The sequence below is a fragment of the Parambassis ranga genome, chromosome 14 (assembly GCF_900634625.1).
Source record: "Parambassis ranga chromosome 14, fParRan2.1, whole genome shotgun sequence".
In the NCBI taxonomy this organism is placed as follows: Eukaryota; Metazoa; Chordata; class Actinopteri; family Ambassidae; genus Parambassis; species Parambassis ranga.
In genome coordinates, this window is record NC_041034.1 from 10,575,664 (window position 1) to 10,637,633 (window position 61,970).

Below are 61,970 nucleotides of genomic sequence, written 5' to 3' on the forward strand. Positions count from 1 at the left end.
GGATATGAATTTTCTGTTTTGCGCTTCACCACTGCCTCTTTTTGCATTTTTTATTTTTTAAAGAACATTATTTGCGGATAGAGAATGGGAAATGACTTAGTTTCACTGAGGACATCTGTCTCGTCTAAAGGTAGGACACTTTGCAATGCGTGAATGAAGTGTGTGTAAATGTAGCTGTAAACTGTGGCTTGATAAACTCGCGGATTTTTTTTTTTTTGCACAAAGGCGAGCTTCACTCGATCTGCATCAGCGGAGGTGATGTATTAGTAATAGTGATAGTAGCTACCTATAAGATCTCCCCGGGACGGTCTCTTCTCTCAGTGGGGAATGTTGATCTGACTCTGTGATTTCAGCCTCTTTTTGCTGCTGATAATCGGCACTGCTTACCTGTATTAGAGGTATCAAATGTATTATAAGAAGTTATTCTCATTTCTGTTGAAGTCAAATGTATGGCATGCATGCATTATGATAGTAGAATAATTGATATTTAATTGATTCATCCAATTTTTGTTTTCTTTTCTAGTAACCATTTTGATTAACAATTAACCATTCTGGCAATCACTATCTTTTCTGAATAATTGTAATTATTAATAATTGTTTACGCTGGAAAAAGTATAATAATCTTCCACAACTTTTATAATCTCCAGCTTAAATGTGTCATAATATTGAGGGTTGTTATGTTATCTGCTGTCTACACTGTGGCAATGATGTGTTCCCGTGGATCATTCTTTGCTTCATAGCCTTTCGGGTGCAGTATTCAGTATTTGATTGGTAAACTCTTACAGCATCACTAAATATGATATCATGTAGTGATAACCAGTACCCTTTTTGTTCTCTGTGGAATGTTTAATGCGCAGACCAACAGCCTCAACTGAATCCAGATCTGTTTTTCTTTGTCATTCTTTACAAATACAGGGTGACTGGGTGATGGAATAGTGATGAAGCCAAATCGGTGGGGAAATATGTTTCCTCTACCCAACCTTTCTCTTCTTTTCAAATTTATTTTCCTTCCCCCCTGTTTCCTATGGACCTATGCCCAGTTCCTGCCAGAACCCAGGGCAGGACAGGGCCTGCTGCTCTTCACCCAGCCTGCCTATAATGCTACTATCTACGAGAACTCTGCTGCAAGAACCTACACCAGAAGTGAAGTCAAAATGGGCATCATTCTTGCACCACCTCGATCTCTAAACATTAAATATTCTATTGAGTCTGGAGACAGTGAAGGCATCTTCCAGGCTGAGGAGTTTGTCATGGGAGATTTTTGTTTTCTGCGGATATGTACTAATGGAGGCAGTGGTGCCATATTGAATCGGGAGGTTCAAGACAATTACACTCTGACAGTTAAGGCGTCCGCTCAAGGAGGCCTTGAGGCCTTAGCCAGTGTTTATATTAAGGTCTTGGACACAAATGACCTCCGACCTCTCTTTTCCCCAACCTCCTATTCATTTGTTGTTTCTGAGAGTGCCCCTTTGGGAGCCAGCATTGGACGTGTAACAGCCACAGATGCTGATGTCGGGTCCAATGGGGAGTTCTACTATTTTTTCAAGAACAGAACAGAACTCTTTGCTGTTCATCCCACCAGCGGGGTCATCACTCTGACAGGTCGACCCAGAATGGACAAACAAGACCGGTTCGAACTGGAGGTGCAGGTGGTCGATAGAGGGATGAAGCTCTATGGGAACAATGGCGTCAGTAGCACTGCTCGGCTACTCATAATCGTGGGTCGGGTTAATGAATTTGCTCCTGTGCTCAGTGCATTTGCTGTTGTTCCATTGTGGACAGACAAGAATCCAGTCTATGTCATAGTAAATGTGGAGGACAAAGATGAGGGGGTATCTGGGGAAATAGAGTGGGTGTCCATCATTGAGGGTGATCCCTTTGAACAGTTTATGGTTGATCGATCACCTGTAGGAAACGAGTATAGGGTTAAAACTTTAGACTTGTTGGACTGGGATACATTCCCTTACGGCTGCAACCTAACCTTCCAGGCTAAAGACAGAGGTATACCGCCCAAGTTTTCTAATACCCAAGTTGTTCAGTTGTTGGTAACAAAGCCTGACCCTGTGTTGGTGAAATTCGAGAAAGATGTTTATGTAGTCGAGCTGAGTGAAATCGCTCCTCCGGGCACTATTGTAGAGGTGGCAAAAATCTCTCCAGCTCCTCTGAGTGTCAATTACAGCTTCAGCAGCCTCTCAGATCCACTGTACTTTGATATAAACCCTTTGACTGGAGTTATTATGACCACAAGGCAGCTGACAAGGATATCGCAGGATTTCATGGAAATGGAAGTTGTTGATAATATCAGTACACAGCGAGCAAGGGTCCAAATTACCATAGTGGATGCAAATGACAACTCTCCAGTGTTCAGCAAGCAATCATATGATATTGCAATCAACGAGAGCTTACCTGTAGGCAGCATCGTGCTTGTAGTGTCTGCTGTGGATGGTGATAAAGGGGAGAATGGGTATGTAACTCACACAATCAGCGGTGAGCAGTCTCTTCCATTTACCATAGATCAGGACACAGGGGAACTGAGGCTCACAGGAGATATAGACTTTGAGTCATCAGATGATATCTATGCTTTTGCAGTGCGCGCATCTGACTGGGGTTCACCATACAGAAGGGAGAGTGAGGTTAATGTCACCATACGTGTGATAAATATCAATGACAACTGGCCTCTTTTTGAGAAGGTTTCTTGCAGAGGGATGATAAGCCGTGATTTTCCTGTCAGCCAGACCATTGTCACCTTGTCAGCAGTAGACATGGATGAGCTTGGAATGGTGAAATACCAGATAATGTCTGGAAATGAGTTAGAATTTTTTAACTTAAGTTCAGACTCTGGGGCTTTGACACTGAAAAAATCATTGGCAGTGGATACTTTAAAAAGTGGAATATTCAACCTGAAAATAGTTGCAACAGATGGAGAGTTGTTCTCTGAGCCTACATTTGTTAATGTATCTGTGGTTCGGGGTAGGATGCCATCCAAGGGGTTCAACTGCAAGGAGACCAGGGTGGCTCAACTACTGGCAGAGAAAATGCTCTCAAAGGCATCAGCCATGGCTAGGCCGAGACTATATGAGATGTACACAGACCTTTACTCCACAAACAAACAAGCTCCACAGTTTGAGGCCTTGCCTACAAGCATTTTGGTAAGAGAAGACCTTGTTCCTGGTGCCAGTGTATTTCAGGTGCGAGCACGAGATGGTGACACAGGTTTCAATGGCCGTGTTCTTTTTTCCATTTCTGACGGTAACAAAGAAAACTGCTTTAATATCAACATGGAGACTGGGTTGATAACTGTGCTGCGGCCACTTGACCGAGAGCGAGTGGATCGTTACTTTCTTAATATCACCATCTATGATCAGGGCATTCCTCAAATGTCCAACTGGAGACTCCTCACTTTGATCATTGAGGATGCAAATGACAACGACCCCCAGTTTTATCAAGACAGCTTCTCTGCTCTTGTGTCAGAAAACTCAGCTATTGGTATGGAAGTAATCACCATCACTGCATTCGACAGAGATTCAGGTCAAAATGGACAGCTTTCCTATGTGATGCTGAGCAATGCCCCTCAGTTTGGCATTGACAGTGAAACGGGAAGTGTATTTGTTGCCAGCCAACTGGACAGAGAAACATCCCAGATGTTCACACTAAAGATTGAAGTGAGGGACAAGGCTGAAAGAGGCACTCGAAGGTCATCAGTGACTACTCTGACTATAATAGTAGAGGATGCCAATGATTGCTCTCCAGCTTTTATTCCTAGCAGCTATAGCGCTCGAGTGCTAGAGGACCTCCCAGTAGGGAGTGTGATTACATGGGTACAGGCACAGGACCCAGACATCGGACCTGGTGGACATGTCCGCTACTCCTTGATTAATGACTTCAATGGTACTTTTGAGGTGGGTGATGTTCCAGTTTGGATATCCTTGCATATGTTAATGCTCTTTTTATTGACAGTTTATGATGCATGAGATTGTTTATGATGCAATGCCTTGCACAGATCGATGCTGTGAGTGGAGTATTGAGGATTAGGAAGGAGTTGGACTTTGAGAAACAACAGTTTTTCAACCTGACAGTACTTGCTGAAGACAGAGGGGTGCCCAGCCTTTATAGCCAAACATTTGTGGAGGTAGAGGTATGTAGCACACACATATATCTGCATCCTTGTGAATTTTAACGATCAGTTGCTTCAGTTAATCCCTGTTTTTGATACAATTTGGAAACATTGACATTTCTTTGGACTGCCCTCGCTATTTACCTCTCGGAGTAAAATTACCTAAGTGACAGCTTTTAGATCATAGTACACTAAAACTCCCCAGACCACAATGAAACCTACAATTCAACACAATTCAGGCAGAGGTGTCTACAAGGATACATTTACAAGCTAAACAATCAATTTTCCAGAACAATTACAACAATTACAAAGTATGGAAGCATTTTATCTTGTAGACATGAATGGCTGGTGATTTTGTCTTGCAGATACTCCCACTCCCACAAATTATTTCTGTAAAAATTAAAGTGGACCATTTCTTTCCTGCAGGTGGTGGATGTCAATGAGAATTTGTATGCACCCTATTTCCCTGACTTTGCTGTGAGAGGCTCAGTGAAGGAGAACTCCCGTGCGGGAACAAGCGTCCTGACAGTCAACGCTAAAGATGATGACAAGGGACGAGATGGCGTGTTGAGGTACTCTGTGCGGGGAGGCAGCGGACTGGGCACTTTCACCATTGACGAAGACACAGGTGTGACACAAGATCAATTTCTAGCCTATTTATGCAAAGTGAAAATCCAATAATGCCCTGCGCCATGCTTAGAATATTAACTTAGCTAGATGAGTTGCTTATTTTTGCATATTACAGAAAACATGACTATTTCACATGCCGTAGGTAGTGACTTTCACATACACTTGTTTTCCAACTTTGTGTTCCGGTCATGATGTGTTTTTGCATTTGCGAATGATGCACAGAGAACATCTGAGTGAATGTATATTAGAGGGAAAGAGGTGAGTGTGTGAGGAATAGTCACAGTCAGTGTGTTGGTGGGGCCTCACGTGGGAGCTGTGCACTGGGAGATCATTACTGTAATGAGGGCAGCATGGCAGCTACACTGGTTGGGCCTCAGGCCGTGCAGAACAACTGATCCAGTACTGTGTGGATAACATTGATCAAGGCTCTCCTGCACAGCAGCTCTGTCCTTTCCAAGTATGGAGAAATAACTGTGACTTATTTAAGCAAGCTTGACCCAATATGAGCGTGTACTCTCCAGCTGTCCTGCAGAGTGTAACTGCAGCTGAAAATATGTTGATCCAAACAAGAAGCCATGACTCACTCAGCCAGCGATAAAATGAATCAAATACTCCGCAGGAAAATAGGACAGGTCGTATTAGTTCATATTGGGTCATGTACAGAATGAAAGGCCAAATATAGATGTCATTCTCAACTATGAACAGCATTAGAAAGTTAGCATATAATATAATAATCAATACATTTTCCACGAGTCTTGACAGGAGTGCTTGCTTTTCCATCAAGGCTTATTACAGTCTTTATCTGTTTATAATGCTGAGGCCATTATCTGTCTGTGTGACTCTCTCCATGGTGCTGAAATCTTAGTTCATGCTCTTCTTCCCTGTACAGTGCTTTATAGTGAGTTATACTCAATATTCCACTGACAGTGAGTCTTCCTGTTGTTCAGTCTTACATAAGAAAGCTAAGGTGAGTTGTGAACTTTTAATGTTACCATTTCACACCTTAAAACAGTACACTGAAATTTAACCAAACCAAAATACAATACGGAAGTACAATATGTCATTATATTTTTATTTGCTCAATCTAATGTGATTATAGCATCTTACATGCAATGAAATACTGGTTTACTTTATTATTATATGTGTTTATTGCATACAGATACCAAAATCTACTCTTACAAGCGTTTAGACATACAAAATTGTAATAAATGACGTGTTTCTACCCTGGCTTTTCTCACCTCATGCTGTACTGGTCCCTACTGTACATCACTTGCACTGGGGGCCTGCAATGACATTTAACTAGGCTAATTAGTATTGACTGTAGTTTAGAGGGAAACAGATGGGTGAGAATGAACTGAGAGAATGTCTCTTTAAATCAACTCTCATGTATTTGTCAGAAACCTATATAAAGTGCTGCCTTTTTATTTCTGAATAAATATATCAGCTGGTTTTCACAGAGTCATGAACGTAAAAGAAGAGGACCCAATCAAACAGTTAATGCTGGCAAGTCATACTGGCTCATATGCTGCAAATCAGACCCAAGCCATGATACTACCAGCACCATGTTTAACATATATATATATATATATATATATATATACTGGAATGCACCGTTCTGCTCTGGTCTCATCTGCCCCACAAAATATTTTCTATTTCCACACAGGCTGTAGCAAACTACAATCACTGAGCCACAGCTGCAGAGCCATATAGATAGAGGCCTAGAAGTTACCCTGGGTTTCTTTGTAACCTTGCTGCCTATTACATGACTTGTTTTTGGAGTAATCTTTGTTGATAGACCACTCCTGGGGAGGGTAACAATGGTCTTGAAATTGCCTCCATTTGTGCACAATCTGTCTGTCTGTGTATCTCTTTAGAGATGCTTGTGTAACCCTTTCCAGGCTGATGAACAGCAACAACTGTTTATATGAGGTCCTCAAAAATGTCCCTTGATTACGCTATTATACACTGCTAAAAAAACATGTTGTGAAGATCAGACTTTGGTAGATCACTGTTGTTTAAGTAAAGCAGGGCACTCACTGACATCTTCCATTGATTAAAAACACCTCATCAGCCTTGAAAAACAAAAGTCTAACCCAGGGGTTCACATAGATTTGCCACTTAAACATATATAAATGACAAAGTACAATATTTCTGTTGTATTTGTTTGATTAGAGCTTAAACTTTCAAATGGAAGCACTGCAAATGTGTGCGTAATCTGTATATGCAGTATACACACAGTGATATGCTGCATATACTGTACTCATAGACAATATAGTGTTACAGAAGGCAGACAGATCCCTAGTTTCTGTAGCAGTGTTTTGTGTAGTTATTTTCTGTCGTATTTAAACCTTAGTAAGGAGCATCACAGGCAGTGAGAACATTTATTGAGTGCAGATTTTCCAGGGGAAATCAGACTGCTTGTTAGAGCAGAAAGCGAAGGTAGAGGGGAGTGGAAGTGAAGCGAAGAGAGGAAGGAAGAGGATGCAGGGGAGTCTGGAGTACATAAAAAGTGTCAGAAGAAAAAATTACTTTCTCCCTCCCAGGCCTCTGTATATATATATATATATATATATATATATATATATATATATATATATATATATATATATATATATATATATATATATATAGTGTATATAGTGTATATAGTTTATGGCCCGTGTTGTTGTGTGAAGTTTTACTTGCATATTTTCCCAACATCATAATGATATGCAAATTACTTTTTGTATCAAAAGAAGAGATACATGTCACGCTTACTTTTTTCAAGTGTTTTGTTTTGTCTGGTAGTGTAGAAGTCAGTTGTGGACAGAGTTGCACCACTCTGTCCTCCCACCATGCATTCATCTGCCATGCTGAGTGGCTGTGCTCTGGCTGCTTGTCAATCTGTGGCTCTTAGTGCCAAAACTAAGTATGTGAAGAGAGGGCGAGATAGACAGCGAGAAAGAATAAAAGAGACAGAGCGAATGAAGGAAAGAATGAGAAATCCATTTTGTTTAGCCTGTCTTAACTTGTCTTAAGTGCGCTCTCACTTGTAGTTTGTAAATTGGCTTTTTTAAATCATTACATGCAGTCCATGACACCTCCATTGTCTGCTATATTTGCAGTTTATGAATGCTCCTTTTTTCCCCACATTTGATATTTAGATGTTTAAGATGACTCAATCGTATGTGGGTGGAATGCACAGAGGCTATCTATCAGAAAAGAACGAGGATCTTCTCTGGCTTATATTCTTAGCTCTTCTGCTCTTTGAACAAAAAATTTGTATTCTTGTCATTGGTTAGGGGGAAAGCAAGCCCTGCAATTTCTCATTGGACAGCTTTCAGAAGCCACTACTCCTCTATTAGTGGGTTTGCAAGCTCCAGGATTTGTCACAGTCAGGAAAAAGCAGCCTTTAACTTACTAACACACTAAAAAGCAGTCATTTTGCATTCATTAGAATAAACGGGAATCAATTATGGGACACACACACACACAGAGATTTTAAGTCGTGTCTTAAGAGAGAAATACACACAATATTTCATCATCAGTCTCAGGATTGAGTATTTGACACAGTAATTAAATAGTAATTAGATAGTAGGGTCACAAAACCTTGTTTTACAAGAATGGAGGAGGTAAATAGACGTGACAGATGGATGTAGACCCACATGTACTGTGAACCTCTAGATTAGAAAATGTGCCATGACCCTTCAATTTTTGTTCACTCTTTGAAGTGTGTTATTTATGGTGAGAATGGATGCTGTCAAGTCAGATTTATATGGAATTCAGTGAATAGTGCCTGTCGGTCTTAAAGTTCAAAGAGCTTTTGAAACAGCCAGCTCTGTTTTCCTTGTCTCTCAGTTGAGCTCTCTGACAAAGATGAGATGTGGTTTGAAAAGGACACGGTCAAGGACGACAGGGCAAGGATGTGTTTCAGCAAACACTTTTACTATGCATTGTGCGTGCCCAGGGCAGCTGCTTAGTCATAATCTGACACAGACACACACACTCTCTGCTGATACCGACACACCTCTAGTTGCTGATATGTGTACCTGAGCATGCAGAGATTATGTATGAATGAAAGTTTTAAAAAAAACATCAACAAAAAACAGACGTCCAATGTATGACAGGAAATCATTTTCTTCCACAGCACAAACAAATTAATACACACATGAAAAGATCAATCTTTTGTCTGTTTAACCTTTTAACAGGAATTTCTGGGAACAAAATATGATTACTTATTTGTGAGATGGCTGAGGTTGGGCACAGAATCATCATGGCATTAAGCAGTTTTACTACCAGGTGGTGCTTGCTTATCTCTAGCCCAGAGATTCACATGGTAAACCATAAACTAATAAGTTTTTCATAAGAAAAATATTAGAGCAATTTCCAGGCAACCATTAAAAGAGGTAAATATTCACTTGGCCACGTGTCCGGTCTCTGCTCTGTTTCGCATCTGCTGGGGTTAATTGTATGTGCACTTAAGCACAGCTGCTGTGCAGAGACTCTGCACGCTTTGACAAAATGCATTCGTCTTAGCTCTTACTGACTTTCTTCCACTGAGCTGAAGTAGCAGACTCATGTTTGTGGGAATGGCTGTCTCTTAGATTTAACAGAAAACTGGAGATTTGATGAAAGTTTGTGTGCAGTGAGCTGAAATGCTTCAACTGCTCAGTTGTTCCTTATGATCAGTTTGGTCTTTCTTAGCTGACTTGTTTTTTATTCCTGTCTGAGATAAAATATTCCATATATATTTTTCTAACTCTTTATAAAACCTAGACTGTGAACTCATGAATGTGTGTCATTTTTTGGAATGTTTGTATGGACAGTCCTGCATGACAAAAAGACAAAAAAAGGGTTTCCCATGTGTCATCCATTCTGAGTGTTCTCTTTGTCCCTCAAGAGGTCACCAAAGCTGTCAGCTACTCATCTTCCTTAAGGCCATGGCCATGTGTGTGAGTGTCTGGTTGTCTTTGTGTATGTATGTGTTTTTATTGGTGCAGGGCAGCTCGGGGTACGTTTAGCACTAAGCAAATAGCAGTGGGAGCAGTTTGGTCAGCTGTGATTAGCTGCAGAGAGGCTGAAACATTGAAGGTGACTACAGCGGCGCCACTAATGCCTGTGAATGTCACTGAAGCCAGGACGCAAAGTTTAGTCTAAATGTGTGTCTTTGCCTCTGGAAACTTAGTATTCAAAGACTTTTCCCCTGAGATATTTTAAGGATGTGTTCGACTGATAATACGCACTCTGCTCCTTCACACACACACGCACCTAATAGATATGTATTTTCATACCCAACAACTGCATTAATCATTCTCTATGCTTCAACAGGGGTGATTTACACTGCCGGTATCCTGGACTGTGAGACCAAAGACTCCTACTGGCTCACTGTGTACGCCACAGACAAAGGGGTCACACCTCTGTCAGCTTCTATTGAAGTCTTCATCCAGGTACTGCCAATATTTACATTATACTGTGCATGCATAAGTGGTTTATACAGAGAAAATGTCTTATGTTGTGTATATAGAAATGGGTCTAAGCACACAGTTCCCAGGTTGCAGTATATGGGTTTACTTCTGTGTTTTTTTCATTATTATTAGTTTTGGTGCCATGCTTTATTTGTTTAGATACAGTTTTAACCATGTAAATTACTAATAAGGACCCACACAGCAAAGAGCCCATTCTGCATTAGTTTAATTCGTTGGTATGTTGAATTACTGAGTGGCTTTTTTTAGCATCACAATAACTGCAAGCTGTAAAAGTTATTTTTAAGTGGAAGGCATCTTATTCATGACTTGACATGATAATATGGTTGACAGTGCACATACCTACCTAGGGCCTTCTAGCTAGTATGGGTGTGATCACAGGTAATGACAGCCATTTAAACAGGATCAGGTGGCTGTATGTTTTCTCTGTAAATGATCGTTCTACGTGTAAAAATCCTCGATTTTTGTGCAGTTGTGTTTAGTGTGTGTACAATGATGTTTTCGGATGATGTGCATTGCAGCAGCTTGGAAGTCACTGTTGGTTACTATGGTCTCAGAGGGCTGCGTTTTAGTCATTTCATACTTGTTCTGAAAAGTCTGTGAGACCAGCTTATCTGTGAACTTGGCTGCTGTATTGAAATAGAGTATATGTGAGCAGAGAGGCTGTCACCCACTGACACCGAGAAACTGCAGCCAGTTTTCAAATGATTTCTCAACGTCGCTCAAAAAATTCTGTCATTCTTTGAGAGAGTTCTGTTAGCAGATTAACTTCTTTTTCTGTGTCTGTCACAAATAACAGTCACTCAGCATGTAACGGCAGGCTCATTTTGATGCTTTTATTGTATATCCTTGGAGCGTTAAATGCAAAATAACAGTGTGGTGCCAACAATAAGTGTGTTAGCTTCTAAAATGCTAATTCGTGCTCGGTCTGAAAGTAAGAGATTTTCTCTACAGGAATTCTCTGCTTTGGCTTTTTCTGTTTTTATTTGGCAAGTAATTCACTGTTTAAACACACACATCACTGCTACACCACTGCTCTCCCTATGGGGAAGAGTTCAGCAGTGTATAAAAAAAACAAGCAAGCAAGCAGCCTTTTCTGGCTGCAGGATATTCACGTGAGGCTGTGTGATTGGGTGCTTTACTCTTGGCCTCTTCATCACAGACAAAAATGGGGGAGATTAATCAGGCGCAGGTGCTTCTCATTCACCGGGTGAACTGTCTTGACTCTCTGTGCCTCCCAGCAAATGCTCAATCAACCCTCTGTTTGCCATAAATATTCTAGATCTATGCTGTTAGGAGGGAAATTAATTCACAGTACATTTAAAGTGTGACATCTGTGACATTTTCTGGTAAATAAATTTCCATTTTGTGATTGATAACAGATCGACACAGACTCCCGTGATTAACAAAGATACGAGAAACTTGGAGATTAATTTTCCTCACAATGCATGAATTAGCAAACATAGCAATTTCAAAGGTTTTGTTCTATCAACGCATGCATCGTCAATTCTGATCCCATCAAATGGATAAGAAAAACAATACTTATTCAGTGCATGTCTTTCCTCTTTCTCTCTCCTCCTTGTTTTGTTTTGGGCTTCGCTCTGTCTCTTTCTGTCTGTCTCAGGTGGAAGATGTCAATGATAATGCTCCTCTCACCTCAGATCCTATCTATCACCCCGTCATTATGGAGAACTCTCCAAAGGATGTGTCAGTCATCCGTATTCAGGCACAGGACCCTGACCTTACTGCTACGCCTAGCCGTCTGAGTTATCGCATTAGTGCTGGCAACCCGCAGAATTTCTTCTCCATCAACCCAAAAACAGGTGAGATTTACAGGCGTGTCATTTTTTATAATTAAAAATGTATTAGCGGCACACATAAATGTGCATAACATCACATACCAAAACTGCTATGATTGCTATGCCTCCTTTTTTTGCATGTAAAATCCAGGTGTGGTAGCCAGAGACATGGCAGAGATGTCACATCAGTATAATATATTAGTTTATTCAATGAGCTGTTGAACTCTGTGGAAAAATCCAACAAAACTAAACTTGTGAAGGACAGTTTCTGAAAAACTAAATAAATACAGAACAAACAAAGATAATGTCTTTTTTATTCTAAGCATTCCTTGTCCTTGTCAAACCGTGGCCCAATGCAGCTCGAGCACTTGAGTGTTTGGACGGAGATTAAGTAGTGCTATGCTAGCTGAAGCTAATGTAGCCTTGAGCTGTTTGCCTCAAGCAGAAATGAGAAGCGGGCCGCAGAGATCTGGTAAACTCACCACAGAATGTGTCATCCTCAGACTTGTAGTCTTCAGTCCTAGCTGACGCTGCTTTAAATGATATCGCTTAAGGCAATTTATTGGATTTTACACATTGCCTCAAAAGGCCCATTTTTCCACTGTAAATAGGCTCCCCTGTGTAAAATCTGTTCCCCTTCAAACTTCAGAGACATGGAATGGAATCATATACTTAGTTTCCTGTCTTCATTTCCAGACACTTTGATGTTACCTCATTGCTGAGTAAATGTGTGCATCGTTTATTCAATTAGAAATTTAATTTGTATTTCACACATTAAAATGACTCATACATTTTCAGCAAGCTCACAAAAGACGATTTACTGCTGCAGCCTGTGAACTGAATATCATCTTACAGCATTATCCCTGAACATCATTTCAAATGCTGGAGATAAGATCCTCGTCAAAGTTCGTCTTGATCCTAGACTTTTCAGTCTCTGTGTACTTTGAAAAACCATGAAAAGAAATTCAATGTTTTTCAATTAATAATCGAGTCATACTGACAAAATGTGAAGAGTTTTCACTATATTTATGCAGAATACAAACATTGTTTAAAATATTCTGATGTGTTTCAGTTCCGACTGCCAGATTTGAAGTCTGGGGATGTCCCTGTGCATTCTCAGTACAAGCTTTACACAAAGTTTCCATTAAAGAATTATTGAAGAGGTGAAATGTTTTATTCAAATCCCATGGAAAAAAAAGTCTTTGCCGTCTTTGCCCTAGATTGAGTTGTGTGTGTTTCAATAAACAACAGAAGTTGTTTGTATGAACATTTGAGCTGTGACAGGGACCAGTATTCAGATTCCATTGGTATTAATATAAATATATATGCAGCATGTCACTTATCGAACTTATGGCAGGAGGAATTCTCTAATGATATGCCGTCACATGTTCACTCTGTTTGTGAATCAAATGGGAATATTTCCATTTATCATCCTCATACTTGTGTTTGAATACGCTTCTGTGCATTATGGCTGTAATATTGACACTATGTAGGGAAGCGGGCTGAGCTGAATCAGGGTGAGAAGGCTAATATTGATTCTAGTTGAGGCCTGTTAGGTCCTCATTAATATGTAAACTACCCACCACCACTGGCATTCCTACACATCTCCTACACCTCCCTTATTTTAAATCAGCCATCTAATGTGATGTTGATGCAAAATCATATTGAATATTTTGCAGTATAGCAAATTAGAACACAACAATGTGTGTGTGTGAGAGAGAGAGAGAGGGAGAGAGAAAGAGAGAGACTATGTATCAAATCAATTGATTGTTTGGTTACAGCATTGTGTCAGAAAGGACAGTTGTGTTGCAATGAATCAATGGAGATGACGCCGCTCCCACAACACACAGCTGGATACAGATATTTAGCATTTTTGTGTTTTGTGTGTTGTATTCCTGTATGTGTGTGTGTGTGTGTGTGTGTGGGAGCACACCACAGGGGAGAGCTTTTAGCCATCTGTGCCCTGCTGTGGGTCTCTGTCAGAGGCCTTTAGTATTTTGTATTGTGTTCTGTTAGATTTAATTTTTTATAAATTGATGGCAGCATTGTTCACAGCATGATGAATTTACCTTTGTTGCTGTTTTAAGCAAGCCAGATCAATAACATCAACAAAAGTACAGCCATATGACATACATGTGAACACATTAAGCCTGGTAATAAGAGATGAATGAACAAAAGATGTGTTCAAAACCACTCCTGCCCTGTCAAAAGCTTTGCATGGTACCAGCGTGACTTTTATTGGATTGATGAATAAACTAAATGCAGCTGATTGATCTGCTTACATGAGCTGAAATGCTGAAAAAACAGAGATTATTTTTCAGAAGTAGGTTTGAGGTGATACATTTTTCAAGTTGACTGCGGAAATGTCAGCTTGATGGGTTTGAGGTACCGACAACAACAATTCCCCAAATGTATGGAAGCAGAACTTTGAATGAGTGCAAAGTGTGTAAATGTGCTGTGACAGCTTACAGTGCTGTCTGTTGGTCTGTGGCTGTGTGAGTGAAGCCTACCTCCTTTGGGGAGCAAAACAGAAGAGATAAGTGTTGACACAGAGTGTTAGCTGGAGTGCTAGCATGCATGTTTGTAGAGTCAGTGCGACTGTGTGACCTTATATCTATTTATTTATTTTACAACCCTCTGTTAGAGTGGATACTTTTACACATCTGGGTCAAAGACAAGTCTGTCTTTGGTTCATTACAATGCACAGATACATAATTATTCTGCAAATGTATCCTCCACTGTAAATAAGCATAACAACACATTTCAAGCATGAAAACACAAGATTCACAGACATTTTTTTTCACTGCTACTTTCAAGGGATATAAAGCAACTGTTGCCGAGTGTGGAAGAACGAACAAAATTAGTCGGTGTATGAATCAGTCACAGAAGGAGGACCCAACATTATGATATTTTTTTGATATTATTGATAATCAACTAGAACTTAAAATCTGAAATCGTTTGTCTTGTTAACATTGCGGTGAATAAAGACCTTTCACTGGATCCTTACATACATTTCCTTTGTGGGGGCGGAGTTTCGTGATTTTTTTTTTTATCAGGGTTGTTGTTACTCGCTCCATGTTCTGCTGAACAAGCTCCACCTCCCCACTCCAGTCTCTCCTGCAGCTTGTGACCACTGCTCTAGATTCATTCCTAATTTGCTTAATTGAAGTTAGCCTGCGTAACAAGCTCAAGGTGACACTGTGATATGTGCAAGCATGGGAATGTGTGTGTGGTAGCATATACGTGTGTGTGTGTGTGCACTTTGATTTCAGTTTATTGAGTGTTGACTGCACAGTATTTTAAGCACCCAAAATAATCCAACTCCACAGCAATGCTTCATTACACTCAAACAAAACAACGCTTTTACTGTAAGTGCTCCACGTTTGAAAAACCAGTCCGCTGACATTATACAGTATATTGGCTGTTGATAGATGGTAGTTATTTTGTGATTGTGTGCAGTCAAAACTGAAAAATTGTTCTCATTAAACTCTGTTTAGAAGCTCCCATTAAATGTGCACAATGATTGTGATCAACATTTATTTGATCTTGAAAACAGAAGACTTTCCTTGCTAACAAGAATAATGGCTTTATTTACTGGCTATAAATATTAACATAAACTCTCTCATATTTACATTGTAAGAGCTTATTCATCTATAATACATCATTATTATTATATCATTATCGCAGCACCTAATTACTGTATATATTGTGTATTTATGTGTATAACATCTGTGTTGCTTATTTAAACACCCTCATCTAAGAGTGCTTACGGTGAGACAGGTTTGGGTGAGAGTGCAGGGTAAAGTCCAGTGTGTATTTTACTCTTCTGTCATGTTAGGTTACGATTATTTCAAGAATAACATTCACAGACCCCACTCCTCACCTACAAATCAGGGTTAGAGAATCATGACTGCACGTGGATGTGTATGTGGAGGAAAAGGAGGGCTTCTGTTGTTGCACAATGACAGCGAGATAGTGAGCAAATGACAAAATAAGAAAAAAACTCTGAGATCAGAAAACTGTCAGGGGAGCAGAGAGCTGTCGTCTCTGATTTCTAAGGCATCATTCTGGAGTTTGTCAAACCATGTAACCGTCATGTGAAATAGCATGGTTCGATCAAAGCTATTTTCAATCGCCCACCTCATTCTCTGTGTCCTGGTGGCTGACTGGCCAGCTGGGTGACCCTCATCTATACAGTAGCACATGAACATGTGCCAAATGGGACTTTGCTCTGCCAAGGCTGCAGGCTATAGTTTTCGGAGCAATACTGTACTGCATCAGCACGTGTGTGAGCTATTACATATATCACTCACCAGATGAATGTTAGATACAAAACCTTAATTTGCATGTACTGATGCCCATCGGTTCCTTATCAACTCCCTGCAGATCTGTGTTCGTGTTAACTAATGCTTATCTCTTATGATCTTTTAGGTCTGATAACAACAACAGCAAGGAAACTGGACAGAGAACAACAAGCAGAGCACTTTTTAGAGGTACAGTAAAACCTGTACAGCATCCATACGTTCATAGTATTATTATTTTTCCAACACTGTCACCTGACACAGCCCACTATTAACAAAGACAGGGTTGGAGGACAACCCTGGCAGACCCTCCAGGCTCCATAAACAGTGATGAATGGCTGTAGTTTTGGGCCCCGGGTTTAGGATTTTCTAAATGTAATCATTCATCATTGGTTATCTTTTCCACTTGGGATGGGAACAGGGAGGAAAAGGAGTTGCTCTGTCCAGCATTTGATAAGTACAGACACTGGGCATACAGATAGCTCTGTGATTACCATTTCTGTTGCTCCTGCTGCTCTGCATGCAGATGAATCTGATAATCAGAGATTCTGGACTTTGGAGACATGAGCAAACTCTATTTCCCTGGACTTTTCTTACAAGTTATTAAATGCTGTTGAATCTAGAAGCACTTTGCCCTTCTTCAAAATGGAATGGAATAACCCAGAGGTGACCCACAGTATTGCACATTGCCTGTTTGTTTTGTATCGTCTGCTCGCCAATTGACTTGTCTAGACGCTGCTTTGTTTAGCTCCACTACTTATTAAGAACCATCTTACGACAACACACTACAAAATGTAAGAGCTGTAGAAAGAAGCCTGCATCTAGCAGTGACATACACACTAAAAGAACATTGGAGGTAGAGAAGCCATTGTTGTTACACCTGTCCTGTCCTGTGATTTCAATAAGAATGCCACTCCATGTGTGCCACCCACTGCTCCGCCTGCCAGCCTGTGCTGCCTGTCTGTAATTAATAGTCTGGTGAGCAGTCAGACTGGCAGTGGTGGTGTTCACCCTTATCTGATTCAATTGATCGGTGATCAGACCTCTGCCTCTGCCTCCAGGGATCAATAATACAACGAGATTTCTCGTGAGCTCAGCCCCACGTGGCCCTGGTCTCCACAGTGACAGCTGCACAGTGCGGGCAAAATTTAAGACGTCAATAAATGTATGCAGTCACAAATAAAATCCATGCATATGATAAAACAGGTTTTTGCCTTATGATGTATTTATGATGTTCTGCACTATGGTGTGATGTGTGTCATATTTGTAGTGTGTGTATGTGTGCTCATGTGTTTGCATGTTGTCCACAGGTGACTGTAATAGACGGCCCAGTAACCACTCGACAGTCTACTGTGTGGGTGATAGTTCACATCGAGGACGAGAACGACAACCCCCCCATGTTCCCGGAGGTCACCTACCGCATCAGCTTGCCCGAACGTGACCGGAACAAACGCGGTGAACCCGTCTACCGCGTCTTTGCTTATGACCGGGACTATGGAGCCAACGGCAACATCACCTACAGCATTATTGGTGGCAATGAGGACGAAAAGTTCAGTATTGACCCTAGGACTGCTATGGTGTCATCCAAGAAGATGGTGACAGCAGGCAGCTATGACATTCTCACCGTAAGTTTAATAGACACACTAACATGACGATATTAAGTTGTGAATTATTATAGTAAGACAATAAGCTGATCAATTATTTTTAAAATTTAAAATGCATTCATTTTTGCTGTAGTTGGTGTCCTGTAGACTGTGAGGATGAATACTGTATAGATTTGATAATCTGATAAGTAGAGAGTCCATAATTATAATATACTCACATACATCTTTGCTTAAATTAAAATATAAATACTATACCAACATACATCTTGGAGGAAATCTGATGACTTGCGGTTTCTCATTACTGTTCCCTCTTTCAGATAAAAGCAGAGGACAGTGGTGATCCACCATTATGGTCTACTGTGAAACTCCATGTAGAGTGGATACGTAAGCCCGTCCCATCAACAGTGCCCCTTGTGTTCACCCAGAGGTACTACAACTTCTCTGTCTCAGAGACAGCAGCTGTTGCTCAGCCAGTGGGGGTGGTGGCTGTCAGCCAGTCCAGCACACCTGTCTGGTTCAATATCATTGGTAAGAGTCAGGCAACAAAGCAATGATTTTTACTGTTACTCATATCTGATCTGTTCCTATATCCATGTAGATTGATGAATTTGACCATACTTGTAAGAGAAGCTGTATTATTTGACTTTTTATAATCAAGCCTGGCCTGGAAGATCCACAACCATCACTCTGAAAGTGGTGACATGTCTTATTTGGTGGCTTACTTGGGATTTTAAACACACGCACACACACCCTCACTTCTTTCTTCAGCCAACACAAGCTGTCAAAAGAAGAACAATGAAAGAATGGCTTCCGCTGCAGCTCCCAGCTCTGAAATGAGAATTTTTCTTTGGAGCATGCACCATACCTGTCTGTTTGTTTACATCTGGGAAGCTCAATCCTGCCAGTTGGCCTTCCACATAATAACTTACTATTTGCTCATTAACATGGCTACTCAATATTTGGGATTGAAACTATATACATATCAATGGTTAGAAAAATGTAAATATGTTCCTCTTCCTCTCGTACTGCTGGTAATAGCTTAGTAGCTGTGCAGGACATGGTCATTAATATTTTACATATTAGTGTAAAATTATAATAGATAATTATGTTTAAGATTTAAAGAACTGTGTCCACCACCCAGAGAAAATTCTGCCTGCATTATTTACTGACACACATGCATATGTAGAGACTGCATTGCTGTGTAGTCATAGAAGATTCAGATTTTTGATCACAAGCATCTTGACTTGATAAATATTGATAATCTCTCTTTTTTCCTCCCTCTCTCCCTCCTCTCAACATTAAGGCGGTCGGCTTGCCAGGGACATGTTCTACATACCCCAGAATGCATGTGGAAGAAACTGCTCACTTGACACAGGTCTGGTCAAAGCTAATTCTGCCACACCTTCTTCCTCAGATTCCCCAGGTTCAGAGGAGTTCAGTAAATTCAGGAAATGTAACATGCAGTACCATGACCTTGTTTAGCCAAAGGCAGTATTGATTGATCCGAGTTTGAAAGAGGATTCTCACACAGACTCCACACAAACAGTGCTGGTCTGTTATCTCTGCCCAGGCAGGACAGGTTTGTGTCATTAGTTGAGCTACAGCGCTGCTACTTTGGAAAGTAGATGTTGATGGGTTGTTACAGAGCATCTGTTTTTCCCACATTACTACATGAATGTGTAGTTTTATAAAATTCCTAATCTATCTGAGACATTGCAACACAGATATATGTTACACTACAGGTCTGCAGGTCGTTGTATGGAGATGTCACAATGTTCAAATGTGAAAAATACGTTCAATATGGGCAGTGTGGGTGGCTCTCACGCCAAGAAGTTTCCTGGTTTGAATCTGGCTGGGGGCTTTCCGTGCTGAGAATTGTTCTGGAAGTAAAATCTTCTGGATCCTTTTGCATGTTCTCCTAGTGCTTGTGTGGTTTTCTGTGCGGGTACTCCACATCCACCCAAGTACCAAAAGTGGTGGGGTTAGGTTAGGTTAATTGGGGACAATAAATTGGCTGAATGCGTGAGTGGTTGTGTATGTCAGCCCATGGATAGACTGGCAACCTGTGCAGGGTGTACCCTCACTCTCGCCCATTGTCACCTGGGATAGGTTCCAGCCCCCTCCTTGACCCGGTGCTACAGAACAAAGTGTATTCAGAAAATGGATGGATGGAAAGAAGTGGTCACAGTCAATATACATCTTCTTATAAAGGGTTTCTCTATCTAGTGTCGAAACCCTCTATCAGTCTAAATCTCACTGTTCTTGTTTTGCAAACAATGCTATATAAATCAATAACCAGATATATAGATTGGACAATTAATACGTGTATAGGCTGGCTTTTCCCTAAAGATTTGGTGAAGACCAAAATTGAGCAATATTGTGGCATGAAAAATGACTCAAAAAGATTGGTATTACTTCCTAACCTTTCTATATATCAATCTAAATATTGTTATATCGTTGTCATGTTCACAAAATGGCCCCATGTGGCCTAAAATATCATTTCAGTTTTTTTTTATTTTTATCATTACCGTAGGAAAATGGAAAGCACACAAGTGTCCGCGTTCCTCACAGAGATCAATTTCAGTATATATCTCTGTTTTTGGAGACATATTATTCTATGCATAGAATATGTGAAAAACAACCAAGGGACCCTCTCCTCCACATTGTCACTAGTCATTTCTGTCACTGTCTGCTGACCTCAATCAAACCTTAGAATAGAATAACGGTTAGGTGAGGAGTACTGATTGACTTAGTAACAGAATGTTAATCATTTTTTTAATGAACATACACACATCTACTGTACATCGACCTCCCTGTTCAAATGCTGTTTGTAAAATCCTAACGCAGGCAGTAGAATAAAAAGGCTACATCCTGCAATTTTTGTTATTCTTAATGCCGTGAAATTGATCCCTCATATAGTAAATATTGACCAATTTCTCCTGCAAAAAAAAGAGAACAAAAAAAGTGTGAATCCCTGTGGTTTGCTCCCACTCATCACGCATCAGTGCCTCTGTGAAAAATGCCCAATCAGTATTCATATGCTGAGGGGAGCTCAAGCTCCCAGATATCTCTCTCGAGAGAAGCTGGAATGAGACGAGGGATGGTACTGAATACCTAACACATATCAATCCTCTCCCTCACTTTAATCAAACATTAAGCCTCTAAACTGTACACTCACCGCCTGTGGAACAGACCCCGGCTGCAGGTTTTTGATCTCTGAGATGGGTTGTGTTTTGGAGTGATAAGACAGATGTTTGTGTGGCTGTTAACAGCTCTCAGGCTGCCAAGTGGGTTCGGTGCTACATCGCATCGCATTTTCAGTTCATTTTATTTCACAGACCCTCCAGCTCCAGACGAAGGCACCTGGCCAAAACAATTACACAGTAATAACTTAGAGCACCTGAGTGTAGCACGCACACTGAATACCAAATGACTGTGTATATGTGTGTGATTCCAGGGAGCTTTGACATGCAGTTTGACCTTCAAGTTGGGGTGGGAACTCTCGTTGTGGCTAAGCCCCTGGATGCGGAGGTGCAGTCAGTGTACAACATCACCGTACAGGTGACAGATGGGACCAACTTTGCCACAGCACAGGTACTCACTCTTTTGATTTGTTATGCAGTGGTACCTCCTCTTATACACTCCAGACCCACATCAAATTAAATTATTGTTACTTCTTTCCTAGGGAGCTGTTTACTCTCAGCTTTCCTTCCTACGCTTGAACTCCCTTTTTCTGAAATTATCTCTAGCAGTGTATGAAATGTGCTTTTTGTTGCTCAGTCTTTGACATTCCCTGTGCTCCTGCTGACTTGGCTTTCCTACAAGGTCTTTCTTGTAAGGGAAATCCTTGATATGAGTGGATTAATGAGGATTACCCCAGGCAAATAAAGGTCAGGTTGTATAAATACAAAATGTGCCCACGTCCCTATTGGACGACACAAAGTGTAAATACTGATGCAATGTCATCCCATGGGAAGCAACACCTGACAGGTGCATTAAGTATTATCATGTTAATTTCACACCAAGCCATCTATCTCTGATACACTGAACACACTCCCAGTCTGTATTAAAATTGCTGACTTTGCCGGTCTCTGTCCACTTTCACTCAGGTGTTTATCCGCATCCAGGACAGCAACGACAACCCTCCTGTTTTCTCACAGCCTGCCTATGACGTTAGTGTCTCTGAGGACATACCAGTCAACATAGAGCTGCTGCGGGTTAGAGCGTCAGACATGGATGAGCGTGCACGTTTGAGCTTCTCCATCTACGGCAGCGTTGACCCCGCCAGCATGAGACTGTTCCGGGTGAATCCTGGCACTGGAGTTGTCTACACTGCTGACAGGCTGGACTATGAGGCCAGGACACAACACATCCTCACCATTATGGTCAGAATGGAAACTCTGTTCTGTATGTGTGTGTGTGTATACTCTGCACTTACTGTAAGTGTGTAAGTGTGTGTCCATGCACTCTCTCTACTAAATTATTCTGCTCTTGGCTGGTGTCCGCCTTGCTTAATTTTAGCTGATTTCATTCATTTATCACCTCCTACAGCTCTATTCATATTCCTCCTGCATTTTGTCACTTCAGGTCAAGGATCAAGAGTTTCCATTTAACCGTGACCTGGCTCGTATCCTGGTGGCTGTAGAGGACTCCAATGATAACATCCCCTACTTCACCAGCACTGTATACGATGCTGTGGCCTATGAGACTTCTCCTGCAGGCACTTCTGTACTGCAGGTTACGGCTCTAGACAGAGACAATGGGATTAATGGACAACTCACTTACTCCATGGAAGCAGGTCAGGGTGCAGCCTGTGTCCTTTTTGTTTTAAATAGTGTTGTGACTGAATTGTGGCATTTTAATGAATTAGAGAATGCACTTAAACTTCTTTTTTTTAATAGTAATGACGTCTTTAACCTTTCTGCTGCATTCAGGTAACAGCGGTGGCGTGTTTGGCATTGATAATGCCACAGGCCTTATCTTCATTGCCAAGGATCTGGACTTTACCTCATTGGGCTTTTACACGCTCACCGTTCGTGTCACTGACAGCGGATTTCCTCCTTTAATGGCCACAGCTTCAGCTCGCATTTCCTTGATCCTCTCTGATTTCTCCAAGCCCAAATTCTCTCAGAAAGAATATCAGGCTGAGGTAAAGGGAGAGGGAGAGAGCTGGCAGGGGAGAGATTGATGGAATAAATGTCTAGACAGACAGACAGGAGGTAAATATAACACACCCTCTCTGATGTCTGCCTTTACAGATAATGGAGAACAGTAAAATTGGCACACATGTGACCACTGTGAGTGCCATCAGCCGCTCAGCGCTCATTTATGACATTATTAGAGGCAACGAGGGAAACTTCTTCTTCATTAATCATCACACTGGTGTCATCACTACACGCAGACTGCTCGACTTTGAGGTTTGTGCTTCAGTGTTTTAGCCTTGTAAATGCATATCATGTTTAGTACTGAGCAGACACTTTTAAGTGTTTAGGTTCTGCCATCAAGGAGGCAGCTGCTCCATCCTTTATTCATTCAGTAGAAAAGACAATGACCCAAATATACAGTCAGAGTCATAAAGAACTATATTTAGCGTCAAGAAGAACAAGCCTTCCTGCAACAGATGGCCCCCTCCAGTGCTATGATCTCAACATCAATGAGTTAGTCTCTGATCTTGGGGAGATGGAACAGAAACTGAAAAACTATGGCAAGTCCTTCTCTAAGCACCTGCTATGCATCCTAGAAATCTTTGTCCTAGTCTACCCAAGAGAGCTGATGCTGTTGATTTAATTTTTGTTTGACACATATGAAGTTTATTGATAAGTAAAATGTATTCCTGGCATTATTTCTGAAAGCATTCTTACATTACTATCAGTGCCAGAAGCCTGTGCAGAGTACTAACAGACTGTATATCAAACTTTTAGACAGTACTTTGAATTATTTTTTTGTTTTTACAGCAAACAGCATCCTACTTTCTGCTGGTGCGTGCTCTGAGCATGGCTGGAGTAGAGGCCAGCACCACTGTCATCGTCCAAGTGGGGGATGTCAATGATAGCCCACCTGTGTTCCAACAGCTCAGGTATGACTGGGTAAAGTGCAGGAGAGCAGAGGTATGATGCTTTTACACAACACTCCCACTGTTGACTTCTATGTCCTCTATACTTTACAACAACAGATATGTGGGCGCAGTGAGCGAGGCTGCTCCTGTCAACAGCGTTGTCCTCGGTGAGGATGGCAACCCTCTTGTTATCCGGGCCACTGATAAGGATCGTAATCACAATGCCCTGTTAGTGTTCCAGATCATAGACGAGACGGCTCGTATGTTTTTTAGCGTGGATTCAGGGACTGGATCGATTCGGTAGGTGACCTCACCCTTGAGCATTCGCCTACTAGTGAATTGAGATTTCATATAATTGGTTTGTTTGAATTGAACATTTTAGAACAATTGCCAATCTGGACTATGAAACCTTTTCTGAGTTTGTCTTCCGAGTTCATGTCAGAGACAGTGGCCAGCCTCCTAGAACTGCCGACAGTCCAGCAGAGGTGATAATAAAGGTAAACAAATGACACATGAATCAGCTTTCACTGCACTGCCTCACCTTGGTAGTAATCGTCAATATGTTTTAGGTGATCAACATCAACGACTCACCCCCAAAGTTCTACCAGGACACCTATGAGGCAGTCGTCCTCTTGCCTACCTACATAGGAGTCGAGGTGCTCAAGGTTGAGGCTTTTGACCCTGACATGACCTCCGACCCTACCCTGAACCCTGACACATCTTTCACACCCCAGCTTCTGTACTCTCTGGTGGACAGCAGTGTGGAGTTATTTTCTGTGCAACGCTACACTGGAGTTGTCACTGTTATCAATCAGAATCTCAGTAAAGACCGTTATCGTTTTAATGTAAAGGTGAGTGATTCGAGACACGATGTGTTATCTTATATAAACAGCATGCAGTTAGGGTGGCATAGAATACTGTTCCATGGTGATTTTACTGCTTATAATAAGAAGCAAATGCCTGCAAAATCTGTTAATATTCTCCATATTAACCAAATTTGAGTTGTAAATGTTGATGTTTTGTTTAAGGTGTGGGATGGACGGTTTTCCAGCATGGCATCAGTCACCGTGCTTGTCAGAGAGGCTATAGACAGTGGCCTTCTCTTCACTGCCCCAGTTTACTCTGCCTCTATCCCGGAGAACATACCCAATGTCACTATATTGACCATCGTGAACACAGTTGGCCACCGCCTCAATGAGCCTCTGAAGTACACTCTGCTGAACCCTGGTGGACGCTTCACTATTCGGCCAACATGCGGGGTGGTGCTGACCACCGGTGTGCCCTTTGACCGTGAGGAGAAGTCGACTTTCGAGCTGGTGGTGGAGGTCAGCAGGGAAGATGAGATACTGAGGGTGTCCAGGGTGACTGTGCGAGTACAGGTCTGTATGCACAGTATTTTTTTTCTCTCTAAAGGGCCCTTCCTCATGTGGTATACAGTGGTATTGCACAATCTAATACTAGCTGTGTTTTTTGGCATAAGCTTCTTCTTCTGCTCTACAAAAGTCACATTTAAATGATCCTGTGTAATATTTCTCCAGGTGGAGGATGTGAACGACAATGCTCCAGAGTTTGTGAACCTTCCCTACTATGCTGTAGTGCAGGTGGAGGCAGAGCCAGGATCAGCTATTTTCAGGGTCTCAGCCGATGACAGAGACTACGGTCTGAATGGAGAAGTGACTTACAGCCTTAAGGAGAAGCACAGACACTTTCAAGTGAGAGCAACTAAGTTTTCTTTCGTTCATATGGGAGAGTGTACATTTGTATGTGCCTCATGTTTTTTCCATAAATTCTGTACAGGTGAATCCAGTAACAGGAGAGCTGACCTTAAAGAGACCCTTTGAGGCAGACATATCTAACGCAGAGTACAAGGTGATTGTCATGGCCACTGACGGAGGTCTTCCCCCTCTATCCAGCGCGGTGGAGCTGCCTGTTACTGTTGTAAATAAAGCCATGCCGGTGTTTGACAAGCCCTTCTATGGCGTCACTGTCAAAGAGGATGCGGCCGTCTCCACTTCTGTCTTGTGTATTAATGCCAGCAGTCCTGAAGGCCAGAGCATCATCTTCACTATTACCGATGGAGACCCTTCCCTTCAGTTTGACATTGGCTTTGACACAGGAATCATCAGCGTGATTTACCCCTTAGACTATGAGACCACACAGTACTACCGTTTAACAGTGAAGGCTACAGACACACTGACGGGGGCGAAGTCTGAGGTTGATGTGGACATCGTCATACTGGATGTAAATGATAACCCACCACTGTTCCAGAACACGTCGTACTCGTCTGTGCTGCCTGAGAATTCCATGATTGGAACCACTGTGTTACAGGTGTGTGTGCCTGTGTGCCTGTGTGTGTCTGTCATTGTGTACCCAGTCGATCCAATGTGTACTCTAACTGAATGACTGTTTACACTTAAGATTCACTTCAGCAGTGTTGTGGATGGATATTAGATGCCAAATCGTTTATGTATGAGAAGATAGTGTGATATTTCCACAGAAATTTCCCACTGGATGCTCTTGACCTTTATGGAATAATAACACCGGTGCTGTTGTTGCACAGAGGAACACATTTGCAATATGTCCTCACAAAACAAAAACATCACCTTACTGTGTGCTTTTTTGTAAAAGTTTGTTTAGCATCTCATCAAAATGCTGCAGGTTAATGGCATTGTTTGACTGGTATTATTGATTATTACAAGAAACAGAAAAACAGTTTAACCCTCTGAACCCACACATTTTGTTGTCATTACCTTTGTAGTCACAGTGGGCTCATTTGTCACTGCAATAAATTGTCACCTGCCCCTGTATAGAAAACAACAATCGTGACTAGAAAACATGTACATTGTTTAGTTTAATAATATAGTTCCTGGAACCTGGAATCACATGCTATAAATAATAATATAATATTATAATGTACACACTACTCTGCACCCCAATGAAATATCAAAAAATATCAAAAAAAGCATAACACAACACCACTGACATTCAGAAAGTTGTCAGATGGCTTTGATTAATGGAATATTTTCAGGCACAGTCACCATGTTTTTTTTACCATGTTTATAACCCTCTGAATCCTTAGACCTCAGCAACTGAGGTCTTAGGATTCAGAGGGTTAAAAACATGGTCACTGTGCCTGAAAATACTCTGTTTCTCTAGCATGTCAAGCAAGGTAAATGCATGTTTTGAGGCTCCATTGCACTTGAAGAAAATGCATGAAGGTTTGGTTTAAGTTGTGAATCTATCCTCACAGAGTTGCACTGAAACTGAGAACTTTATTTACTTTTTTTGCCTCTGTCTTGCTACTGTAGCTATAGAGTATGTCCGGGTAAACAAATCAGACTATGTCTTGAATAATGCATAAGGCAGTGCAAAACTTAATGTTAGTTTCCCTGCAGGTGTTTGCCCAGGACCAAGACTCAGAAAAGAACTCTGTGGTGAGTTACCAGATCCTGTCTGACATCTACAACAGCACCGACTACTTCCACATTGACAGTAGCAGTGGACTGGTATTCACGGCACGTCTGCTCGACTATGAGTTCATCCAGCGCTACAACTTCATTGTCAGGGCGACGGACAGTGGAGACCCTGCCCTTAGCAGTGATGTTAGTGTCACTGTGAGTGTAACTGACACAAACGACAACCCACCTAATTTCAGCCAAGCTCTTTACGAGGCTTTTGTCAGTCAGTTGGCCCCCCGAGGACACTTTGTGACTTGTGTTCAGGCGTCAGACGCTGACATCTGTGATGCTCAAAGGCTGAGGTAAAAAAAAAACAAAAGTTGTTTTGGGTTTGATGTTTTATTTGTGATGTTTTAGAACAGTGAAGAAAAGAAGTTTGGTAAATTCAGTTGCATCTTTGTGTTGATTTAACAGACAAAGTAGTTTTTTTGTATTGAAGAAGTTATTTTCATTTCATTATCAACTTGTGGGTAAAATAACTTCATACAATATTCTTCTCTTTTTTACCTTCAGGTACAGCATACTCTCAGGGAATGAGAAAATGACTTTCATGATGGAGCCAGATACAGGAGTGCTGCGTCTGTCTAACAAGAGGAGACAAGGCATGAAACTCTCGTATCAACTCAATGTGTCTGTGTCAGATGGAGTCTTCACCAACACTGCTCAGGTGAGACAACTTCTTGGCAGTTACGATTTAACTCTGTCAACTGATTTGCCCCCCCTTTTTTTAAAACCTCTGCAGTTTTTATACACAGTGAGCCGACTGACCTTCTGTGGCAACCCCTCACTTCAAATTTATTACATTCACAGCTGTCCAGACTATATAACTGCAGTTTCTTACCACTGGCTGCTGAGCAGCTCTGCTGTTGGGAAGTTAATGTCATGTCATATCAGATTTACTATGAGGATTAGCTGCCAACTGGAAAAAACACTCACATCTGTCTCTTGGTGGTAATTACAAGCGGGACATTTTTGGCACTGATATCAACCATTTTTGTAGCACTAACATGTCACCCCCGTCTTTGCTTCTTCCTCTGACATGATGTAAACACAGCATATGTCTTTCTCAGATTAACATTAATATACCTGCAGCTGTAATTCATATAACCTGTTTACAAGCCAGATGTTCCTTCTTCTGGTCTACAAGACACTTTGATTTATGGTCTACAAATCAGTTGGTGATGATTAAATGCAATGGCAACAAAAAGTCAGCATGATGATGATGATGAAGGAATCAATGTGATTGTAATTTACAGGTGGTTGTGCGTGTCCTGGGTGCTAACCTGTACAGTCCGGTGTTTAGCCAAAGATTCTACCTGGCTGAGGTCCCGGAAAATGCTCCTCCGAGGTCAAGGGTCATTCAGGTATTTTCACTTTCAGTAGAAAGTTGAAATGACACTGTAGAACTTTGTAACTGCTAAATTTGAATGCACCTCCAGGTCCGTGCCACAGATGAAGACTCTGGGCTGTATGGACAGATCACCTATTCCTTCATCAATGATATGGGGAAAACTCAGTTCACCATTGATGCAGATGGGATTATATCCACAGTGCAGAAACTAGACAGAGAAAATCCTCTTAACAAGGACATGGTGCTGACTGTTATGGCCCTGGATGGTGGAGGTAATGTATTTGACACTGATTAGACTTAAATACAAAAAGTTTCACCTTTAAATCTGGAAGGCCAAACATTTAGATAACATCAATGCATGAGTGCTCACGGTTTCGGTAAATACAGTGTAGGTGTAACGTTTAAGTTATGGCTTTTGCACTGCTGCAGATCTTTGAATATATAATTACATTCAGAGATGTATTACATTTTTATCATCTACACAGACTTGTAGTGAATGCAGATGCAGGCTCTGTGTTAAAATTATGCACATTGGCTATGTGTGTACATTTATGTTTCTTTCAGGCCGTGCATCTTTTTGCACCGTGCGGGTGGTTCTTGCAGATGAGAATGACAACGCCCCTCGGTTCAGAGCGGTGGAGTACCGTATGAGCATTAAAGCAAATGTTGCCAAAGGGTCCCTTGTCACGCAGATCCAGGCTACTGACCCTGACGCGGGGTCTAATGGAAGGATCACATACTCGCTTTACAGTGAAGCACGCCTGTCACTGGTTGATGTTCTGGAGGTCAGTGTATTTGTCCTTTATGCATCAGATACATACTACTCTATGAAAGCGATCCTTTGTGATCGGCTTCAAATTTCAGAAGTATTTGAACCTTATTAAAGCGCAAAATGTTGCGTTAAGGGTACACCCCCTCCTCATTTTAGAGGATTAACAACCATCTGTGATTATGGATTTAGACCCATCAGATAAAAAACATATATATTAAGGCTGCTTTGGTCCATTTATGATGATTAAACAAACATCTAAACTGTTATATGCTGATATAAACTGAATAATTTATGGTGTAGATATATAAACAAGTGTTTAAAAATTGTGAGGAGTATTGACTTTAATAGTTTTGTGATTTTTCCAGGTGGAGCCAGACAGTGGCTGGATGATGACTAAAAGCACAGTTGACCACCTCCAGGGCACAGTGCTGTCCTTCTTTGTCAAAGCAACAGACGGCGGCACTCCGCCCAAACACTCCCTGGTGTCAGCCTTCATCCACGTCGTCCCTCCAGATGCATTTGTTCCCTCCTTCAGCCAGCCTCAGTACTCCTACACCATCCCCGAAGACACGACAGTGGGAACAGCCTTAGGGTCCGTCTACATGGGTGCCGGACAGACAGGGTTCTTCACAGCAGTAGGAGGGGAGACACTTGACAGCAATCAAGGGGGCACCTTCCTGGTGGAAAGGGACACAGGCCTCATCCGTCTGGTCAAGCCACTAGACTACGAAGACATCAATATCTTCCGCTTTAAAGTTGCGGCTACAACAAGAAAAGACCTGATTGAGTCTGTCTCCACAGTGGACGTGGAGGTTAAGGTCGGTGATCCAGTACAAAACAAAAGCTTCTACTCTTTTGTTTACTTTTTTCAGTTGAATTGAGGTGAAGGGAATTTAATCTTTATTTCAACTGTCAAGTTCCATAAAATCAAATACAGAAAAAAACAAAGGAAAGGGGTGCACTCGAGTGCAGAAAATACTAAATCGATATCACAACAAGTGTAGCAACAACTACAACCTGAGTCATGAGCAGACTTCTTTTTGTTTAATTCAAGCTTATTCAAGCATTATGTGATGTGTTAATCCAAACACAGACAATGAGGGAATTTGACTTAACATTGCTCTTCAAGGTGAATCCGGGCTTTCACTGAGCTAAATCTCTGTTTACAGATTTTAGATGTAAACGACAACAGGCCAGTGTTTGAGACAAACACTTATGTAGCCACAGTGATGGAAGGGATGCCAGTTGGGACAAGAGTGGTCCAGGTGCGTGCACTTGATCCAGACTGGGGCTCTAATGGACAGGTGCGCAGCAGCGATGCACATTTTACTGCATGTTTTCCAGCTCAAAGAATAACAGGTGCTTTGAAAAACTGCTATATGTGCCTTTTTTTTCCTAAACTGCAGGTAACCTACAGCCTTGGGCCTCTGCTCACCTACAATCTAGACTTGACAAAGGACATTGACACCTTCGCCGGCCCCATCACTACAAATTCCCTCTTTTCCATCGATAGTAAAACGGGCTGGATCACCACAGCGAGTGAAATGGACCATGAGGCCTGCTCCAGCTATACCTTTGAAGTGGTGGGCTCTGACCTGGCTGAGACACAGTCTCTGTCCTCCACCGCGGTGGTAACCATCGCTGTGTCAGACATTAATGACAACCCACCACGGTTTGAGAGGGAGCTTTACCGAGGGGCGGTAAAGGAGAGCGATCCCCTCGGTGAGGTGGTGGCTGTCCTAAAGACCAAAGATCGAGATGGCACAGATCAAAACCGCTTGGTCAGCTTTTACATCACCGGTGAGGAAACAGTCACATGATGTAGTTAGTTCAGTAAATGTTCCTCATGCAGGTTGTGTTGAATTGCAATGATTGGCTATCATTAAAGGTCAAATTTGAAATTGTTTTTCAAATGTCAACTTTCAAATCGACTTTATATAATGCATGCATTATACCACACAACATGCTGAGAAAGGTGGAGACACCTATATATTTGGGTCCAACATTTAAACTGTGAAGGGCCAGGCGCTGGTGCAGCTTACGTCGTAGTGATAGAGGATTATTGATCGCATCAAAGGGCACCTGGTGAAGCCAATGTTATCATTTTATCACAGATGTATCAATATTGGCATATATTGGACAACATGTGTCAATAGGAATTGTAGTTTGACCTGCAAGTTATTCACTAATGCTCCTATTATAGCTATCAGTGCTGTTATTGTATTACTTTATATTGCTTACTGCTGAAACTAGCAACTGGTGTTAATGCTAATTATTAAGGTGAAATATTGGCCAATATTACTTATTAAAATCTATATTTTTTTTCTGATATGCATGGCTATCAAGACGATAAAGCAACAAAAGTGGAGGTGGTCCAACATAACACTCCTGATTCAGAGCACTGTGAGCAGCACATGTAGCTGAGTACACATCACAGCCGATTACATTAGTTGGTGTGGAATCAACCATGTAACTAACATTCTCCCTGACAACCATCATGTCACTAAGGCTTTTTCACATCTGTTCACTGTGGTAGTGAGATATCAGCCGAGCTCTAATACCTGCATCACTGGATGGCAGAGGATCTCATGCTGATACATCTTTGAATAAATGAGACTTTAACTCTAATGTGTGTCACCTCCAGGAGGAAACCCGCGTGGCGTGTTCGGCCTGGCCCTGGTGCAGGGGGAGTGGAAGGTGTATGTGAGTGGCATGCTGGATCGTGAGCAGCAGGACTGGTATCTCCTCAACATCACAGCCAGCGATGGTCTGTATGTGGCTCGCACTGCAGTGGAGGTGACCGTTATGGATGCCAATGACAACACCCCCATCTGCAATCAGGTCAGGGATGAAGACAAACAGGGATGTGCAAAATGAAAATGTGCAAAGCAAACAGATGGGGAGGAAATGGTAGAAGGTAGCAGGATGAACCAGTACTTCAACGACTGTTGGTCTCCAGGATAATCACTTAGATTTTTTCTTAAACAAAGAAAGAATACATGATCAGATATGTTATGGCTAAAGGCTAATTTCTCCTTCGTTAAATAATTCATCTTCAACAAGGGAGTTTTTAATTATTTTATAACACATTAAGTCATCTTTGTGAAGCCCAGAATAATACAGTGTTGATTAACTGATTGACAAACTGTGAAGAATTAGATGAGGCTTCAGTTCCCACAGTGATGAACTTTCTTTTGGGTAATTTTAACGGTGGCTTAGCTCAGAAAATTACTGTGTTGAATAATGGTAAATTTTGCATATTTATGACATAGTAAGAAAGACGAAGTCTGCAGCAGCAGGAGTGGGACAGAATTTGTTCAGTTAAAATATTGATTCTCTGTTCCACAGTGTACAAACTCAGTGTGAAAGAATTTGAACGAATTAGTCCTATATTTCAGCAGATGTGCTTTTATATAATGGGATAGTAATCTGGAAAATGTCCACACAGTTAAAACAAAAATGAAATGTGTTAGACAAACAAATGGCTGGGATAAGAGACAGATAAAAGCACTTAAGTGTAGCTCATCGTGCTTATCCTTTAAAGTTGTTCCTGCTCTAAATGCAGATCCATGAGATGTAAACCATCGTGGAATGGGAAATATAATTTAGTAGTGTTCTGCAGTTCTCTGGTTACACATAATTAGTTGAGAAACTTTTCATTTTCAAAACTCCAAACTCCTAATAATCTTCTTTGAAGTCCTCCCTGCATGGCTGTTCTTGTCTGATAGTTTTTTGTACTCAGGCAAGCGGAGCCATAAAGTGGTTAGTCTGACATTACATGGTTACCACTGAATGCATCTTAAAGCACTGAGGGTTGGTTGTTGTACTATAACTCCCACATGGCTGTTAAATTGCTGTTCTATGTTGCAGCAGCAGTAGCCACAGCCTAGACAAATTGTGTGATTATTTGGATATTTTAGGGATAGACTTTACTTTTTTGTGTGTGAAAAGGATGCTGCATTATACTTTCACATAGTACAGTAGCATGTGTATAGCCAGCATGTGTTTGGTAAACATTTCATTTCTAGATGCTGTCACTGGCTGGAGTGGACGCTGAGTTCAGAAAAGGGCACTTAACTCAGTTGAGCTTTCAGCTGAGATAATGGATGCAGCGCCTGACAGATGTGTTTTTTTGATGTGTGTTTGTTTTGTCACCGTGCACTTCTACCAGGCGGTGTATGGTGCCTCTTTTCCTGAGGACATCCCCATTAACAAGGGCATTCTGACCGTGGGTGCGACAGATGCTGACTCAGGTTCCAGTGCTGAGATCCAATATTCACTGTTTGGCATTGGGGTTGAAGATTTCTACATGGATGCAAACACTGGTATATTCAGTTATCTGTGTGTGTTTTTTTTATCAAACAAATAGTCCAATCATTTTTACATGTGCACTCTACCATTTATGTCCAAAGGTGAGCTACGAACAGCCACTTTGATGGACCGAGAAATGACAACCACATACAAACTCATCGCCCAGGCAACTGATGGGGGAGGGCTGTTTTGCCGATCTGACATTTCTCTCAAAGTGTTGGACGTAAATGACAACACTCCCTCCTTTTCCTCTCCTCATTACCTGGCTAGTGTGTTTGAGAATGCAGCGCCCAAGGCTTTGCTTACCCGACTGCAAGCCAGCGACCCTGATGATGGTAAGCTGTTACACTCCCACACGCTCTGTAAACAACCATGCCAAGAGCATGAAGATAATTTGTGCAATCTGTTCTGGGCAGGTCTTAACCGTACAGTGGTCTATTCTCTGGTGGACTCAGTCAATGGGTTCTTCTCCATCGACCCAGTAACTGGCATAGTAATTTTGGAGAAAACATTAGACAGAGAGAGCAGAGACTCCTATCGCGTTCGTGTCCAAGCCACTGACCGAGCTGGGCAACAGGGGGCGCTATCCTCACAGGTTGGTGGGAACTCTAGTCCACACAGATTCAGTCTATATAACATTTGTCACATTATGACTGTAGAAAGAGTCATTCAAAAAAGAAATACAGAGAGGAAGAATGAGCATAAAAATATATATTATATGTATCATATTATATCTTCTAATTGGAAGCTATCTGTATTTCTGTCCATACACACAGTACAAAAAACAAGCCAGTGAAATGTTTACTGAAGAGACTGAGATAAAGAACCAGGTAGATTTAAATTAAGATAGATTGTCATCAAATTGTGCAGTGGCTAGGGCAAAGAAGATGGGGAGGGTGACAGCTGCAGAGAAGGTGGTGGTGTCATCTTATCCACTGCTAAAGAAAGACCTGAGTGAAAGTAGGAAATAAACACCTGCCATTCAGTGAATGTGGTAAAAGGAAGGGAAGGTGTTGTCATTTTAAAAGACTATTGCAGAGCAGCATGAGAAGTCGATATGTTTTCTGCTCACTGTCTGTGGCTGCGAGCTGCACAGATAAATAAGCTGACACAGTGTCATTTTACAGTGTCTTGTGTCCTTCACAGGTTGATTTGACCATTTTGGTGCTGGATGTTAACGACAATGCTCCAGTCTTCCAGAGGAGGGACTATGCTGTCACTGTTCCTGAAGATGTCGCTGTGGGAACCGAGGTGATTCGTGTGTTGGCGACGAGTGCTGACATCGGACCCAATGCTGAGATCACCTACAACATCCGGTCAGGCAACGAGCTAAGAAAGTTCTTCATTGACAGAAAACTGGGTGAGAAAGCATTGTTTTGTGTCACTAAGTGAGCATGAATTATGAGAAGAATCGAAAATGAAAAGACACAACCAAACACAACAGCAAAAATTATACAAATCCAGCTATGTTCATAAAAATATGTGTGTCTTAAGGCTCTATTTCAGTGGCTGATGATTTGGACTTTGAGGTGTGCAAGGACTACTACCTCACCATCGAAGCCTGGGACAATGGAAACCCTCCTCTTAGCACTGCTACCATGGTAACTATAGAACTTATGGATGTCAATGACAATGCTCCAGCCTTCAATCAGGACATCTACAATGTACTGGTCAGCGAGGATGCAACTGTTGGGCAGACAATTACAAGGGTAATGTCTGGTCTTAATTTTCTCACATTGGAACATGTTTACATCATCTGTATTTTCCATTAAGTCCTTTTTTCACGTGTGTGTGTGTGTGTGTGTGTGTGTGTGTGTGTGTGTGTGTGTGATTTAGGTACTGGCTGAAGATCTGGACAGCCAGGTGAATGGGCGGATCACCTACTCTATCCTGAAAGGCGACCGAAGCAACCACTTCTGGATTGACCCTGTAACAGGCCTGCTCAAAGTCAATAAGAGGCTTGACAGAGAACTAGTAAGGAGGAATTAAGTACAATATCTCATATACAATCAATTGTAATTTTCTGCTTCATGAGCACGGTTGGTATGAAAAATACCTAAGTCTGCATCAAGGTCAGAAACCAGTTAGTCCCATATTAGTGCTCTCCATATTGCCTGATACATACAGATATGGCACCCACTTCCTATTCTGCTCTGTCTAGGTATCCAGGTACTCTTTGTCAGTACAGGCGTTTGACAGTGGCTCTCCTGCCATGTCCTCCACTGTCACAATTAACATTGATATCTCCGACGTTAACGACAACCCTCCTGTCTTCACTCCTCCCAACTCCACAGCTGTCATACAGGTAAGTCAGTCTGTGCGTGCGTAAAGTTAGTTGGTACGTCATCTCACCTCCTCTCTCAATATATTTACTGTCCAGTTAAACCAAGCTGCTGGCACCACCCTGCTGACGCTGTCAGTTACTGATAAAGACTCCTCCAGAAATGGGCCTCCATTTCAGTTTCGCATCATGTCGGGAAATAAAAGGGATTTCTTCTCCTTGGACCAGACTGGAACGCTGAGGTCCAACCGAGCATTTGGCCCTGAAGCGCCCAGAGAATTCACTCTTGAAATCCAGGTATGGGATGCTGTTTTTTAACCAGCGAGGAAAGATTGACCAACAAATATACTCTGTCGACATGTTTATGCTTCTGAGTTTCTCACTCTCTCTAGGGTTTAAAAACATTGCAAAACATTTATATTATGAAGAACTACTAATAGCAGTCACTGTTGTGAGTTTAAGCTGTAAGAGTTACTGAATACTTTACTTTCTTCAGGCAACGGACTCTGGTAAGCCAAGTCTTACCTCCTCTTCCTGGGTATTTCTGAGGGTCATTGGGAACAGCCAATACAAGCCCACTGTCTCCCCGCTGGAAATTTTCATCGTCATGGCGACAGACACCTTCCAGGGAGGACCAGTCAGTCAGATTTATGCAACTGACCGTGACCCTAATGACGTTCTCTCATTTACCCAGAAGCTTCAGCCAAAGAGCATGTTTAAGATCAACAGACAGGATGGCACTATTATAGCTCTGCCAGGGCTGGAACCTGGCAGGTACACAACACACAAGCACATGTAAAAATGTTATACAAAAGCTTATGGACGTAAGAGTACAACACGTTTTCTTCTCCTCTCTTAGATACCAGCTGAATGCTACAGTGAGCGACGGACGATTCGCTGTCATAGCTGATGTCTTGATCCAAGTTGAACAGGTGACAGATGTTCTGCTGCGCAGTGCCCTGACTTTGCGTTTCAGCTCTCTGTCCCCAGAAGATTTACTTAGTCGTTACCTGAGCCAGATCAAATTGACTTTACGGGGACTGGCTGGCTGGAAATGGTCTCCAGGTCAACAGGATCCCCTCCATATACTTAGTGTACAGCCAGTGATGGGGACTTCAGACATTGATTTGCTTCTAGCCATGGAGAGGCCAGAGATATCAGGAAGTGGACGGATGGCTGGGTTCTACTCACAGCAAGAGTTTTCTGCAAAGCTGGAGGAGGCGGCAGCACGGGGTCAGATTCGTGGGGTCCTTGCTGGGGCGGTGGTAGTGAGCACTGCTTGTTCGGGGGAACTGGATTGTGGAGACCGCGTGTGTGAGAACACACTGGTGATGGAGGGAGGCTCATCTGTCACCTACAGCACAGAGAGGGTCAGCCTGGTGGCACCAAGGTTCAGCCAAACTGAAACCTGTACCTGCCCGGGTGAGCAGTGAATTCATAAAGACGTACTGTACTGAATATATGCTGCTAATAACAAAAAGACAGAGAAACTGTCTATCTATACAAATTTGCATACATACATTGAAGGATAAAATAGATACTAGGGTAATGTGACATTATTCAGATAATATTAGGTTATAATTCTTCTAATATTTTTGTATCTGGCCCTTCCCAAACAGGAGGGACATGCCCGACCCCTGTCGAGCTATGCGAAGGTCAGTCCTGTCCTGCAGACATGCAGTGTGTCCGCTCCGGTCCCACAGCGCCATCTGTCTGCCAGTGTCAGCCTGAGAGACTAGACGAGTGTGCAGGTAGGATTTGATTATAGTTTAATAAAGATCCAGGCAGGCACCAGATCACAGTGGATTTTATTATTTATCGTCTCTGTCTTTGTGTATTGTGAATGTGTAGGTCAAACCTCTCTGAGTTTCTCTGGAAACAGTTATATCAAGTACAGAGTGACAGAGAGCGGGCAGAGTGGAGAGATGAGGCTCGGCCTGAGGATCAGAACACTTCAGAGAAGAGGAGTTATTATGTTCACACGTGTAAACCCCTGTACTATGCTCAAGGTAAATGGTGAAATGACTGCACTTATATCGCGCTTCACAGTTCTGCCTTATGCAGTGTGCCAGCCTGACACCTTCACAGTAATAGAGTAATAGAGTGCCTCTCAATAGAAAATGAAAGATCAAAAGAATAAAAAAGATACAATTATTTTCCACAGATTGAAGGAGGTCGACTCTGGTTCCAGTTGGACTGCGACAACACCCTTGGCATCATGGGTATCTCTGGCAGACCAATAAACGATGGTCTCTGGCATGCAGTTTCCTTGGAGCTAACTAGGAACTACACCCTCCTGTCCTTGGATGACAGCTATGTGGAGCGCCGCAGAGCGGCAAGAGCCCCTGTCCGTCTCTGGCCTCTGGCCCCAGATTCTTCATTTTTCTTTGGAGCCCAAGTGAGGCCATTAAACGGGCAGGGCGAGAGGCCGAGCCCAGGGCCTGGGAGGAACCAGGGAAGGCCAGGACTTGGGGACCGTGGTGCAAGGGGCCCCCCGAGAGCCCAGGATGGCTTCCAGGGCTGCCTGGGCTCCCTGATGCTGAATGGTAACGAACTACCTCTACAGAATAAAAGGAGCCGTTACGCTGAGATAGCTGGGCTCAGTGAGGTCAAGTTGGGCTGCGTTCTTTATCCAGATCCGTGCGTCAGTCAACCCTGTTTAAATGGAGCCATCTGCAGCAGCCTGCCCTCTGGAGGTCTGTGTATATGCAGATAACCATGTAAATGTGTGAATTAGATAAACAATTGATAGAATAAATATTTATAGCTTGACTGTCAATTTTAGTATTTTAATCTTTAATTTATTGATGTTTTTTGGTAAAGCTGTGATTAATAATCTGTCATTGATTTATTGATTATATTAAGTCCGTTACTATTGCACAAAGATATTAGTTATTCATTTTTTAACATATTATATGTCTCATTTTGCTTCTTTGTCCAACAGGCTTCATGTGCAGTTGCAGTGCTGGATACACTGGGGGGCGCTGTGAAACTGAAGTGACATCCTGCATGCCAAACCCATGTCAGAACGGAGGGGACTGTAAGCCTGTGGGCAGCGCATTCCTCTGTGGCTGCCCAAGAGGACTCGGGGGACTTATGTAAGATAAAATAGCCTGAAATCAAACACACACGCATGCGTGCAAAACACACACTTAAGCCTTAATAACTGACTTCAACAACAGCGGTGTGTCCTATTTAGACTGTATGTACACAGTGACTGAAGAGTGAGCATTTAGGCTCTTTAACATCTTCTCTGTCTTTTAAACACAGAAGATCACACTGAGGATTAGCCCACATTAGCACCCCAGTACTCACTGTGTTGTTTAAGCTGTTATTGTGTGGGACAAATTAGTGGTTCTAATTCAATTCAGCATAATTTTGGTTGAAAAGCCTATAATCATTCTGTAGCTGCCGTCTTAATTACAGCTCAGTAATTGCCTTTGAAACAACCCCTCTGCTCGTGTAGTTGTTCAATGGAGCCACCACTAGAGAGCAGTTTCCCCACAGAGGAGAAAATGGTTCTGCTTTTTGACAAAAAAATAAAAAAAAAACTTTTGATGAATTAAATTATATTTAGCTAAGCAAAACAGTATTTTCTTAGGCACCAGATTGTTGGAATCATTATCACTTAATGTTAAACACAGATTGAAACCATCGCAAAAGCAAAGTAGATTCTGCCACAAGCACACAGCTGTTGAGTGTAATTGACTATAAAATTCTTTTTTGCTGCAGATCACATTGAAATATTTACATTTAATTATCAGTTAAGTATATTCAGTTAGCTAAAATATAAAGCAATTTCTCATTAATAGGAAATTTGACTTCCAAAATAACAAAACACATCTTGAGACATCTTGCATTTGGTTTTAATTAGTGTATGAAATATTCATTAATTTGTATAATATTCACTGGGCAGCACATCTTTGGCCAGATCATACCAACTTCTTACACTTTTATCATTTAAAGCCGAAATCTGAAGAGTTACACAGTAAGCTTTATGCAAAATTATTTTTCTTTTACTGTTGGATCAACTTGTGTAAAGATAAAGTATATATACATATATTGAAAAAAGAAATACATGTATTTTCTCTCCTCTTCACAGCTGGAGACTGTGTTTGAAATGACAAGCTGAGATGAGCACATTGGAATTTGTGTCTTTGTTGAAGAGTCTGTGTATGTGTGCGTTTTTACACTGTGGCATATTTCTTTAAATCTGAGCCATATAAATGTGGATAATAGGGTCTCCATGAAGATAATCCCTGTTTTTTTTTCACCACAAAGAAAGGCCTTTTGAAAAAGATGATCTTAAAACTGTGTATTTTCATTCTCTTTCTTTTTTTAACTGTCACGCTTTCATCTTTTATTTCTCACATTCACTTTGATACGAATCATCTTCACTGCTCTCCGTGCACAGCGCTTTATTTATCTGTGTCTCTGCAGATGTGATGAGGATGTAAATGAGTGTGACCGGGACGAGTGTGGAAACGGAGGCGAGTGTGTCAACACGTTTGGGTCGTTTTACTGTAACTGCTCAGAAGGGTACGAGGGTCAGTTTTGTGATGACGAAGCAGCTGCTGATCCGGGGGATGACACACAGGTATATATGTATGAACGTCATTTGAAATTTGATTTATGTAGAAGTAAATATACTTAAGTGTAAACCAAAAAGTACTTGCTCTTTTAAATTGCTTTTTTGTGCATTTGGCTTGTACCTAATTGGACTTGGCACACACAGTGTGGCTGTTGAGAATTCTGAGTGTGCAGCGGGCCTCATAGAAGTCGTATTCATCAGCTTGGTATCTTTGTCTCCAAAGTGGATGAGTGAGAGTGTGGTAATGGGTAAATCACAGTTTCCATTTGAAGTTGTCACGCTCTTGATTTTTATTGTGAGCCATATACTTTATATTGAGACTGCAAACCCAATTAATCTGGGAGGAAAGGTGCTTCCATTATTTCCTAGAAGACCGCAGAAGTAACAGTAGGAAAAGAAAAAAACTTAGCCTTTTTTACTATTACATACTTTGTATGTACTACTTTGTTACGATGTATGATCACAAATAATGATGATTTTTATCCCACGTCTGTAACAATAAAGGTGTAGTTTGTAAAAGTGTCTAAACTCATTTTTCCAGAAAGGGGGAGCTATTTTTATGTTAAATAGTCTAGAAATGCTGTAGCCTGTCTTACATGTCTGTTTACCAACCCGAAGGGCAGTTAAATCACTGAAGCAATTCTGTATAATCAGAGCGGACGTAGCCACCACCACCACCCTCAGCTTAACGTCAGTATCCGCAACTCTGTCGCTGAGCCACGTCTCGGTGAAATCAGCAGGCTATAGAATTTGGCTGCACAATCTGCCGTAGCCCTATGTGGTCCAGGTTTTGTCGCTGGAGAGCCGGTTGACTTTGCTCTGTTTTTAGCTTGAGCACGGGCCCCCAGCTGTTACCCTCTGCGCTCAACGCTGCAGATCTATATGTGAAATGTGTGTCAAGATTACACTCTGTGCCTGGGCAGCGCCAGTTCTTTGTTATTCCCTCATGTTGTACTAAGAACAATGTATTGACTCACCATCACAGCTGGTGGTATTAAGTGTGGGTGTGGTCAGCGGCTAGCTGGTTAGCAACTTGTAGATATCTCTGGCTTAGAACAGGCCGATATTTTCCAGTTTTACAAAGCCGTTCTTTAATGACTCCAAAAAGAAATGTGATATTTTATAGTAGAGAGAGAGAGATATCTGGAAGCATTACATAATACAGTTACACACTGACTACATGTCAGTGAGTTCAATAATTAAAAAAAAAAATTACTATCTATTGTGATGGACTCAATCAGACTATTTGTGGGTGGATCCACAGCTGCTCTGCATTTATGCACTCCAACAAGCCAAGCATGCCTATTTACTATTTGCCTGATTAATTTGAAAGGAATCTCTCCTAACATGACAGGCTGAGTGGTGAAAAAAGGCTTTCTACCTCAACACCTGTACTCTTAGGAGACCGTTTTTGAGAAAAGGTTTAATCATGCCTGCAGGTGCAGAGTTCCTCTCAATAAGTTCATTTTCTGAATGGAAGGTAATCCTAATTATGAAAATCCCCAAATCTGGACTTTCTATACTGTACGCTCTCACCAGGCAGTGATTGTGTGTGCTAACCTTCTTACCTTTTGAACAGGAGATGCTGTGTCCAGGTTTTTAAGGATTTTTCTTTTTTATGTTCCCCAGGCTGAGCCTCTGTCTTATGTCGGACCAGGAGAGATAATTGGCATCGGGGTCCTTGCCTTTGTCATCATTTTTCTCCTCATACTTTTCATTGCCTTCCGGAAAAAAATCAAATTCAGGAAAGAGTCAGACCCAGGCCCAGGTGCTCAGGCTGTGATGGGTATCTCAGCTATTTCTACAGAAACAAGCTACATGCTGCACAAGACTGGCATGGGAGCAGAAGGGATTGAATTCAAAGCTGTGCGTGTATCAGGGTCACCAGGGACCACTAGTACCTATGGTGAAGTGGGAGGCAGCACTGGGGGTCCTCCTCAGGTCATGGTGCGTCCCACTGCCCACTCCCCTCTGCCAGGAGGACTCATTAACCAGGGAATGAGGAGTGGAGATGGTGACAAAACCACTTCTAGTGAGGGCAGTCAGGTATGTAAATGCATGCATATGTTATTGCCTGCATTGTCACTGCATCTCCAATGTGTCCATGATAAAATATTATAAAACAGGCATATTGTATCGGCATAGTAATTTAACTGCAGCCTTTAAGAGAAGTCTTGTTATGAAACTACAATGAATAAAACCCCAAGCAATATCAATTTTATATTATATTATCAATATTTATGATAACAGTTTATCTTCCAGTTCCTTGGATGACGCCATGCTTCTGCAATAAACAGCCGCTGGGGAAAATGGGGTTAAATTGTAATCACTTTCTCAACATCAGCAGTTGCACAGCTGGACAATGTTTTATTATTATTATTATTATTTACTTATTTAAATTATTTTTAGTTAAAGCCACCATTTGTGATTTTTTTAAAGGGTGCAATCAAGCAGCTAGGTATGCCAACATGTATTGCTAAAGCCATTTATCTACATCAACTTGATATTTTTCAGTTCTCTACAAATTCAAATTAAAAAAAAATAAAAACAACAAAACAAAAATCTCACTTATTGTCACTTATTGTGACATTAAAGAATGACATTCCCTTTACAGCCAGACAGCTTTAAGTACATTTATTTAGGACTGTTTGAAGTAACCATGGTGCCAGAATGATGCATGTGGGGATGACATCAGCAAACAATACCTCATGGTGATAATAAGGAAAGAGCATGTTACCAGGAGCACCCGTGGAGCTCAGTGTTATGTGTGTAATCTATAGAGTCACACAAAAAAAGAAATTCTTGTGAGCAGGATAATTAATTGTTGCTTTTTAGTCTTAACTGGATTTAAAGCATAGACTCACCAGAAGTACCATTTACTGTATGTTCCCTTCTGCTTCTGCAGATGAGCAGCTTCCTCTCAGACACGTCCACCGTCCGAGGTGTGGCCAACAGGAGGGGCATCGCCGTGTGCAGTGTGGCACCCAATCTCCCATCGGTGTCAGCCTATCGTTCAGAGCACAGTCCGGCCCACAAAGTGTCCTGGGAAGGCGAAGAAATGAGGGAGAAAGGACTTAGAGATGAGAGGGAAGAGGAGTGGGGGCAGAGAGCTTTTGAGCTGGAGAGAACACAGAGAGATAACAGTCCACAGGGTAAGACTGCGACACTGTGCACGCACACAAGCACACACAGTTTCCAACCTGATCAAAAAGGCAAAGAGTACACAGGCCATGAACTCATTGTGTTACACCCATACCACCATCTTCACTGAGAGAGCTTATTTCACAGTGATCTGTGCCTTTTGATCACACACATCAAAGAAAATGGCCCAGAGTAAGCAAGAGTGCTTAAAAAATAAGATTTTTTATTTTTATTTTATTTTGCTATCATTTCCTTATTTACTTCCTGGGAGCAATAAATAATATTATAACTTTCTGTTACATAGCTGAAATTGGCAATTATGTCCCCTTGTACCAGGGTAAACCCTCTTACATCTCCTGTGCACTTCTGTTTGAATGGTCAGAGTAATCAGCCAGAACTGATGTCCTGTGTTCTTGTCCTACTTTCCTAAAAAAAAAAGTCAAAATCAAAGTAGCTGAAAAAGTTCTTCACAAAGAGGGACATCTGCCAAGTTTTTTTTTAGAGCAGCAGACATCATTTTCAGATAACTCTAATATATAGCTGCAGACACTGTCAACAACAGGATCACAGTTCATAGCTTGTTCTCTGTCAATGAAATAACCACGTTGCATTTCAGGGCTAAGGTAGACGTCAGATATTTCGATTCTCCGTCCAACCTGTTGTTTGAATAATAATACAGCTTGCAGTCGGAACTTCCTGCCTGTTAATTATTGATTTTCACCTGTGGGAATAGGAAATAGGTTATTTTTTTTTCTTTCTCTTCCCTGCTGTGCGTATGCAGAACGACAAATAGCTCTAGGATTTGCAGTTGCACTACAGTCCGTTAATTAAAATGTTTTCAAGCTTATAGCAACGTTCTATCCAGAATATCGCTTTAATGACTCCAGTGTTAAGTGCCGGTTTAACAATGTGCAGTAATCAATATGTGAAATACTAACTAAGGAAGTGTATTGGTCATTCTTTTTTCTGTCACTACCTGCTCCATCATGAATAAATAAAATGCAATGAATAATTAAATGAACAAATCAGGCTCCATATTGCACAGTTTTTGGCAATCCAGAATGTCTCATGGAATGAAGTCTCTCAGCGGATGCTAGTTTTAAATGCTTTAACTATTACTCAACTAATTACAGGACGGATTACAGAAAGCAATTTGTGAAGATGTTTTGGCTGCTGAAAAGGAATTGAAGCTAAAACCGCTGGAGCTTAGGATTGGTCCTGTTTGGCTTAATGATTATAAGTGCTTTGTATTAAAATGCTTGTAAACTGGTCTGAATTGGAAACTTTGAAAAGGGAAAGAAAAAAGTGAATGGGGCCAAATGAGATCTTATGATAGCTAATTATATTTATTTGGCTTAATTTGATATTTTACTCAACTTTTCTACAAAGGTTCAGCTCTCATAAAGAATGGAGAATCTCATAAAAATTGGAGATGAGGATTTATTGGTGGCTCTTTCAATTGGAAGAAGTGAAACAGGATTTAAAAAGTTCAAAGCCAGGAAGAGACTGGCTGTGGTTTGGCTGAGTGTTAATGGTGGGATTACAGCAGAGGCTGGGTCCATAACTTCAGGCATGGCTGCCAAAATTGGCAGGGTAACAGAGTAGTCTCTGGCCCAATAGCCAGTGAGTGTGAATGTGTGTGTGAGGAAAGAAAATAAATGGAAAAAAGAGGAGGAGTAAACAAAAAATGTTTACTTATGTGTCAAAAAGTTGATTATGCTAAGTGTCCCCTCACCTCCATAAGACATACTGCTGCACTGCCCTTCTTATTTAGTTTGATTGATGGCCCTGCCTTACTGCTCACATTCCCACAGGAGCTTTTCACTTGTTCCATACGCACCGGACCGTGACCACAGAGCTTGGGCTTAGAAAGCTAAAGTTGATGTCCAGACATCTTGGCCCTCATGGACATGGTGGTGGGGTACAGCTTTGGACATGAGACGGGCCAAGCCCTGAATGCTCACTAGCTAAAATGTACAAGAATTTGAATTTTAAAAGATAAAAAAATATGGTGCGTCCAGGTTACGAGAAGGAAAATAAAATAACAAAACCTTTTTTGTAATAAACCATGTTGGCATTATGTTACAAATTACACATCAAATGTACAAGATTTCAATTAAAGTGCAGCCAAACAAGAAGAAAAAAGCAGCAGCAGCAGTTTTCTTTTTACCTGTTACAGTATCTACATGCTGGATTTCAAAGAACTTCAAAGGAGCGCATTGTACTGAATCTTTTATGTCCTAGTTTTGGTTTTGATACACTCTGTACCCTAAATGAACAAACAAAGAAAAGTTTGACATTTTGTTTCAATTGACAAAATATTTATAAGCCTCACTATATTAATATAAGCATGCATATCTTACATAAGCTTTACTAAAAAATGTCAAGTCATCATGTCATGGGTCGTGCCAATGGTCTCATCTTGCAGGCTCTGATGCATTTCAACAGCACCCACAGCTTGAACGTTGCTGTAAGAAGAGACACTCTCCTGTTATGTTTGTGTGTCCTTGTGATAAAGTCCTTGAGACCAAGGTAGCGGACTGTACAAAGGATATTTTTCACACAGTGCAGCAACTTTAAATTATTCACAAACAGACATACCACAAAAGTTACTGACTTCCAACTTCCTGTGACAGAAGTTTCTGTTTCCCACTGCAAGAAGTATCAATCCCTCTTTATGAGGAAACACCTGACTGAAACTCCATTAAGTTTGGTACAAAGTGTATATTGTGATTGAGCAGAAAAGGCAGTGAAATGTGTGTAAACAGTTCTTTCTGTTTGTTCCACCGAGCAGTATTAAGCCTCTTTTTCTGCCAGAAGTTAAAAAAAAAAAACTTTACTTTTAATCACATCAGCAAAGCTGCCTCTTTCTATTTCTAAGGAGTTTCTTCATTTTGCAGAGAGAATTGTTTTTTGGAGTCCATGATTTCTGCTCTGTTGGTCTTCTGTCTCTTTTTCCCCAATTTGAATGTAAAATCAGGCATTTTATTGCTGCTAGATTAGAGAGCACCTGGCAGTGCGACATACCTGTCTCCAGGCCTAACAGACCGTGTTGTAGACGGTCTTCACAGCCAGACGCCTTTATCTGAAGTCATTGTGACACCCCCGGGTACCCGCTCGGCCCTTTCTGGCAGTTGCCTGACAAACAATCACTCAGAAGCAATTCTTAGTGATTTGAAAGGATACAACCCTTCAAATAACATCCTAGCAAAGAAAAACAGTGCCAAGGATCACACCGACTTGTAAGCACCCCTGTATTTGAAATGGTGGCTCCGCAGTCATGTACGGCTACGGCCAGCTGGAGATCAGGAGGCTGCCAGAATTCTCCAAATGAAATTTAATGTTTGCACGGACAAAAAGTGTCGGATTTATAACTTGAAATAAGGGCTTTGATTACTGCAAGTCTGAACAGCCCAGCCACGCCACCCTTTCAAGATTTTCAATCAGCCCCATTCACAACCCCACTTGCCACACCTCACCTGCAGCTGATGAACGATTTGTTGTGCTTTGGGATGTAGCTTTCCAATCTTCCTGTTGTTTTGAGTTACGAGTAAGTCTCTGTTTTTCACCCTCTATGATGCCTCCAGCTGGTGCGTTAAATGAGCAGACCTGGAGGTGTGTGCAGTGGATGCACTGGGGTTTTTTTTGTTCTCCAATGCAGTTAGGTTTAGACCGAGTTTCATTCAGTGTGTACCTCACCTCGTCTTTAGGTTTGAATAAGTTGTCACATATGTAAGCCTGAAGTGAATGAGTGATGGATTTAGATTTGGACTTTGATAATCCCCATTGCTTTGCAGGAGTTGCTAAAATACGTGGAAACTAACTCTACACAATGCAAGACTACAAGAAAAAAACATTCTGAACTAATAATATGCTTTCTCAAGGTTTTCTCCAAACAGAATGGAAATGTAAGGACATACACTTGATAGATGTATTTCAAGCAGATTTCTGAAAGAGGAGTTGTATAACTCATACTTAGACCAGTGATGGAATATAACTAAGTATTTGTACTTCTTCATGTTATATTTTTACATATAGTTAAGTAAAAATAATACTTTAGACTTTTACATTTTGCAGCTGCTATCTATACACTATACATTTCTATAATGTTTGTTGTCATTGTTACATTTTATGAAGACAGTTTCACCCAAACTTTGCCTTGATCTACACAAAAATATGGATTGTGTTGCTATTTCTGAAGTTTAAATCAATCAGGTGGCTCTATCCTGTCCTTTGCAGCTAACTTTACCATTGAACATGGATCCAGAGTCATCTTCCATTAAACTGAACCTCCTGTGCGCTTATTTAAAAAGACATGTTTGAATTTTATAGGGCCCAAAAACCATTCATGAATATACCGGTGCATTCTGTGTTGGCCTCAAAACAAAAGAGTTGCTAGCAGTGATTTACTAGTAGTGACATCTGTAGAGGCAGAAGTATCACCAGGAGCTATGTCTGTATTCTTTATCAACATGACAGCACCTAGATATTGATAGACAACTCACTGAGTACTACTTCAACTTAAAAGTAAGACTTAAGTAGGAATGCTGATGTAGCACTTCTACTTTTACTTAAGTGTAAATTTTGCTGGGTAATTGTACTTTTACTTAAGAACCAAGGATCAGTGCTTCCTCAACCACTGTTTAGACACACACTGTTTCACCAAACTAGGCTGTGCCAATCGGCATCTACTGTTCGTATACACTGATGATAAAAATCCAGATTCAACAGAACTGTTCCTTTACATGTATACACACAAAAAAACTGTGTTGGTTTGCCATTAATTTGAAGTGAAGTATGTTGATTGGGATGTATTATATCATGTTAGGTGTGTCAGAGCTGGCAGACGACTTGGCGTGTCTCTCAGACTCCACTTCTGAGGACCACTCCCTCAGCTCGTATACGTCTGAGTCCTTCGATGACAATGGTAAGACTCTGAGCACTCTTTCGCCTTCCACAAGTTAAAAATGGGCTGGGAACCAATGCTGTAGATAATCTTCCCTGCACGCTGAGACCAAATATACTGAATAGAAAGCAGACAATAGATCAGTGCAAATGTTTCGTGAAAAGAAGCTTCATGGAACCGAATCCATACATCAAAGTTGAACGCAGTTCTTTCAGTGAAAGAAAAAGCCTTTTTATAAAACTTTTCTCCAGCATCCTGTACAATGTCTTTTTTTCCCAGATAACTCAATACCATTGATCATCCCCCTTGGCTAAGTATAAGAGGCTGGTAGTCACACCCTTAATGATCATGTGTGCATGCATGTGTGTGGGGTTGTCTTCTTCCGTCAGGGAATCCATGTCGATTCTTTCCTGTCTAATTAGTGTAGCAGCAAAGAAAAGAATTCCTCATGTCACACAAACACACACACACATACTGCATGTATACAGACTCTTCTTTGTGTTGTCAACACGTGTGCGCACACACTCTCTCTCTCTCCAGCACATGAAACCTAAACCTTTTCATGAATGCACTGACATTGTTTCTGTTCTCCTTCTCCACTGTCTCTGTTTTCTGCTTAGCCTCCATAGTGACAGTCATACGTCTAGTCAACGATGCTGTTGATAATATTGAAAGTGAAGGTATGAAAGGATATCTTCCGTTAACTCCTCTCTTCTCTTTGTGTCTGTCTCTTGATACCAAAATGTTTGTTTAGTGGTGAAGCACAGAGATACATTGCAGCCAAACTTCTGCTGCTCAGCGCCTTTTCTCATTTAAAATAAAACATCCTGCTTAGATTTCTAATATTTTGTCAGTTTCTCTGTGTTTCAATTTTTTCCCCTTTGGTTTCTGTGTTGTTTGTCTCAGTCTTTCACTGACACGCTTTCTCTCTCCCTTTGTAGTGTCTAACATGGACAAAGAACAGCGGCGGAACAGCCCTGGTGAGTGAGATGCAAAACAACCAAAAAACATCTTATTAACTTGCCGTCCCTTTGACTTTATTTCTCAGGGCTGTGCACTATCCTTTTATGTTCTTTACTGTTTTTTTTTGCTCTGAATACCTCTATTATACTCCATGCAGTACAAATTACATTTTGCTAGCCAAACCGTGAATGTAAAGGTAACCTCAACATAATGTTTCCTGAGATTGGAGGTCAGGAAACAAAAGTAGAAACTGTGAATACGTTTCTAAAAGTGGTTCCATCTGAATCAGGAGAACAGCAAAAAAGCAATTATATAAAGTATCTTTAAGTGTACTTTATACACTGTACTTTATACTTTATATGTACATATATACAGTTCACAGCATTTCACAGCAAGTGTTTGTGTGTCCATATCATATTACTGTACATAACACTGGATTGAATAAAAATGTGTCCACATCACAGTGCTACCCGAAGTACTCGGATGGTGATGTTTTGTCCTGCAAAGAAGACCCAAGTCTTCCTTGACCTTTTTATTTTTCATTGCTTCAAGACTGAATGAATTCCACCGAACAAGTTAAACATAAAAATATGTGATTTAAAAGATCAAGAGAACATTTCGTTTTCTCCTCGTTGCCTTGCAACTAATCCTCTTAAAATATGTCTGCAGTTTTTACCTTCTCCGTTTTCCCAAATGATAGAATGGTGAAATGGAATGCTAGCTCTCATAGGTTACAAAAGGCTAAAGCTCTCAAACAATTTAAAATGTATATTCAAATGAATAGAATATTGATAGATGGAAATATTTGGCCAAAACTGTGTACTATTCCTGGTTCGCACACCTGGCTAGCTACAATGCTAACAATGCTAAAAAGCTGGCCTGCAGTCCATCATCAATTCAGCCAAGTAGGCAGCACACACATATGTATCCAGCCAATTGTATTAAAATGTTATGTATTATTGTGATATAATTAGCACATATTTAATGTGCAAACAATACATGGTATTTGTAGAATTCCTTCTTCTAATGTTAAACACAACCTCTGATATAAAGACACTATATGTCATAAATTATTCTACAGCATATTCCAGTTCATAGTTTAATTAAGGTAATCTGAATTTTGATGACGGTTAAATTGGGTGCAGCGGTCCTCACTGAAAGCAGAGCAGAGTTTTCACCCCGGCCTTGTAAGCAGGGTCTCTGTGGATTTTAGGGGCACTTTGAGCCAAGCCTCACACATCCTTACAGAACAGCAGGAAGCTTCAAACGCTTTTTTTTCCACATTAAATGGGGCATCATCCGCAGTATGACCAGAGTTTCCGCTCTTAACCAAACATATCAGGGCTGTCATGGTGCCGTTGCGCTACCTATCCTAAAAGATCTCCAACAATCCCTGTCAGCTGCTTGTGCTACCGTCTTACAATCAATATTAATTGGCTCATCGTTACCAAGTCTGTTTGTTCTCGGTTGCATGTAATTTACTAGGTCTACAAAGCATTTCATTACTCACCCAGAGCAAGGCTGTGTTTATGCCTCAGCCTATTGAAGCACAAGCACTTTTATTTTTGCCTGAAATAAAGCTGCTCAGTCTGTGTAAAAATATTGCAAACTTATGTAATATTTTACTTCATATTCAATGTTCAGAGTCAAGTATAGAAATGACAAAACATCTTATCCATAATGTGGTGAGCAGTATTCTGAATATGGGACTTCAAATTTTGTCCCCATTATGATGGATGCTGGGATTCCATTTGCAATCACAGTGCACATGTGTTGTTGCATGCTGTGACTTTTGTTTGCGTGTGTGTTTGTCTGTTTACATGTCTCGGTGAAGTGCTAAGTGGCACCTCTTTCAGCCTCCTTCTGCCATTATCAAGTGTCTTTCCTCCTAATTCACTCTTGTCTCTCTGCATTTACTTGTTTCTGTGAGAATTTCATCATCAAAGGTTTCCTGTCCCATGAGATGTTTGTTTTGTTTTTCCACTTCACTGACAGCAAGTCGCCACCTGCACAGCAAAGATGAGATTTGTGTAGAGTTCATCAAAGAGTACATTGTGGATTGTAAGAGCATTTATTTATTTTTTTCCCCCTTAACCTCTCATTTGAAAATATTTCGACTAGCACCACAGCTTTTTTTTTCTTTTTCTTTTTTTCAACAGTATGGCATGGCTCTAGCAACTTCCTGTTGTGTCATTATTTGTTGGCATGGCAATATATTAGATGTCTCTGTCCGCACGTGTGTGTCGTGCATTATATACCAGGAACTGGCACTCTTTAGCACACTAATGAAGTGTATTCTCCACTCCCACACAGAGAGGGTGACCCCTCTGGCTCCTCTCACTTCATCAATATTATTATTTTTTTCACTCACAGCTCATTAACCTAACCATGAATTATGCAGCCTGCATGCTGTAGTGTTGTGGGAAGTTGTGGATTAGTGGGGAGTTCTGATTCAGTCCACTTAACAGCACCAACTAAAAAACAAAAAAAGTTGTATAGTGACATATAATGAGAAACAAAGATGTTCTTGAGCATCCTGCTACATTAGGAGACACAAACCCTGAATCATGCACCTCACACACATTCGTATGCACGCAACTAACAAGCAACACTTTTCTGCAGATCAAGGGATGAGATAATAGGCACTGGAGAAAACTAAAGAGGAGGAATAAATAGAAACACAACAAGCCAGAGCGTACGCATGCTATTCATTAATGTAATGAAAGTAAAGGAGTTTGTTTAATAGGAGGCTGTAAATTCCACATCCTGGCAGTGCTTTTATACCTCAAAGGTAGCTGGTGTGGCTTTACAAGGGCAGAGGATGGAATCTGCAGTGATTTGAGTAATTGTGAAAATCTTCAGATCAGTCCTCCGGTAAATGAAGCATATTTGCCGGTGTCACCTGGCGATACCTCTCGTAGATAAGATTAAAATCTTACTGTTGTTTTAGAAGTGAGGCTGACTTATTAATGTGGCACCTTTGGCTGTTTGATCCTATTAGACTGATAATCTTATTCTTTCTCACACTGTGCAATGCAGAAAGGCTGTTTATAACATAACCCACACAGTCGAGTGAAAACTGCATACTTCCAGGGATTTAGACCAGGGAGTAAAGCCCCAGGCTCCTAATGGTCCAGACATACAAAGGCAACATCAAAGAACTAGCACCAATTGGCTGACTGTAGCATCGCCTGGGTCTGGGCCAAAAAGCTCCACTTGAACACACCGCCACCGACTACAACAGCCAACAGGCATACATTTCCTGTGCCTGTGTTAGAGAAAATAACTATCCACACCAGCAGGGGGCAGTAGCCTGTATTCATAATTTAAAAAAAAGCTGTAACAGAAGCAGCCTTGCCTGATGTTGTTGTGAATTTTCAAATGACATAATGTTTACCACAGGCCTTTGTTGACCCTTACACAAAAAAGTCTAAGATGCCCCTTTATATGCTGCATTAATATCAAACTGTTTGTCCCTGAAGTTGTTCCAAACTACAGGAAAACTGTCTTTTTCCTTTTTAGCATACCAGTGGGAGTCTTCCTGTCAGACTTCGAGCTGGTTGTCGCCATCACGTCTGCGTCCACCAGAGGTGGGATCCCATTACGACCTCAGTGACATGCAGCCGAACATCAGACGTGGAGGCAGCACACGCTCTCTCCAGCTCGACTACAGGGTGATGAGCTGCAGCAGTGACAGAGGCCGTGAGGGGGTACAAGAAACCGGGAGGAGGACCTTCCAGTGGGAGAGGAATCAGTCTGGTGAGTGGGAGAGAAAACACTGCGTGGATCGAAAAGAAATGAGAAAGTATGAGGGGGAGGGGACGAACACAGGCATCAGGAGCAGGGACATGGTGCACAAGGACCGCAGAGACTGTCAGCAGCCGCGTGGTCATGACAGTTGTGAAGACAGCTCATCGCCTGTTTACGAGGAATACCAAGAACCCAGCCATGATCCTGAGCAAAATGACGCAGAGAGTCTTTATGACACTCTACCTCCGACTCGGCGAGCCTACGAAGGATACCCTTCAAGCCCCCCGGGCCTTAATCTGCACCCAGCTCAACTTCTGCCCCCCCTCAGGGCCTGGGACTTACAGACAGGGGAATGGAGGGAATCACAGGAAGATCATGGAGAGCTTGGCTCTAATAGTCTGGCAGGTTCTGGGGATGAGCTTGAAAGACTACTGAACCTGGTGTCGCTCAGAGCCAGAAGAGCCACACGAATAAACAGAGCCTCCACTGGATCTGAACCAGCAACCAGCTGGGATGGATTTAAATGAGTACATATGACTGCTTCTAAACAAATGCATTTATAATCCCTTTATAAATTACAGAGCGGCAGTGATCTAGTCTGATTACACTTGATGTTTATTATACTACACCACTGGTCCACCGCCTTAAAAAAAAAATTGAATGAGAATATTACCAAATATACTTTTATTATCTTGCATTATTATCCTGGTGTTAAACAAGCAGTAATCCACCCCAATCCCCTGGCTCAGTTATAAGCAGGAGGAATAACGGGAAATATATGTGTTCCCTAGACACCTTCACCTGTGCTGCATGAGCGTTAGCCGCAATTGGCTGTGAATCAATGCTTTTACATTTATTATTTACAGTCACTGAAGCACAGTCGACCTGTTTGTGTGTGTGTGTGTGTGCGTTTTAGATGAAAAACCGACATAATGTACATGTTATCATGTATTTCACACTCAGGCATTGTATGTACTGCATTTATTTTACTGGCAAAATGCTCAGGGTTGTTTTGGAGGGAAGGATTCGCCCACATCCCAGACATAGCCTGAGAGATGCTATTAAGATTACTGCAAGTTGATACCAGGGGATCTTTACTTAATCATTTCATTATACTGTCATTATTTATTTAATAATTTGTGTGGTTGCTTATGAGCCTTTTCACAAACACACACACATGTCATGGGTATATTATATAACTATAATTAAATACTGCACTTTAGTTAATGCTACATATTGTTTTTGTTTCACCCTCTCATTTCTGCAGTTATAACAGACAGCACAGTCTGTGTATCAACACACATTTTAATGTACATTATGTATTTTGTATATATATATTTCCCAAACTGTACCTTTAGGAGAGCTTCAGGTAGAATTATGCCCATTTTTAAAACAATTTTTCAAGCTGGAAAGCTTAGGGAATTATGTGGAAATGCATCTGTGAAGTACGGAATCACTCACCCAGGACATGTGCACATGGTTGTTTCACTGATAAATGCTGCTGTGCTCCCAGTTCACGCACAACAAAGGGGGATGCAAATGGAAACAACCACCGTGTTAAACAACTTTGAATTACAACAAGCAGAACAAACAGGTGGTGTGTAACTAGGAGAGTTTCAGCATGAACATATTTATAATGGCAATTCAGAAAAAAAATTGGTGGATTGAGAACAAACCAGGGACAGATGTGGCCTGCCAGAATTACACTTTGTAATAAAATCATTGCACTAACCTGCCTTCATTTCACACTTAGATATACATCATCTGCCAGAGATAAACCACTCTTAATTTGAAATGTAAAAAAGCAATTGTATCTTATTTAAAGCTACAGTGTGGAACATTTGTCTCCCCCCCTCCTGCTACAACTGAGAGTAATTATACAAACGCTGCCAACAAAAACTGTGGAATGTTCTCAACAGAATTTTTCAACAGGAGCGAGCAGTGTCATATTTGTTGCTGTCTCTTTTTTATTGTAATCTTTAAACAATGCTAAGTTTTTTATCTGGAGCTTCAGCAACTTTTCTTGGACAGTTTGTGTATAGGTTTTGCAGCCTTCATACCCCAGATTTAATGCTGTAAAAAACAGAGGGACCTGGTGCCGATAGGCTTAATCAGCATGAACTAGAGCATTTTAATGTAACTGACATTCATTTATATTTAAAAGTCTCCCACTATAGTTTCAAGGATGAAAATGGGAAAACAAAATATGACAGCACAGAAGACTGAAGGCGAATCATCCCTGTCTGAAATGAAAATTCAAAGGGCTCGCTGTTAGGTTCAACTGTCAACCTCATCTCACACAGTATGGTGACCGTGCATTCATTCATCGCTTTACGACAGTCGCTCTGTAAGCGGCTTGCTGAAGTGTGATCTGCCGTGCACTGGGTAGAAGGCAGAAGGCAGAAAACACCCTGGACAGGTCAGACTAACACATGGACAAACACATTCACACCTGTGGGCACTTTACAGTTTCCAGTTCACCTGGTCTTACATGTCTGTGTACGGTGGAGGGAAAGGAAACCAGGGCACCTGCAGGAAACCCACAGGAACACTGTGAGACCATGCAAACTCAGAACAGCAGCTTCCAAAGGCTGAAATTTTAAACCCAGAACATCAATGCTGTGAATCAACACTGCTTACAAGTGAAACACCTTTGCTGTCATGTTTTTAATACTTTCTTGCCTTCCGTTCGCAGTTGAATCATCTTCACAAACTACCTTTCAAGTCAGCCAAGTTATTCCAGGTCGCTGACATGCCGAAGCACAATGTTTATGTACACGCATAGATGTTTTGAGTGACTGCAGATTACAAAGACTTGAGGAATATGCTCCAATCAAACGAATTCATACTTTATTGGAAAGAAAATTCTGCTTGTCCTGAGGGTGAATATGTACCTGGTGTGTTCTAGCAAGTTAGCTATATCTCAACCCAGACTATGTGAGATAAATAATCCCCATAACATATTTAATCCTATCAAGTCAGTCTTGTCACACCTCTTATATGTTTTTTCTTTCCCTCCCCACTGGAATCTGGCATATTCATTTAGCAGAGCTTAAAGTCATCAATGTCCTGGGAAGACATGGAGGCGTAAGAATGTCTTCTGAAATGTAAAGAGCATAAACTGTACCATCAGTCAAACAATGAATTTTGAAAACATCTGAGTTTATTTGAACAGGCTGTGATGATCATGGCTTAGATTGTTTTGGATGTGCACACTGTCAGTTGAGCAGATTTTAGCATAATCTTCGCATTATGCCCTTTTGTTTACCTCAGGAACTGATTTCTTTGCTGACTTGAATAAATGTATCCAGCTTATTGTGTGTTGTTATTCTGGTTCTGAGATTATTTCCATACTGACCCGGTGCTTTGATGGCATTATGCAGATGGTGCATTTCTAAAAGCATGCATCTCTGATTAGATGAGGCTCTTTCATTTTTTTTTTTTTTACAATAATAATTGTCATGTCCAGAACAATTCACAATAACAACAGTATATTGATATTTATGGAGCATTTGGAGGGATAAAATATAATTCAATTTTGCTTTCAGTCACATTCATTTTTAACGTTTTTATTGTGACTGACTCCGATAGCAGTGGATGATCTGAATCTCTGGCTCTCTCTTGCTGCTTTGATACTGGGAGGAAAAAAAATGCTGTCAACATTTCAGGTTTCGGAGATAATTGGATGAACTATCTGTCAGTTGCCGACTATCACAAAATAATGTCAACCAAAAAAGAGCAACAAAATGCTGAGAAGGAAGCATAGGGTTCTTTGGAAGCTAGTATTAGCATTAGCAAAGCATAAACATGTATATGGACAAAGATTGGGTTATTGTTGTTTTGGTTTGTTGTCACTAATATAACTGCCAGCACTTCCTCACAGGATACTAACTGGCCCCTAAAGGTTCAGCAACAACATCGTAGCTTGAAGTCTGGTAAAAATGGATTTGTGTGAGTTGTGTTAAAAGTGCTACACCGACATTTTGCCTGGCAATAACAGCCACACACACAAATATCTAGTTTTGAACTTGTTGCTTTTTAAAAATTTCCATATAATGGCAGCCTTTAAACAGCGATGTGGTGCTTTACCAGTAAGAACATAAAGAAACAGAAATTATGTAAGAGTCGCTGGATTATTTACACAGTGCTTTACATTATTAACATGATATTAATATTTCATTATTAAACATCACAAATCAAATCTACTTTCACTTTACAGGCTACAGGTTGGTGAGAAAGGTGGCATTTCTCAATGGTTTTATTTACATCCTCAAACAAAAAAAGGTGACAGTTCATTACATTTTGATCGGTAATGTTGGGAAAAACCAACATTGTGTTGTTCACAGTACTTTGGTCTGTGCAGTCTCCCATGGCCTTTTAGCATGCAGCAGGTGAAGTTGACCCCACTAGTTGGAAATAACAAGATATTTACACCCATTACAGGAAGATAGAATTCATCTGGTTAAAGATGTTGCCAGGAGAGTTTGCCAAATTCTGAGCACGCACACACTCATGTAATGACAAGGTATAATAGGTACCCGGTTTTTGGGGAAGCGGACCGTTACTATGTTTTGGCTGAGATACGTGTCGTGCTGATAATTGGCTTGAATAAAGATCCGGCAATGGCAGAACCTCTGTCTCCAGTTACGTATTTTGCATCCAGATCTCGCAAACAACAGTGACAAAAGGTTGAAGGCAGGCTTGTGGCCAGCAGCGTGCAGCAGTACGTCTACGCACTACACTCCCTCTATCTGTCACTAACAAGGAGACACACTCAGGGACCTTTGTGGTTTTTGATTATTTCCTCTTCGCCCCCCTGTGGAGTTGACACACAAAGTTTGTCCTTGTTATCATCCTACCCTCCTCGTATAAACACCACCAGGCTGACTATCTGCCAGAAAACATTCCCATGGCAACCAGACATTCCCCCAATTGTGTTTTATTTTCTCTGTCACATACAACACATTTTAGCCAATTAAGGTTGCAGGGAGGAGTATCTGTGTGCGTACAGTATATGTGTCTGTGTGTAGTGTATATGTGTGTTTTCTCTGCACACTGCACAACGCAATATACCTGCCCTCAAAATAGTGCATGTTTCTTAGATGGTGTGCTGCATGCGGGGTGGTTAAGCAGAGTTGTTTGACACAAGACTACACACTCGCCCACACATAAACATGTAACTGCATGCAATGAGATAAATTAGGATTTAGTGGTAGCATGCATACCAGAGTATCTTATAAGGAAGAAAAATGTGTGAATAATGTAATTTAAAGGTAGCCAACAGATGCAACTATAGCAGTTTCTCCATAACAGGAATCATTTTGCCAGAGTAAGTGTTACATTTTTTTTGAACAGCAGATATCATTTTTGAGTGAAACACTTCATATATCTTTTAGTGCATGCCAGTTTGTGTCAGTGCAATAGATGGAAATAGCTCATAGTTAAATGTTGGGTGGCTTGTTCCAGTTCTGTTCTCTCTCTCTCTCCTTCTCTCTCTCCCTGCAGGAACCATGAACCACAAAAGACTCAAACAGGTACAAGGCACAACTCGAGGGAGATGAATTTCTAGTTTTCTCAGCCCAGAAAAAATGTATGCATTACTGTGTAAAGTGTTCATAAAACCTGATGGAACCTGCCACAACAGGAGACATCCTAAAACATCTATTACCAACTTTACGACCTGAAAAATAATAAGCCTGTTTTGCTCCCTAATGCAATCACAACACCTGAATTTATGTTTCTTCTATTACCCCTGCCTGTCACGACAAGGCAACACAGAAAATGAGATTTTATCAATTAGCATAAATATGCTAAATATTTCTCAAAAGGACCAGGTTGCATGTCAGCTTTCTCTGAATCCACCCCATTCATTTATGTCTGTGTGTGTGTGTGTGTATGTGTGTGTGTGTGTTCTTCTTCATGTCAGGTCTTCGCTGTGGAAATAAAAAGAAGCATCATCACCCCACAGGACAATACCCTTGTGGGCAAAGCCTTGCATAACATTATTCCTGCCTCCAGCTGTATGCATGGTACACACAGAATCAACAAAAACAAATGTAAACAACACACAGGTGGAAATAGCCCTGCTCGAGCACGAGCTCAGATATGCTGATTTAACAGGGGCCTTCAGTGTTGGACTTCATTACAACGCTCCCCACTTTGTTCTGATCTTGTAAAGAATTGCTGTCTTAAACAGAGGTGAGACAGAATGATGGATCAACATGCTGCTGCATCATGGCCCTCAGAGCTCCGCTTGTTATCTGCTTTAGCTCTGAGGAATTGGTACGCCGTCACCCTTGAGATTGCTGAGATCTGATTCTGGTTAAGAAGGAGGTCTGCCCTGTGTTGTGCTTTGATCATCACAGGTTTTTATGCTCGGCAGCAGAATGAGCATTAGGATTTGCTGAGGTTGCTAAAATAGTAAGATTTTTATTAGGTCCTTGTTTAACTGTGCAAGCATGAAATGCCTGTGGTTGTAACCTTTACAGTCCATCTGATGGCTCAAATGAAAACATAATCATGAGGTACTGTGACAAACATAGGAGCAAGCTGGAAAACTATCAGCCATTGCCTGATGACTTTGATTGTGTCTCATTAAGGATAATTTCCTTCATAAATGTCAATGTATTTTTGTATTTGCCTGAATTTTGGGTAGTTCTGTTTTAAATGGACCCAATTCAACACGGAAGCTTTTCACCTATAAGCTAATACTAGCTGCCACTGAATTATTTCATACAGATAATTTAACCCAATAAATGTATTGAAAAATAAACACCTAATATAAATACAGGTTACTCCTTCAATCCCTAACAGCTTCTGAAAATGAGTGGCTCCTCCCATTCTGTGTATACACAGCAAAAGTGGTGACCGTTGAGGAATTTCTCACTGACTTGTACATAATCTGAATAGCTACAATTGTCAGTATGGTTGCACTTGGAACACAAAATGGCAAAAATAATGAGGTTTCAGACCTGTCGTTAGCTCCTCGACATAGTAGGATTTTAGTGTAGTAAGCAAATATTCAGACAATGAATATTCAGGGCTTAGGCATCATTTAAAGTCTGACTAGAAACTATCACACAGGAAGAGAGAAGAAAGAAGACAGCAGGAAATTAACACTTTAAAGCCACTACGACAGCTTTAAGTCTAAAAAGTTGCCAGTAGCTTGCTTGCAAACAGGTTATGACACATGTCTGGTCTCCCTTTCTGCCTGCTTACTTGAATCAAAGACTACAAACAGAAACCAGAAAGATTCTGATACCAAAATCTTGTCTCCTGCCAATCAGACTACATATAGAGATACCTGAAATGGATATTATCCATCAAGTGATATATAACTCTTCCACTCTTAATCTTTGTTCCAGTGCCAGTTTCCATGTTATGGCTATAAAATGATAATCTAACAGCATAAATTCCAAATCCAGATTATACGTTCTTTGGCTTAGGACCCATTGAACCCAAAGGATTTTTGTGCTATTGCACTATATTTTATAGGCTGACAGACAAACTAATTGTACAAAGTGATATAAAAAAATACCAAAACAAATATTTACTTATGACATTATTTGAGAAGAGCTGAAATTACGTAAATGCTAAGTGCATATAGTATTGGGCTGGCTAGCTTCCTCTTGTTTTCTTTACACCCTGTTCTCCAGTCATTTGCTTTGGTGGCACCATCTGGTGAGTTTAACAGAACTCTCTGCGGAACAATGGCTCCAGTTAGCAAACAAAGACTGCGTTATCAATATTAATAAACGGTGTTGTTCTGTAGAGGACGACACAAAGAACATGGCCATATGGAGCAGCTATGACACGTCTGGTTCTTGTAGAGGATGCTGCTGATATCCAGTTGCTATGGCCAGTTTATCAGAACATTACTCATCCACTTCCTAATTTCAGTTTTTATTCCCACATTATGCTTCACTGCCAGCAAATTAAGTGCTTCAGATTATTGAAAGTTCTTTCTGAGCAGGCAAACACTGTAATCACATTACCTATAGATGCAAAGGTCTGTGAAGCATGTCCGCCATTGTCAGCACAGTATTATTGGGAGTTTTCAATTGACTGATTCACGATTTGTGCTCAGCACCTCTAAGGCCGGAGATTTTCCAGATGTGAGACATTGTTATGCACTTATTCAGTCCCTAACCTTGCTCTTAAGGTTGTCTCCAAAGTGCATATATGCTTATGTGCGTGTGTGTGCCAATCTGGCTGACCTCACAGCCAGAACTGTCTGTCTCCTGGTCATCACATCAGGCCCGTGGAACATATCAGCCTGCACTGAGGCTGTGCCGCTCTAATCTGCTGCTACTGCTGCTGCTGCTGAGCTTGAGGGCATCCACTGCAGCCATGCCCAGCAGTGAAGAGTTAAACAGGGCTGGGATTGGCACTGGCCTCAATGTGTCACCATGGCACTGACAGTATTGATGAATCCACTGGATCTGATGGAGAGTTTGACTGTACTGCAGCCACCAGTTACCC

The 61,970-nt window shown here is 41.2% G+C and overlaps 1 protein-coding gene across 1 annotated transcript; it reads left to right on the forward strand.

Annotated features, from left to right (window-relative positions):
- Positions 1–962: 962 nt before the first annotated feature.
- Positions 963–54,016, forward strand: fat3b (FAT atypical cadherin 3b). The gene is made up of 52 exons (XM_028422179.1): positions 963–3,899; positions 4,001–4,135; positions 4,541–4,742; positions 10,052–10,170; positions 11,831–12,029; positions 16,437–16,498; positions 17,617–17,931; positions 18,228–18,438; positions 19,214–19,285; positions 21,368–21,504; positions 22,020–22,295; positions 22,498–22,708; positions 22,845–23,059; positions 23,169–23,327; positions 23,865–23,986; positions 24,083–24,265; positions 24,348–24,462; positions 24,535–24,816; positions 24,994–25,344; positions 25,504–25,677; positions 25,763–26,293; positions 27,361–27,725; positions 27,937–28,090; positions 28,680–28,787; positions 28,863–29,046; positions 29,339–29,559; positions 29,912–30,364; positions 30,716–30,850; positions 30,953–31,346; positions 32,191–32,387; positions 33,718–33,871; positions 33,959–34,192; positions 34,274–34,452; positions 35,004–35,217; positions 35,352–35,566; positions 35,694–35,831; positions 36,019–36,162; positions 36,238–36,435; positions 36,635–36,912; positions 36,998–37,560; positions 37,758–37,889; positions 37,990–38,147; positions 38,303–38,834; positions 39,083–39,236; positions 40,579–40,735; positions 42,359–42,775; positions 43,635–43,881; positions 48,708–48,797; positions 49,397–49,456; positions 49,718–49,756; positions 51,735–51,800; positions 53,262–54,016. The coding sequence occupies exons 1-52, from the start codon at positions 963–965 to the stop codon at positions 54,014–54,016; spliced, it is 14,343 nt and encodes a 4,780-aa protein (XP_028277980.1).
- The last annotated feature ends 7,954 nt before the right edge of the window (positions 54,017–61,970 follow it).

Coding starts and splice junctions, on each gene's coding strand:
- fat3b (XM_028422179.1), top strand. CDS start 963: ATGTTTCCTCTACCCAACCTTTCTCTTCTTTTCAAATTTATTTTCCTT. Junction 19,286..21,367: donor AAACTGCTCACTTGACACAG/GTCTGGTCAAAG, acceptor GTGTGATTCCAG/GGAGCTTTGACATGCAGTTT. Junction 39,237..40,578: donor AGAGGACTCGGGGGACTTAT/GTAAGATAAAAT, acceptor GTGTCTCTGCAG/ATGTGATGAGGATGTAAATG.